At 27.3% G+C, this 72,089-nt stretch overlaps 2 protein-coding genes across 2 annotated transcripts; both read right to left on the reverse strand.

Annotated features, from left to right (window-relative positions):
• Window positions 1-9,391: 9,391 nt before the first annotated feature.
• LOC122513166 lies at window positions 9,392-9,934 on the reverse strand. The gene has a single exon (XM_043629438.1). It carries the CDS (start codon window positions 9,932-9,934, stop codon window positions 9,392-9,394), a length of 543 nt encoding a protein of 180 aa, XP_043485373.1.
• A 21,081-nt stretch (window positions 9,935-31,015) lies between these two features.
• LOC122513167 lies at window positions 31,016-31,603 on the reverse strand. Its single transcript, XM_043629439.1, has one exon. The coding sequence runs from the start codon at window positions 31,601-31,603 to the stop codon at window positions 31,016-31,018; it is 588 nt and encodes a 195-aa protein (XP_043485374.1).
• Window positions 31,604-72,089: the final 40,486 nt, after the last annotated feature.

Raw genomic sequence — 72,089 nt, forward strand, 5'->3', positions numbered from 1 at the left:
ATTCAATATTCAAATGTGTCCTTGATTAAAGTATCAATTTATTTCATCATTATAAACAGTTTACAGTGTACTGCAGATTTAAACAACGACATATGAAAACAATTGTCGATGCTTTCTTATTTATTAGTCATCTAAAAATTCCATACTTTTGTAAATTCAATAATATTTTAAAAATTATAATCGTACAACATATTCTTTGCAATTCGATCCTTCAATATTTTGATACGCATTTGTTTATTACTGGGGTCACATAAACTTTCCATATAAATAAAATCTAAGCAGTCTCGTTTAATTCTTCTATCTTTATATACAAATTTTAATTATATTCGGTAATATTTTTGGAAATCTATTAAATTAAAAATATTAAGAAAACTTTTTAAGGAAAAATTAACAATTTTTCTTATCGCTTTACAAACTTTTACAAATGATAAATAATATTACATCTACAGTATAAACAAATATAAAAAAATAGATTAATATAGAGAAAAAAAGTTTAAATATACAAATATACATATAATATACACATGATATCAAGAAATAAGATTTGTTACCATGCTGTCATAACGAATGTTATTGTTTACCGACAAAATTGCAGTTACATCGCATATGTTTTCACTATACTTCAGCTTGAGTAATAATAAAAATAACGTAATCATGTTTTATCATATTTTGCGAAACAATTCCTATTTTAATTGAAAACTTTTCGTAATGGTAGATAATTTCCTAATATTTTATGACGTTATTCGATTATTAGACAATTTTCTTAACATCTGTAGCTTAAAATTGAAGACAAATGTATAACTGCAGCAGATGATATAATTCTTTGCCTTTTATTACGTTCATTTTTATGACAATACGTTATCCAGTTAACTACTTTTCTTTGAGTTCTGAATTTTCATACTCAAAATATGAGAATATTCGATTGCCGAGGCGATATCTATTGCTGTGTTAAGAGTTAATTTATTCTTACTACGCAATATTTTTCTCAAGTAACCGTCTTTTAATCCCACTATAAATCGTTCCATTAAGTATTGGTTATTTTTAATACAATCACTTATTTTACAAGCAAGTTTTTTTAAAGTATCTATGTAATGTAGAACACTTTCACCGTCAAATTGATCTCGCAGAAAAAAACGATAGTTTGCTGCCCACTCTCCCTGATAAGGTGCGTACAATTCCTCGAAATTAGTTACGAGCACTTCGTATGAAAGTTGAAATGGGTTATGTGGATTTACTTTTTGCACAATATGCGAAAGAGCTATTTGATTTACTGAACCTAATAAAAATAAAGCCATCACATTATTTTCTATAGGCATGAAATCGACTATATATTCAAAATGATTTATCCAATGAAAGAAGTTCATAGTTGCCGGGTCATATCTTAGAATTAAAAAGCCTCCTATATTTGCTACTTGCGGCATACAATTCATTGCACCTTTTTTTCAATTAAGCAATTAACGCTTTTAATTTTAATAGAAAGTTATTCGACAGCTTGGGAAAACTTTTCACTTGTTTCGTTTGTTTATCCTTCACGTATAAACACTATATACTTTTTGTAATGAATTATAAAATCCTTTTTAATTTATGAAATATTTTTTAAACCCTTTTTAGTTAAAATTATTAGTTGAAACCACTTGAGCTAAGAATCACAGTTTCTTATCAAAGATTGAACGAGCTTTCAACAAATTTATAAACTTAGCAAGAATTACAATACGAAAGTTTTAGCTTATAACCTCATCGTGTTATTCATACTGGTGATTTTAATATTTAAACGTAATTTAGAAATAGAAGGAGAAGCAGAATAACGATATTTATTATTTCAAATGTGTCCTTGATTAAAGTTACAATTTTATTTCATCATTATAAACAGTTTACAATGTATTGTTGATTTAAACATCGACATATGCCAACAATTATCAATATTTTCTTATTTATTAGTCATCCTAAAATTCCATACTTTTGTCAAATTAATAATATTTTAAAAATTTTAATGGTAGAACAAATTGTTTGCGCTTCGTACCTTTTATATTTTGATACGCATTTGTTTATTACTAGGGTCCCATAAACTTTCCATATATAAATATTCTAAGGAGTTTCGTTTAATTCTACAATTTTTACATACAAATTTTAATTAGATTCGGTAATATTTTTCGTGAACACTTATACTATAAATAAAAATTATACTTTTTATGGAAAAATTAGCAGTTTGTCCTTATTGCTTACCGAACTTTTACAAATGATAAATAATACTACATCTACAATATAAACTTATATAAAAAATTAATATAGAAAAGTATTATATATAATAATATAAGTATACAAATGTAAATATAATATTGACATGATATCAAGAATAAAAATTTTTAATCATTCGCTAGTAAATTAGGTTATTGTTTACCGACAAATATACAGCTACATTGAATTTTTTTCTTTTTACCTTAACATAGGTCACAATATAAATAAAGTAAATATGTTTTATCATACTCTGCGTAACAATTATTATTTTTTTTGAAAACTTTTCGTACTCGCAGAAAAATTCGTCATCTTATGCCGTGTCATTTGATTAAAAGAGAAACTGTATAATATCTCTAGGTTAAAATTACATACTTTTTTGTATTATGTTAATCTTGTATTATGTTAATTATTCTCGCCATACTTTTTCCAATTAAGTACTTTCTTTTGAGTTCTTAATCTTTTATCTCGAATTTTGAGTAGATTCTATTTGAATGGCGATAGCTATTGCACTTTCAAGTCTTAAATGATTCCAACTACGCAATATTCTTCTCGTGTTATCATCTTTTAATCCATTTACGAATCGTACCCTTAAGCTTAGCCTATTTCTAAGAAAATCACTGACTTTACATGCAATTCTTTCTAAAGTTTTTATGTAATTTAGAATACTTTCACTCTCAAACTGATCTCGATACAGAAAACGATAGGTTGCTGCCCACTCTCCCTGATAAGGTCCGTACAATTCCTCGAAATTGGATACAAGCACTTCATATGGAAGATGATGTGGGTCATATGGGGCTACTTTTCGCAAAATATGTGAATTAGCTAGTTGATTCATTAAACTTAATAACAATCCACCCTTCCCATCATTTTCCGTATGTGTTAAATCGACCAAATATTCAAAATGATTTAACCATTGGAGGAAGTTCATAGTTTCCGGGTCATATATTTTAAGTAACCAGCTTCCTGCAGATTCAAATTCCATCATTTTACCTATTGCACTTTTTTTTTTAATTAAACAATTACCGCTTTTGATTTTTATAGAAAGTTTTTTTACGACTTGAGAAAACCTTTTCTTGTTTCGTTTGTTTAACCTACGCTGATAAATACCTTCTTCTTTTTTTAATGAATTGTAAAAATCTTTTTAGTTTATGAAATATTTTTTCAAAATTATTTTATGTTAGAATTATTAGTTCAATCAACATGAGTTAAGAATCACAGTTTCTTATTAAACATAGAAAGATTTGTGGACTAATTTTTTAAGCTTAACGAGAATTAAAATATGAAATTTGTAGATTATATGCTGACCGTGTTATTGACAGTGATGAATTCAATATTTAAACTTAATTGTTTAATAGAAAGAGAAGCAGATTAACGATATTCAATATTTCAAATGTGTCCTTGATTCATCAATTTGTGATTTGATTATCAATTTATTTCGGCATTATATACAGTTTACAGTTTATTGTAGTTTTAAATATCGACAATTACCAAAAATTATCGACGTTTTCTTATTTATTATTAATTTTAAAATTCCATACTTTTGTCAACTCAATAAAATTTGAAAATTATAGAAAAACATTTTTTGCACTTCGATCCTTTGATATTTTGATAGACATTTGTTTATTACTAGGGTCACATAAACTTTCCATATATAAATAATTTAAGCAGTGTCGTTTAATTTTACTATTTATATTATTTATATATCTTATTTATTTAACTTATTTATTATATTATGATTATTTAATTTATTATTAAATTTATTATATTATTATTTATTTAACTTATATTTTATTTATATAATTATACTATTTATATTATTGTATAAATATTACTATTATATAAATATTTTAAATGTATTCGGTGATATTTTTAAGAAACTTGATGGAGATTTCTTTTGAAGATGTGATTGGTATTAACACACTTAGTTCACACAAAATAATTATAATTATTTAATAATTACTATTTTGGATATATAACTGAATATATGTAAGTATAAAGTATATGATTGTTACTCTCAATTCTACATGAGCGTGTTCGTTAAGAAGAAGAAAAGGTAGAAGAAGCAGAGAAAAACAAAAGACAAAAGAAAAAAAAATATGAGATTTACGAAGTTCAAGACGCTTCCTCATGTACTAAATTGTAAATATCCCTTAATGACATCTATCTATAACCGCGGGAATTACCAATGTCTTGCAGTCAGAGATCTACCTCTAACGGAACTATTATAAACTAAATAATAAGAAAACTTTTAAAGGAAAAATTACAAATTTTTTTTATTGCTTAACAAACTTTTACAAATGATAAATAATATTACATCAACAGTATAAACAAATATAAAAAAAATAGATTAATATAGAGAGAAAAGTATATAAATACAAATATAAATATAATATACAAATAATATTAAGAATTAAAATTTCATACGATGCAATCATAACTAATGTTATTGTTTATCGACAAAAACGCAATTACATTGTGTAAACGTCTCATGCAGGTTCGTGCACGTTGGCGCCTGCACTAGTGTGAGTGCGTGCGGATGTTTGTTTAGGCTATCGATATTCTTAAGATTAAGTGTGAGGAACAGAGGCTGTATGCGTCACCCGTGGAGGGAGGCCGATGCTTCGTTGTTCGATGGAAAAGTATAAAAGGGCAGTCGGACAATACTAGTAGTAGTAGGAAGTACCAGTGAGTTAATCTTATGTTCTTATGTGCTGAGTAGTAGGAAGTAGCAGTTAGTTAGTCTCATGTTCTTATGTGTTTGGGAGTTTACAATTGCATACTTTTTCTTTTTACTTTAACTTGAGTAATAATATAAATAACGTCAACACGTTTTATCATATTTTACGAAACAATTCCTATTTTAATTGAAAACTTTTCGTAATCATAGATAATTTCTTAATATGTTATGACGTAATTCGATTATTAGACAATTTTCTTAACATCTTTAGCTTAAAATTGAAGACAAATGTATAACTGCAGCAGATGATATAATTCTTTGCCTTTTATTACGTTCATTTTTATGACAATACGTTATCCAGTTAACTACTTTTCTTTGAGTTCTGAATTTTCATACTCAAAATATGAGAATATTCGATTGCCGAGGCGATATCTATTGCTGTGTTAAGAGTTAATTTATTCTTACTACGCAATATTTTTCTCAAGTAACCGTCTTTTAATCCCACTATAAATCGTTCCATTAAGTATTGGTTATTTTTAATACAATCACTTATTTTACAAGCAAGTTTTTTTAAAGTATCTATGTAATGTAGAACACTTTCACCGTCAAATTGATCTCGCAGTATAAAACGATAGTTTGCTGCCCACTGTCCCTGATAAGGTGCGTAAAATTTCTCGAAATGAGTTACAAGCACTTCGTATGAAAGTAAATATGGGTTATGTGGAGTTACTTTTTGCACAATATGCGAAAAAGCTGTTGGATTTACTGAATCTAATAAAAATGAAACCTTCATATTATGCTCTATAGGCACGAAATCGACTATATATTCAAATTGATTTATCCAATGAAAGAAGTCCATAGTTGCCGGGTCATATCTTTGAATTAAAAAGCTTTCTATATTTACTACATCCGGCATACAATTCATTGCACCTTTTTTTCAATTAAGCAATTAACGCTTTTAACTTTAATAGAAAGTTATTCGACAGCTTGGGAAAACTTTTTACTTGTTTCGTTTGTTTATCCTTCACGTATAAACACTATATACTTTTTGTAATGAATTATAAAATCCTTTTTAATTTATGAAATATTTTTTCAATCCTATTAAGTTAAAATTATTAGTTTATTCCACTTGAGTTAGCAACCACAGTTTCTTATCGAAGATTGAACGATTTTTCAACAAATTTATAAACTTAGTAAGAATTACAATACGAAAGTTTTAGCTTATAACCTCATCGTGTTATTCATATTGGTGATTTTAATATTTAAACATAATTTAGAAATCGAAGGAGAAGCAGATTAACGATATTTATTATTTCAAATGTGTCCTTGATTTAAGTATCAATTTTATTTCATCATTATAAACAGTTTACAATGTATTGTTGATTTAAACATCGACATATGCCAACAATTATCGATATTTTCTTATTTATTAGTCATCTTAAAATTCCATACTTTTGTCAATTCAATAATATTTTAAAAATTTTAATGTTACAATAAATTGTTTGCGCTTCGTACCTTTTATATTTTGATACACATTTGTTTATTACTAGGGTCTCATAAACTTTCCATATATAAATAATCTAAGGAGTTTCGTTTAATTTTACAATTTTACATAAAAATTTTAATTAGATTCGGTAATATTTTTCATGAACAATTATACTATAAATAAAAATTATACATTTTATGGAAAAATTAGCAGTTTGTCCTTATTGCTTACCGAACTTTTACAAATGATAAATAATACTACATATACAATATTAACTTATATAAAAAATAAATTAATATAGAAAAATATTATATATAATAATATAAGTATACAAATGTAAATATAATATTGACATGATATCAAGAATAAAAATTTTTAATCATTCGCTAGTAAATTAGGTTATTGTTTACCGGCAAAAATACAGCTTCATTGGATTTTTTTCTTTTTACCTTAACATAGGTAACATATAAATAAAGTAAATATGTTTATCATACTCTGCGTAAAAATTATTATTTTAGTTGAAAACTTTTCGTACTCGTAGAAAAATTCGTCATTTTTTGCCGTGTCATTTGATTAAAAGAGAAACTGTATAATATCTCTAGGTTAAAATTATATACTTTTTCTTTTGTATTATGTTAATTGTTCTCGCCATACGTTTTCCTATTAAGTACTTTTCTTTGAGTACTTAATCTCTTTTCTCGACATTTGAGTAGATTCTATTTGAATGGCGATAGCTACGGCACTTTCAAGTGTTAAATGATTCCAACTACGCAATATTCTTCTCGTGTTATCATCTTTTAATCCATTTACAAATCGTACCCTTAAGCTTAGCCTATTTCTAAGAAAATCAATGACTTTACATGCAATTCTTGATAAAGTTTTTATGTAATTTAGAATACTTTCACCCTCAAACTGATCTCGATACAGAAAACGATAGGTTGCTGCCCACTCTCCCTGATAAGGTCCGTACAATTCCTCGAAATTGGATACAAGCACTTCATATGGAAGATGATGTGGGTCATATGGGGCTACTTTTTGCAAAATATGCGAATGAGCTAGTTGATTCATTAACCTTAATAACAATCCACCCTTCCCATCATTTTCCGTATGCGTTAAATCGACCAAATATTCAAAATGATTTAACCATTGGAGGAAGTTCATAGTTTCCGGGTCATATATTTTAAGTAACCAGCTTCCTATAGATTCAAATTCCATCATTTTACTCATTGCACTTTTTTTTAATTAAACAATTAACGCTTTTGATTTTTATAGAAAGTTTTTTACAACTTGAGAAAACCTTTTCTTGTTTCGTTTGTTTAACCTACGCTGATAAATACCTTCTTCTTTTTTAATGAATTGTAAAAATCTTTTTAGTTTATGAAATATTTTTTCAAAATTATTTTATGTTAGATTTATTAGTTCAATCCACATGAGTTAAGAATCACAGTTTCTTATTAAACATAGAAAGATTTGTGAACTAATTTTTTAAACTTAACGAGAATTAAAATATGAAATTTGTAGATTATATGCTGACCGTGTTATTGACAGTGATGAATTCAATATTTAAACTTAATTGTTTAATAGAAAGAGAAGCAGATTAACGATATTCAATATTTCAAATGTGTCCTTGATTCATCAATTTGTGATTTGATTATCAATTTATTTCGGCATTATATACAGTTTACAGTTTATTGTTGTTTTAAATATCGACAATTACCAAAAATTATCGACGTTTTCTTATTTATTATTAATTTTATAAATTCCATCCTTTTGTCAACTCAATAAAATTTAAAAATTATAGAAAAATATTTTTTGCACTTCGATCCTTTGATATTTTGATAGAAATTTGTTTATTACTAGGGTCACATAAACTTTCCATATATAAATAATTTAAGCAGTGTCGTTTAATTTTACTATTTATATTATTTATATAACTTATTTATTTAACTTATATATTATATTATTATTATTTAATTTATTATTTAATTTTTTATATTATTATTTATTTAACTTATACATTATTTATATAATTATACTATTTATATTATTATATAAATTTTACTATTATATAAATATTTTAAATGTATTCGGTGATATTTTTAAGAAACTTGATGGAGATTTCTCTCGAAGATGTGATTTGTATTAACACACTTAGTTCACACAAAATAATTATAAGTATTTAATAATTACTATTTTGGATATATAACTGAATATATGTAAGGTTAAAGTATATGATTGTTACATGCAATTCTACATGAGCGTGTTCGTTAAGATGAAGAAGAAAAGGAAGAAGAAGCAGAGAAAAACAAAAGACAAAAGAAAAAAAATAAGAGAGTTACGAAGTTCAAGACGCTTCCTCATGTACTAAATTGTAAATATCCCTTAATGACATCTATCTATAACCGCGGGAATTACCAATGTCTTGCAGTCAGAGATCTACCTCTAACGGAACTATTATAAACTAAATAATAAGAAAACTTTTAAAGGAAAAATTACAAATTTTTTTTATTGCTTAACAAACTTTTACAAATGATAAATAATATTACATCAACAGTATAAACAAATATAAAAAAAATAGATTAATATAGAGAGAAAAGTATATAAATACAAATATAAATATAATATACAAATAATATTAAGAATTAAAATTTCATACGATGCAATCATAACTAATGTTATTGTTTATCGACAAAAACGCAATTACATTGCATACTTTTTCTTTTTACTTTAACTTGAGTAATAATATAAATAACGTCAACACGTTTTATCATATTTTACGAAACAATTCCTATTTTAAATGAAAAATTTTCGTAATCATAGATAATTTCTTAATATGTTATGACGTAATTCGATTATTAGACAAACTTCTTAATATCTGTAGCTTAAAATTGCCGAAAAACTTATAACTGCATCAGAGGATATAATTCTTATCATTTTATTATGTTCATTTTTATGACAATAAGTTTTGCAGTTAAGAACTTTTCCTTGAGTACTTAATTTTCTTTACTCAAAATATGCGAAAATTCGATTTGCGCGGCGAAAGTTATTGCTTCGTCAAGCGTTAAATAATTCTTACAACGCAATACTCCTTTCGTGTAATCGTCTTTTAATCCCTCTACAAATCGTCTTATTAAGTATTGGTTATTGCTACTAACAGCACTTACTTTACAAGCAAGTTTTTTTAAAGCATCTATGTAATGTAGAACACTTTCACCGTCAAATTGATCTCGCAGTATAAATCGATAGTTTGCTGCCCACTCTCCCTTATTTTGTGCGTAAAATTCCTCGAAATTAGTTACAAGCACTTCGTATGAAAGTAAATATGGGTTATGTGGAGTTACTTTTTGCACAATATGCGAAAAAGCTGTTTGATTTAATGAACCTAATAAAAATGTAACCTTCCTATTATTCTCTATAGGCACGACATCGACTATATATTCAAGTTGATTTATCCAATGAAAGAAGTCCATAGTTGCCGGGTCATATCTTTTAATTAAAAAGCTTCCTATATTTACTACATCCGGCATACAATTCATTGCACCTTTTTTTCAATTAGGCAATTAACGCTTTTAACTTTAATAGAAAGTTATTCGACAGCTTGGGAAAACTTTTTACTTGCTTCGTTTGCTTATCCTTCACGTATAAACACTATATACTTTTTGTAATGAATTATAAAATCCTTTTTAATTTATGAAATATTTTTTCAATCCTTTTAAGTTAAAATTATTAGTTTAATCCACTTGAGTTAACAACCACAGTTTCTTATCGAAGATTGAACGATTTTTCAACAAATTTATAAACTTAGTAAGAATTACAATACGAAAGTTTTAGCTTATAACCTCAGCGTGTTATTCATACTGGTGATTTTAATATTTAAACATAATTTAGAAATAGAAGGAGAAGCAGATTAACGATATTTATTATTTCAAATGTGTCCTTGATTTAAGTATCAATTTTATTTCATCATTATAAACAGTTTACAATGTATTGTGTTGATTTAAACATCGACATATGACAACAATTATCGATATTTTCTTATTTATTAGTCATCTTAAAATTCCATACTTTTGTCAATTCAATAATATTTAAAAAATTTTAATGTTACAACAAATTGTTTGCGCTTCGTACCTTTTATATTTTGATACACATTTGTTTATTACTAGGGTATCATAAACTTTCCATATATAAATAATCTAAGGAGTTTCGTTTAATTCTACAATTTTTACATAAAAATTTTAATTAGATTCGGTAATATTTTTCGTGAACAATTATTCTATAAATAAAAATTATACTTTTTATGGAAAAATTAGCAGTTTGTCCTTATTGCTTACCGAACTTTAACAAATGATAAATAATACTACATCTACAATATTAACTAATATAAAAAAATAAATTAATATAGAAAAATATTGTATATAATAATATAATATATATAATAATATAAGTATACAAATGTAAATATAATATTGACATGATATCAAGAATTAAAATTTTTGATTATTCGCTTGTAAATTAGATTATTGTTTACCGACAAAAATACAGCATTATTGAATTTTTTTCTTTTTACTTTAACATAGGTAACAATATATATAAAGTAAATATGTTTTATCATACTCTGCGTAACAATTATTATTTTAGTTGAAAACTTTTCGTACTCGTAGAAAAATTCGTCATTTTTTGCCGTGTCATTTGATTAAAAGAGAAACTGTATAATATCTCTAGGTTAAAATTATATACTTTTTTCTTTTGTATTATGTTTATTGTTCTCGCCATACGTTTTCCTATTAAGTACTTTTCTTTGAGTACTTAATCACTTTTCTCGAATTTTGAGTAGATTCTATTTGAATGGCGATAGCTACTGCACTTTCAAGTGTTAAATGATTCCAACTACGCAATATTCTTCTCGTGTTATCATCTTTTAATCCATTTACAAATCGTACCCTTAAGCTTAGCCTATTTCTAAGAAAATCAATGACTTTACATGCAATTCTTGATAAAGTTTTTATGTAATTTAGAATACTTTCACCCTCAAACTGATCTCGATACAGAAAACGATAGGTTGCTGCCCACTCTCCCTGATAAGGTCCGTACAATTCCTCGAAATTGGATACAAGCACTTCATATGGAAGATGATGTGGGTCATATGGGGCTACTTTTCGCAAAACATGCGAATGAGCTAGTAGATTCATTAAATTTAATAACAATCCACCCTTCCCATCATTTTCCGTATGCGTTAAATCGACCAAATATTCAAAATGATTTAACCATTGGAGGAAGTTCATAGTTTCCGGGTCATATATTTTAAGTAACCAGCTTCCTACAGATTCAAATTCCATCATTTTACTCATTGCACTTTTTTTTTTAATTAAACAATTAACGCTTTTGATTTTTATAGAAAGTTCTTTTACAATTAGAGAAAACCTTTTCTTGTTTCGTTTGTTTAACCTACGCTGATAAATACCTTCTTCTTTTTTTAATGAATTGTAAAAATCTTTTTAGTTTATGAAATATTTTTTCAAAATTATTTTATGTTAGAATTATTAGTTCAATCCACATGAGTTAAGAATCACAGTTTCTTATTAAACATAGAAAGATTTGTGAACTAATTTTTTAAGCTTAACGAGAATTAAAATATGAAATTTGTAGATTATATGCTGACCGTGTTATTGACAGTGATGAATTCAATATTTAAACTTAATTGTTTAATAGAAAGAGAAGCAGATTAACGATATTCAATATTTCAAATGTGTCCTTGATTCATCAATTTGTGATTTGATTATCAATTTATTTCGGCATTATATACAGTTTACAGTTTATTGTAGTTTTAAATATCGACAATTACCAAAAATTATCGACGTTTTCTTATTTATTATTAATTTTTTAAATTCCATCCTTTTGTCAACTCAATAAAATTTAAAAATTATAGAAAAATATTTTTTGCACTTCGATCCTTTGATATTTTGATAGAAATTTGTTTATTACTAGGGTCACATAAACTTTCCATATATAAATAATTTAAGCAGTGTCGTTTAATTTTACTATTTATATTATTTATATAACTTATTTTTTTAACTTATTTATTATATTATGATTATTTAATTTATTATTTAATTTATTATTATTATTTATTTAACTTATATTTTATTTATATAATTATACTATTTATATTATTATATAAATTTTACTATTATAAATATTTTAAATGTATTCGGTGATATTTTTAAGAAACTTGATGGAGATTTCTTTTGAAGATGTGATTGGTATTAACACACTTAGTTCACACAAAATAATTATAAGTATTTAATAATTACTATTTTGGATATATAACTGAATATATGTAAGGTTAAAGTATATGATTGTTACATGCAATTCTACATGAGCGTGTTCGTTAAGAAGAAGAAGAAAAGGAAGAAGAAGCAGAGAAAAACAAAAGACAAAAGAAAAAAAAATAAGAGAGTTACGAAGTTCAAGACACTTCCTCATGTACTAAATTGTAAATATCCCTTAATGACATCTATCTATAACCGCGGGAATTACCAATGTCTTGCAGTCAGAGATCTACCTCTAACGGAACTATTATAAACTAAATAATAAGAAAACTTTTAAAGGAAAAATTACAAATTTTTTTTATTGCTTAACAAACTTTTACAAATGATAAATAATATTACATCAACAGTATAAACAAATATAAAAAAAATAGATTAATATAGAGAGAAAAGTATATAAATACAAATATAAATATAATATACAAACAATATTAAGAATTAAAATTTCATACGATGCAATCATAACTAATGTTATTGTTTATCGACAAAAACGCAATTACATTGCATACTTTTTCTTTTTACTTTAACTTGAGTAATAATATAAATAACGTCAACACGTTTTATCATATTTTACGAAACAATTCTTATTTTAATTGAAAACTTTTCGTAATCATAGATAATTTCTTAAAGTTATGACGTTATTCGATTATTAGACAAATTTCTTAATATCTGTAGCATAAAATTGCCGACAAATGTATAACTGTAGCAGAGGATATATTTCTTTGCCTTTTATTACGTTCATCTTTCTGACAATACGTTATCCAGTTAATTACTCTTCTTTGAGTACTGAATATATTTTACTCGAATTATCATAAATTTCCATTTGCGCGGCGATAGTTATTGCTTTGTCAAGCGTTAAATTATTCCAAGAACGCAATGCTTTTCTCGTATCACTGTCTTTTAATCCATTTATAAATCTTACCAATAAACTTTGTTCATTATGTAGATAAATACAGGCTTTACTTAAAATTCTGTTTAAAGAATGTATGTAGTGTAGTACACTTTCGTCGCTATATTGATCTCGAAAAAGAAAACGATAGTTTGCTGCCCACTCTCCATGAAAAAGTCCGTAAAATTCCTCAAAATGGGATAAAAGCATCTCGTATGAAAGATTAAATGGGTTCTGTGGAGCTACTTTTAGCCGAATAATTAAAAGAACTGAAGGATCGATTACATTTAAAAAAAATTCAACCTTCTCGGTATTTGGTATATAAACAATATCAGCTATATATTCAAACATATTTAACCAACTGAGGAAGTCCATACAATCCGGGTCAAATTTTTTGATTAATTTTTTTCCTATACTTGCTGAATTTATTGTAATACTCATTGCACTTATTATTTAATTCACAAATTAAGGCTTTTGATTTTGATAGAAAGTAATTTGATAACTTGTGGGAATACTTTTGTCTTGTTCACTTTGTTTAACCTTCACTGATATACACTTTATACTCTTCTTGATGAATTTGAAAAACCTTTTTAATTTATGGAATATTATTTCAACCCTTTTAACTTAGAATTATTAGTTTAATGCACATGAGTGATGAATCACAAAGATTGAAAGATTTTTCACCGAATTTAGAAACTTAGCAAGAATTAAATATGAAAGTTGTAGCTTATATCTTGATCGTGTTATTGATAGTGACGAATTCAATATATAAACCTAATTCAGAAATAGAAGGAGAAGCAGATTAACGATATTTATTATTTCAAATGTGTCCTTGATTAAAGTATCAATTTATTTCATCGTTATAAACAGTTTACAGTATACTGTAGATTTAAACATCGACATATGCCAACAATAATCGATATTTTCTTATTTATTAGTCATCTTAAAATTCCATACTTTTGTCAACTAAATAAAATTTTAAATATTATAATCGTACAACAAATTTTTTGCACTTCGAACCTTTGATATTTTGATACGCATTTGTTTATTGCTGAAGTCACATAAACTTTCTATATAAAAAAAAATCTAAGCAGTCTCGTTTAATTCTTCTATCTTTATATCAAAATTTTAACTAGATTCTGTATTATTTTTAGAGTACAATTATATTATAAATAATAATAATACTTTTTAAGGAAAAATTAGAAGTTTTTCCTTATTGTTTATCGAACTTTTACAAATGATAAATAATATTACATCTATACTATTAACTAATATCAAAAATTGAAGTAATATAGAAAAATAGTATAAGTATACAAATATAAATATAATATATACTTGATATCAAGAATTAAAATTCTTGACCATGGGATTGTAAATAAGGTTATTGTTTGCCGACAAAAACACAGTTTTATTGAATACTTTTTCTTTTTACCTTAACATAGGTAACAATATAAATAAAGTCAACATGTTTTATCATATTCTACATAACAATTCATATTTTAATTAAAATTTTTTTAATTTTGTAATGTTATAACGTTTCATTATATTAAAAGAGAAACTTCATAATATCTCTAGGTTAAAATTACCGGTATATTTATAGCTATAGCAAAATTTATTTTTTTTTGTATTGTTTTATGTTAATTTTTCTTGTAATACGTTATCTAATTGAGTACTTTTCCTGGAGTACTTAATTTGTTTGAATCGTAAGTTTATAATATTCTAATTGCGCGGCGATAGATATTGCTTTGTCAAGCGTTAAATTATTCCAACCACGCAATATTTCTCTTATGTTATCGTCTTTTAATCCCTTTACAAATCGTATCATTAAGCATAATTTATCTATAAGAAAATGACTGGCTTTTCTTAATATTCCGTTTAAAGAATGTACGTAGTGTAGTGCACTTTCGTCGATATATTGAACTCGCAGCATAAAACGATAGTTTGCTGCCCACTCTCCGTGAAAAAATCCGTACAATTCCTCGAAATGGGATATAAGCTCTTCGTATGAAAGATCAAGTGGGTTTTCTGGATCTATGTTTAGCAGAATATTCGAAAGAGCCAATGGTTCAATTACATTTAATAAAAATAAAGTCTTCTCGTCATTTGGTATATGCACAAAATCGGCTATATATTCAAAATTATTTAACCAATGTAGGAAGTCCATAGATTCCGGGTCAAATTTTTTGATTAAACATTTTCCTATACCTATTGAATTTATTGCAATGGCCATTGCACTTATTATTTAATTGACAAATTAACGCTTTTGATTCTTATTGAAAGGTTTTTGATAACTTAGGGAAACTTCTTTCTATCGTCCTTTGTTTCACCTTCACTGATAAACACACACTCTACACTTTTAATAATTAATTTTAAAAAACATCTTTAATTTTCGAAATATTTCAATGCTTTATAATTAGAATTATTAGTTTAAGTGTCTTATTGAAAATGGAAAGTTTTTTCCATATATTTATAAACTTGACAAGAATATAAACAATAAAAGTTTAAGATTATATCATGATCATCTGATAGATAGTAATGAATTTTGTATTTAAGCCTAACTGCTAAATAAAAGCAGTATTTGAAAGTATTATAACGATATTTAGTATATCAAATGTGTCCTTGATTGAAGTATCAATTTTATTTAATCATTATAAACAGTTTAAACTGTATTCTGGATTTAAACATTGACATATTCCATCAGTTATCTACTTATTCTTGTTTAATTTCTTCCTGAATATGACATGCTATTGTAAACTTATTAATATTTTAAAAATTACAATTGTACAGTATATTTTTTCACTTTGAACCTTTGATATTTTAATATGCATTTGTTTATTAATAGGGTCGCATAAACTATCGATAAATAAATAATCTAAGCAGTTTCGTTTAATTCTGCTATCTTTACATACAAATTTTAATTAGATTCGGTAATATTTTTGGAAAACTATTATCTTAAAAATAATAAAATTTTTAGGAAAAATTACTTATTGTTCCTATTGCCTACCGAACTTTTAAAATGATAAATAATACTCAATCTACAGTATTAACTAATATAAAAAAGTATAGTGATATAGAAAACAAGTATAAGTATACAAATGTAAATATAATATTGACATGATATCAAGAATTAAAATTTTTGATCATTCGCTTGTAAATTAGATTATTGTTTACCGACAAAAATACAGTTGCATTGAATTTTGTTCTTTTTACCTTAACATAGGTAATAATATAAATAAAGTCAACATGTTTTATCATTTTCTGCGAAACAATTAATATTTTAATTGAAAACTTTTCGTACTCGTTGAAAACTTCCTCATTTTATAACGTGTCATTTGATTAAAAGAGAAATTTTGTAATATCTATAGGTTAAAATTAAATACTTTTTTCTCTTGTATTATGTTAATTATTCTCGCAATACGTTTTCCAATTAAGTACTTTCTTTGAGTACTTAATCTTTTTTCTCGAATTTGGAGTAGATTTTAATTGAATGGCGATAGCTACTGAATTCAACTAGGATTAAATTAACAATAATTGTATAACAATAGCGGAATACATTCCGTTGTCTTGTATTTTGTTTATTTTCCTGGTCAACACGTTGACCAATTGAGTAGACTTTCAAAAATACTTAATTCATTTTAGTTGTAATTTTATGAAGTTCCATTTGCTGAGCCAAAGCTACTGCTCTAGGAAATGTTAAATTTTCTGTATGAAGCAACGAAAATTTGATGGCTTTGTCTTTTAATCCGTTTATGAATCGTACCATTAAATTTGAAGGTTGTCGAAAGATATAACTGCCTTTACTAGATAACTTTCTTAAAGCAAGGACGTAATGTGGTACACTTTCACCAAAAAATTGATTTCGATTTAAAAAACGATAGTTTCCTGCCGACTCTCCATAACAATTTGAGAAACAAGTCTCTAATTTGGATATAAGCTCATCGTATGAAAGATTACGTAAATTGACGGGAGATACTTTAGATGTAAGATTATTAAGAGCTGTAGGTTCCAAAGAATTTAATAATAATTCAGCCTTCTTTTCATTTGGTATTTGACAAATATCGATTAGAAATTCAAAACAATTTATCCATTTAAGAACGTCCATAGATTCCGGATCGAAACATTTAAGAAAACAGTTTCTGTCAATTACTGAATTCGTTATTACACTCATTGCGCACATTATTTAATTGACAACTAAAAGCTTTCAAATATTTTTAACACGTAATTTAATAAATTGTTAACACTCCTTTTTTCGTTTCCTTGTTTCACCTTCACTTCGTTGTATACTTTTCTTAATGAACTTTAAAAACTTATTTCTTTGTTTAACAAATTTAATGCTTTATAATAAGAATGATTTTTTTAATGCATAAGAGAAAAATCAGAGTGTCGATTTGTAGGGGATAGTTTTGTCTACGATTGCATATTGTTGATAAGAATAAAAATGCGAAAGTTTTAGCTTATATTCTGACCGTCTGATAGGCAGTGATCGATTCTGTATTTAAACTTAACTGCTAAATGAAGTGCGACGTATTACAGCGATATTTGGTATATAAAATGTGTCCTTGATTAAAGGAACAATTTTATTTCATCATCATAAATAGTTTACAATGTATCGTGGATTTAAACGTTGACGTATGCCATCAGATATCTATTTATAATAGTTTCTTGTCTTTCTAATGATGCAATGCTATTGTCAACTTATTAAAATTTAAAAAATTGCAATCGTATAACATATTTCTTTCACTTTGAAACTTTGATATTCTGATACTCATTTGTTTATTAATAGGGTCGCATAAACTATCGATAAATAAATAATCTAAGCAGTTTCGTTTAAGTCTGCTATCCTTATATAATAATTTTAATTAGATTCGGTATTTTTTTTTATAAAACATTATTAATAATAATATTATTATTTTATGGAAAAATTACTAATTTTCCTTCTTATCTACCGAACTTTTTTAAATGATAAATAATATTACATCTTTTGTATAAATAAATATAGAATAAAAGTATAAGAATATACAAATATAAATATAATATAGAAATGAGATCAAGAATTAAATAAATCAAAATTTTTTACCATAGTTTTTACGTTTAAGATTATTGTTTTATAGTCAAAAACACAGTTTCATTACATGCTTTTTCTTTTTACCTTAATTTAGGTAACAATATAAATAAAGTCAACGTGCTTTATTATATACTAAGCAACGATTCACATTATAAATAAAAACTTATTTTTACGAATACTCGTAGAGAATTTCGTAATATTTTGAGGTTATTTTATATAAAGAGGAATTTCATAGAATCGATTAGGTTAAAATTATCGGTCATTGTATAACTTCAGCGGGATACGTTCCCTTGTCTTCTATTTTGTTTATGTTCTGGTAATATGTTTTCCAGTTCAGTACTATATCTCGAGTCCTTCAGTTGGTTTAGTCCAAATTAGAATAAATTCCAAATGCACGGCTATAGCTACTGCTCTATCGAGTGTTAAATTTGTTATACTACGCAATTCCTGTTTTATGATTTCGTCTTTTAATCCACTTATAAATCGTATCATTATGCTTTCATTATTTCTAAGGGCAAGATTGGTTTTACTAGCAATTCTCTTTAAAGCATGTACGTACTGTATTGTACTTTCACCGATATATTGATCTCGAATCTCAAAACGATAGTTTGCTGCCCACTCTCCCTGATAATCTCCGTATAATTGCTCTAAATGGTATATAAGCACTTCGTATGGAAGATAATATGGGTTAGCTGGTTCTACTTTTTGTTGAATTTGCGAAAGACTCCATGGTTCTATTAAATTTAATAAAAATTTTACCATCTTATTATCTTGTATATGCAGAAAATTAGCTAAATATTCCAAATTATTTAACCAATGCAGGAAGTCCATATATCTCGGGTCGTAACTTTTGATTAAAAATTTTCCTACGTCTTCTAATTCCGTTATTCCATCCATTGCACTTATTATTTAATTGACAAATTGACGCTTTAGATTTTTATAGAAAGCAATTTGATAACTTGTTGGAATACTTTTTTCTTGTTCACTTTGTTTAACCTTCACTGATATACACTTTATACTCTTCGTAATGAATTTGAAAAACCTTTTTAATTTATGGAATATTATTTCAACCCTTTTAACTTAGAATTATTAGTTTAATACACATGAGTGAATAATTGCAGTGTCCTATTGAAGATGGAAAATTATTTTCAACAAATTTATAAATTTAACATGAATACAAATACGAATGTTCTAGCTTATATCCTAACCGTTTGATAGACAATGTTCGTTTACGTATTTAAACTTTAGTTCTGAATAACAGGAGGGGTAAGGAGAAGTTATTTAGTGCCTAAAATTTGTCTTTGACTAAGTTAACGATTTAATTGAGCAGTATAAACAGTTAATAATGTATTACGAATCTATACATTCGACAGATACAAACGGATTTTGATTTATCTTGTTTATTGTCTTTTTGAAGATATCACATATATAGTTAACAATGCGAACACATTTTCATTAACAAGTTTTGGTTAATCTAAAAAATAGGCTTCAATTGAATTGAACATGAAATGTTCAATTTTGAACTGAAAGTATAATAAGATAAATTTTTACATAAAAAAATAACAATGTTTTGTATATAATAAAAATATTTATTTTATATTTATATAATGTATATATCAGTAAAAAATTAAAAAATTAAATATAATATAATAAAAATAATAATGAATAATAATAATAAATAATAATAATAATATAATAATAAAAAATAATAATAATAATATAATAATAAAAATTATTTAGTATAAAAGGTGAATATTTGTTAAAAAAAAAAAGTATAATGTAAAGAAGAACAAAAATATAAAAGTTCTGACTGTTATATTAAACATCTGATATTAACATTGATCAATTATGTGTTGAAACTTAAGCGCTTTAGTGACAGAAGAAGCATGTTATAATCACTTTAATTAATTAATTTAATTTTAAATTCAAAACATGATTTAAATTAATCTTAACTAATAAAATAATCTTAAATATTTATCAAAAATTCTTCTACTGGTAGACTAGTATTATTGTGGTGTTAAGTTCAATGTATTTGAATTTAACAATTCAAATACATTGAACTTAATGTAAGAACGTAATGTTATCCGTTTCTATGAATCGACTGACTAGATGAAAACTATAGTTTTATCCATGCTTGCATTGTCAAATGATTATACTTAAAACTAAAATATAGTATCGTACGATTTCATGTTTGGTTAATTCATGAAAACGTAAACGATACTTAATTGCACTCTCTTTCCTGAATTTTCAATATAATTCCTTTAAGAGTCCCTACAACAAAAACATCAAAAATAAATTATTATAAATTATATATGATATTATATATTATTATTATAAATTATAAATGATAACAATATTTATTATATAAATTATTATATAAATATTAATATATTTAATAATATAATTATTATTATATATTAATAATTAAAATATAATATATAATATAAAATATAATAATATAAATAAAAAAATATATATATAAATAATTAATATTAATAAATTATTATATTTATTATATAAATATTATTATTATAAATTATAAATGATAACAATATTATTCTGAAGACAATATTACCGTTTTAAGTTAATGGTATTCAACAATTTCTTAGAAACGTTCAGTTTAAATAATAACATTTGATGTCTTCAGTACATTACAGTCAGCATAGTAGCTTAAACGAATATATATATATACATATATACATATATACATATAAATATAGATTCTTTTCGTCACAAAATATATATTTCATTATTTTCTGCCAATTTGAAGTCCATTTTTGCAATATTTTTATTGTAATAAATTACTTCTGTGATATTTTTTGTCTTAATTCCATTACCGTGGCAATTTTTATTGCCTTTTCAAATGTTAAATTAGGTATTCGTTTCAATAACATAGAAGTTTTTTTGTTTCTTAATCCATTTACGAACCGATTTAAACCGAAAATAAGTTCTTCATCACTGGTAAAATTGCATTTAATAGCTAATTTGGCAAGACATACGGCATAGATTGATGCAGGTTCCATATAGAATTGATCTCGCATACCAAAACGTAAATTATACAACATTGATTTGTCATAGATTGAATATCTTTCCTGTATTTTGGACACAAGCACTTCGTATGGAAGATTGTAATAACTTTTTAAATTATTTCTATTATAAATCATGTTCGAACCTACGGTGAAATCAATTAAACAATCAATCTTTAAATTTTCTGAACAACACATTAAAGTTGTTATAAACTCATATTGATTTAACCATTTCAAAATGTCCATTTTTTTAGCATCGTACCTTTTAATGTAACGATTTATTAGTGGTTGTATATCTGCTGTTGTATTCATTATTTATAAAAACAAATAAAATAGTTTCTTTTTTTTTTTACAGCACGTTAATTTAAGACCTATTGAAAGTTCTTTGTCGTTCAAGCCTTTGTTTAGCTTTAACCAATGATGAATACGTAGTTTTCGTATTATACTTTACAAATAATTTTTTAATTTTCGATAAAAGAAAAAAGTCAGTGTTTTATATTTGTCTTAAATTAGAAAATTAAAATAAAGTTAACGAGAGTAATGATACAAAAGTACAACTGTTATAACGGACACTTATTTAAACTTAATTATTTTGCGACAAATAAAACAAATAACAGGTATTTAACGTCCTATATAAGTCCTTATAGGATATAATAATATAACGGATAAAATTATAAACAATTTTTAAAGGTATTTTTATATTTGAACTTCATTTAAATTCAACAGTTAACGATTTTCATTTGTTTATTTTCCAATCATCAATGTCACGATTTTATAAGCAATCTGTAAGTATGTGAAAAGAAAAAGATCTGTATTTTCTACATTATTTATTGTAATACGATATATATGTTTGCATGTTATGCATTAACATTGATAATAAATAATATTTATTAACAAAAGTTAATTCGTAGTTCAAAAGTAAACTTCGTTACTCAGCTAAAATATAAACATCAAATTTTCTGATAACTTACATTGATTTTTAATCAGTTCTCTGTTAGATTTTGACATGTAAACATATTACTGGCAAATAAGTGAAATTCTTAAGGTTAAGAGTTAGGTTTTTTAAAAAACGTTCTCAGTTAGATCATTTTATTTCGTTTAAATTTTATTCGCGTGTAGTCACTTTTAAGATGCACATCCCTCGTGGGTCTCCAGAAGCGGTTACCTCCTCGTGGTTAGACCTGGGCAATGGTATTTTACTTTCAGTATAATGTTTAACATATTTTATATGTTATACATTCCATTGCAAGTAAAATCCAGCTAAAGACCGCTTACCATAAACATTATTATTGTAATTAGTTTCTTTTAACTTCCTAATTAATATCATATTCTTCCATTTGTTTTCTTGGTTCCTTTTATCCATTTAATATACAGAAACTAATTACTTTATAATGTTTTTTAATCAATTTTATACATTTGCATTTTTATACACATTGCACACACTGCACAAACGAGTTTTAATGAACACAACAAAACAATTTTTGTACACAACAATACAAAAACAATTTTTTAATGTAATTTTTATTTCATTGGACATGCCTCACGTAGGACCAGAACGAAATGTTTTTCTGAATAGTTCGTTATCATTAAATCTAACATAAAATATTATAAATGTGGGCCCAACAAACAAGACTATCTTAACTTAACAAGCGTTACGATAGACAACTGGCACAGTTCGCTCAACATCTCAGCAGTTTACTGCTAGACACAATATACAAACAGAAGACTTTGATCTTTTCTTTGGAAGTCTAGGTTCCAAGATTATTAACAAATCTGTTTCTATTTTAGACAATTAAAATATCTAATCAAGGTTATATGTTATCTTAATCTTTACATAAATATACTAACGAAATTTTCTTTTTATTCAGGAATGTAAATTAATGACAATATTTGTTACGAAGAATAATTAACAGTTAAAGTTTTTATTCGTAAAATATGTACAGTCAGTAACAAAATTTTTGTTTATTTTCCTTTCGATAAAATACCTCAGAGAAAACAAATAAAGAATTAAAACTTAGAACTTTCGTAATAGATTTTCTTTTACAGAAAATAACGGGGTATTCACTTGAATAATCTTTCTTTAATCAAGACTAATTTATTTGACCAAACGAACGCAAATGATTAAAGATAGCATGTATCACAATTTTGAAAAACTATGATAACATTTTGCGATCGTATTGGGTTCTGTATTATCATAGCGTTTTTTTGATAATTAGTATTCTTGTCAAAATAGATTATTTCAAAACTACCAGTACATAAGATCGACTAGAAAAAGTTAACTTCTTCGACTTATATATGTTTATTGTTTACAATTAGTTGTATGTTGTCTGTATATATTTTTCAATTTGAATTTATTTTTAATTTATATTTCTTCCATTCTTTATTTTCAAATTCCTGAGCGATTGCCAATGCTTCATCGAGTGTTATATCTCGTTTTCGTTTTAATAATTCACTTTTAGAATCCATATTTATTAATCCATTTATAAAACGCTTAACTAAATTATCTTTTGTATTAATGTCCGAACCACATCGATTCAGCAACTTCTCTAAAGAGTTTGCATAGTGTTTTACAGATTCACAAAATAATTGATCTCGATAATTGAAACGATATTTGGCTGAGAATTTTTGGGGAATACGGGAAAACATTTGTTCAAACACGCAAATAAGAAGCTCGTATGGAATGTTAAAAGGATCAGAATGAGCAACCTGGGTTTTAATATCGGCAAAAACCCAAGGTTCGACCATATTTAATAAGAATTCGACTTTTTTATCATCTGTTACGTAAAGAAAATCAGCAATAAATTCTAATTTATTAAGCCATTGAAGAAATTCCATCCAAATCGAATCAAATCTCAATAAGAATAGAAGAGCTGCGGATACTAATTCCGGTGTTTCATTCATTTTGCTCATTATTTTCAAAAAAACAAATAAAAGATTTCTATTTCTTTTATTACGTAATTAAATGATTAGTCAAAAGTTCGTTTTAATGTTCTTTGTTTCACCATCCTAAATGAACAATTTGTCCTTTTCGTAATGAATGTAGGAGTCCTTTTTATTTCTTGAACAATTTCAATAGTCTTCATGCATAAATATTTGTTTTATGGTTACATATTAATGAAGGATTAAAAATAAGAAATTGTATTCACACTCTTATAATATTAACAGTAATAGAAATAAAAAAGTGTTAACTTATATCTTAACAATCCAACAGACGCTGATTAACTAGTTACTTAAATTTAAATGTTTAATGATAGATAAGGAAAGAGGCAAATAATTATCGTTTAATATATGTCCTTGATTAAGATGTATTTATTTAACTGAGAAAATAAACATTTACTTTGAAATTTCAAATCAAAATATAGACCAACGTTAACTATTTCTGCTTTGTTCTTGCTTATTCTTCCATTGCTGTAGTCATGCTTTTATAGATTTAAAGAAATCTATTATATCGTCATTTTTAAAAACATTTTTTCTGCATTCGTTAATATCTTAATAAACATTTTTTATGACGAATATTTTCTTTTACACACACGCTAATACTTAAATAAATATTAACTATAAATCTTGTTTTTACTTTGAAAAGAATTAATTAATAATTCCAATATTATTCTTTGAAAAGCAATCCCTGTTTGAAGTTATTGTTTTAGAAATGTTTAATTTCAAGATTAAATTTTTATGTTATGTTATTAACATAATAAAACCTTAAAGGATTATCATTTAGAAGAAGAACATTAAACTTGTCCATGAAATATGTTTGATTGGTTTTTTAACAAAAGCAAACTCTTTTTTGTAGGATGCTTTTTCAATAATTTCCACTTGTTTTTAAAACATTTTGTATATACTAGAAGATGCTTTAATGTAGTAGCATTCTTTTGTCAATTAAGTATCTTCTGAAAATTAATAATTGAAAACTACGCTGTTAAAAATATTTCTTTTCCAGCTTTTATACGTTTAATTGTAAATTCGTTCAAATTTAAAAAATGACGATTATCTTGTCAAGTTCTATTTGATCTGCAATTTTAACTGCACTAGTAAGTGTCAGATCTGGTTTATTCTTCTATTATTGACGAGCTTCCTGGCTCTTAAATCCATGCATTAATCAGCAGAGTAATGTTGAATTTAAATGAGGGTCACGTTGGCAGTCATATATAAATTTTCTTAAAACGAGATAAAAGTGTTGTACAAATGCTTCATAAAATTGATCGCAGACAGCTAGACGATAAAAAGTTTTTGACTAATATAGATATTTGTTTTCTAATATAGATATGAGCATATCATATGATAAGTCAAAAGGATCAACAGGAAATATAAATTTACGAATATAAATAAAAACTGAACGATGTAACATTTTTAATAAGATATAACTCTTTCTATCTTCTGGTACATCAAGTATTTGCATCATAATCTTAAAACTATTTCTCCAATTATTAAAACTTCTTTCTTCAGGATTGAATTTCATATAACGTTTAATAACTTCAACTAATTGTTTACTCAATGTAATCTTTTCACTCATCGTTCAAAAAACAAAAGAACTTTTTATTATTTATCTTACGTAATTAAAGAACTTGTCTGATGTTCCTTTTTCAGTCCTTTATTACACAATCTCTAGTGAACAATTTGTCCTTTTTATAATGAATGTAGAAATCCTTTTTTTCCTTTGCACAATGTCAATAGTTTTCATGTAGAAATATTTCTTGTATAGTTATGTATTAATAAATGATTTTAATTTTGTATTAAAAAATGGAATTGTGTATTACTACTTTTAAAATATTAATATTAATAGAAGTACAAAAGTGTTAACTTATATCTTATCTATTCCAACGGACGCTGATTAACTAGTTACTTAAATTTAAATGTTTAATGATAGAAAAGGAAAGAGGCAAATAATTATCGTCTGATATTTGTCCTTGATAAAGGTGTATTTATTTAACTGAGAAAATAAACATTTACTTTGAAATTTCAAATCAAAATATAGACCAACGTTAACTACTACTGCTTTGTTCTTGCTTATTCTTCCATTGCTGTAGTCATGCTTTTATAGATTTAAAGGAATCTATTATATCGTCATTTTTAAAAACATTTTTTCTGCATTCGTTAATATCCTAATAAACATTTTTTATGACGAATATTTTCTTTTACACACACGCTAATACTTAAATAAATATTAACTATAAATCTTGTTTTTACTTTGAAAAGAATTAATTAATAATTCCAATATTATTCTTTGAAAAGCAATCCCTGTTTGAAGTTATTGTTTTAGAAATGTTTAATGTCAAGATTAAATTTTTATGTTATGTTATTAACATAATGAAACCTTAAAGGATTATCATTTAGAAGAAGAACATTAAACTTTTCCATGAAATATGTTTGATTGGTTTTTTAACTAAAGCAAACACTTTTTTGTAGGATGCTTCTTCAATAATTTCCACTTGTTTTTAAAATATTTTGTATATACTAGAAGATGCTTTAATGTAGTAGCATTCTTTTGTCAATTAAGTATCTTCTTAAAATTAATAATTGAAAACTACGCTGTTAAAAATATTTCTTTTCCAGCTTTTATACATTTATTGTAAATTCGTTCAAATTTAAAAAATGACGATTATCTTGTCAAGTTCTATTTGATCTGTAATTTTTGCACTTCTAGAAGATATTGTAATGTGGTAGCATTCTTTCGTTAATTAAATATCTTCCGGAAATAAAAGATTTAAGACTACGCTAATGAAAATTTTAATTTTCCAGCTTTTATATGTTTATCTGTTGATTCGTTCAAATTTAAAAAATGACAATTATCTTGTAAAGTTCTTTTTGCTCTGCAATTGTAACTGCACTAGTAAGTGTCAGATCTGGTTTATTTTTCTATTATTGACGAGCTTCCTGGCTCTTGAATCCATTTATTAATCAGCAGAGTAACGTTGTATTTACATGAAGGGTCACGTTGGCAGTCATATATAAATTTTCTTAAAACGAGATAAAAGTGTTGTTCAAATGCTTCTTAAAATTGATCGCAGACAGCTAGACGATAAAAAATTTTTGACTACTTTAGATATTTTTTTTCTAATATAGATATAAGCATGTCATATGATAGGTCGAAAGGGTCGACAGGAAATATAAGTTTACGAATATAAATAAAAACTGAACGATGTAACATTTTTAATAAGAGATAATTCTTTCTATTGTTTGGTATATTAAGTATTCGCATCGTAATCTCAAAACTATTTTTCCATACATTAAATCTTCTTTTTTCAGGATTGAATTCCATATTACGTTTAATAGTTTCAACTAATTGTTTACTCAATGTAATCTTTTCACTCATCGTTCCAAAAACAAAAGAACTTTTTATTATTTATCTTACGTAATTAAAGACTTGTTTGATGTTCCTTGTTCAGTCCTTTATTACACAATCTCTAGTGAACAATTTGTCCTTTTTGTAATGAATGTAGAAATTCTTTTTTTCCTTTGCACAATGTCAATAGTTTTCACGTAGAAATATTTCTTGTATAGTTATATATTAATAAATGATTTTTATTTTGTATTAAAAAAAGGAATTGTATTATTACTTTTAAAATATTAATATTAATAGAAGTACAAAAATGTTTACTTATACCTTTACAATCCAACTGACTCTGATTAACTAGTTACTTAAATTTAAATGTTTAATGATAGATAAGGAAAGAGGTAAATAATTATCGTTTAATATATGTCCTTGATTAAGGTGTATTTATTTAACTGAGAATAATAAACATGTACTTTGAAATTTCAAATCAAAATATAGACCAACGTTAACTACTACTGCTTTGTTTTCTTTTATTCTTCCTTTCTACATTCGTCAATATCTTAATTGGCATTTTTTAAGACCAATATTGCCTGTTACACAAATACCTAAATAATTATCAACTATAAATCTTTTTTTTTTATTTTTTAAAGAATTAATTAATAATTCCAATATTATTCTCTGAAAAAATTCCCTGTTTGAAGTTATCGTTTTAGAAAAGTTTAATGTCAAGATTAAATTTTTAGGTTATGTTATTAACATAATATAAACCTAATAAATTATCATCTAGAATAAGGACATTAAACTTGTCCATAAAATGTGTTTGATTGGTTTTTTAACTAAAACAAACACTTTGTAGTAGAATGCTTCTTAGAACAATTTCCTCAAGTTTTGAAAACTTTCATTATATACTAGAACATACTTTAATGTGGTAGCATTCTTTAGTTGATTAAATATTTTATTATTACTATCTTGTATTATTGCTGTTAGTCTTAGGTTTTTTCGTATATCTTTATTCCGTATGAACATAACCTAAATACGTTAAATCTTATCAATACCTTAAAATTAAGTAAGGTGAAAAACTTTTAACATTTAAAAAAGTAAAGATATCAATATATATATGAGAAAAATTTACCGAAGTGATTATTTTTTTGTCGTATCAATTTCTTATTCATATTTAATTATGTCAGGTATACAGAAGAAATAAGATATATAGAAATAAAAAGAAGTTACTGTATAATATTTTTTATTTTTGTATTGCCTTATTAAAAATTTTCCTAAAATATAAATTACATTTCCCTATGAATAAAATTTTTAGCTTACATTAATAATTTTATGAGTTATTTTCATATATAAAAAAAAAACATTCTTTAAAAAAAGTAAAATTTAATTTAAATAGAAAATTTAACCTAAAATTGAATATGTAAATTTATCTTTACCATTTCTTTTTGGACAATTTGATATTTGCAATAGCATTAAAAGTCTAAAAGCAAAAGAAGATCTATTACTTTTTTGAAGCGTTTACTAATTTTTCCAGAAAAAATTAAGGTTACATAATAATATTTTCGAACACACAAAAAGAGCTTACAAAACTTGACAATACATTTAAAACGATTTTAAACTAAACTCTGAAATATCTAAATTTAAGAATACACTTTTTCATATAATCTTTAAAAAAAAGCGCTTCTTCACAGAAACGTATTTAAATTAAATTTTATTAAGAATAGGTTAAATTTGATAGATTGATATATGATTATGTTATGCTATGCTTATTAAAAGAATCCTCTAATGTAAAAAACAAAGATTCAGTTTTTAAGAGACAATCGTTATTTCTCTTATTATATATCTCTTATGTATTTTACTACAAAACTTGTATATACCTTAATGAATTTAAAAGATTCATATGTAAAATGGAGCTCCTATTTTTAAAAGTATTTCAGTAAATACTTAACGAAATAAATTCATCAATTCTTTCAAACATTTACTAGAAATATTTTTAAGAAATAAGGAGATTGTTGATTCTTTCTGAAGAAGTTTGGAAGTAAAGTTTTGCATAATGATTTCTTTAATAAAAGCAGTTAACATACTAAATCATGTCAAATTTTTGTTTCAAGCAAAACAAATTTTTTCTTATTCATGATTGTTACGCATTTCAGGAGTAAATCTGTTGACAAAATTAACATATATAAAAACAAAATTGATATTCAAAGTATTTCAAAAAACTAATATTTTGTTTACGAATATTAGTTTTCATGGACAAGTGTTGAAGGGCTGGTCGTGAACTCCTATAATAAATTCATGTTTGATTTTATAATTTGACCGATGATTATAAATGATATGTTGATTAGAAGAAATTTGAAAGTAGACTAATGTAAAGGATTATCGATTTACGTTTTCTTATCGTCCCTTCAACGCTACTTCTCATTTATAAATTTATGTCATTGTCATATTTAAAAACGTTCCTTTAATAATTCGTCAGTATTTTCATAAGAAGTTCTCCATTACCTGGACCCTAATTTCTGTCAATTGAAAGACGTGACCAGGACGACTGCCTTATCCATCAGTCTCTAGATAAATAGTAAAAATAAATTGTGTTATCATTAAAGACAAATTATAATAATAACTCTATTATTTTAAATTAGAATCGCAATTATTGATTTTTCTTTTCGAGAGAAATGGTATATATAACAAATACCATAAGTATGGTATTTAAAACAAATATTTATATTTTTAGTACAAATATAATTACCTGAAATTATTAGATTCGGATCTTATTCTTTAAGCTTCAATAACGTGCAGAGTAATTTTTTTAGATAAAAATACAACTTTTTCACTTGCTGCTTCATTCATGAACCATTACTAACGTGTATTTTTTTAAGCGTATTGAATTGACTCTAACATAGCGCATTCAATATATTCATCGGTTTCGATTACTCTTGGTACTTGCTGGAAATTTAATCAATTTGTTGCATATTTTAAATTATTATTTATTTTCACACGTGAAGTCTCAATGATTAAAAGTTCCTCTTATTTAAAATTTTTATTGTACTACTTCATTTGTTTCTTGGCTCTTGGTCTCTAATTCTTTGCCCTCTTTTTCTAAAACTTTCAATGTTTCTCCCAATTCGACAGCTTTTTTTAATGCTTCATCGAACTCTATGTTTTTATGTTTATTTAAAAAAATACGTATTTGTTCCTCATATAATCCTCTTACAAATTGTATTTTTAAATAGTATTTGTTCTTGTATGAACAGTGAGAATATAATTTTTCTAAACTTTCAGCATATTTCTTTATCGTTTCGTGTTTATATTGTACTCGATCTTGAAAACGCATTCTATAGAAATCGGTTGTAGGTAATCCAGTATGAAAAGCACTAAACTTAGATACTACCTCTTCGTATGTATGATTTATAGATTTTTTTTTAAATGTAATTTGAAGGACATTCCGTATATCTTCTTTCATTTCTGGATATTCTAACATTTCCAAAAAAAATTCAACCCGTTTATTATCAGGTAACTCGATATGATCTATTACAGACTCAAAATTATTAAGCCAAGAGAAAAATTGAATTCTTCTTGGATTAAACTTTTCTAGAAAAGAAGCAGCTTTAGATTTATAATTCTTCATTGAATTAACAATCGTATAAATTTTGAAAATGAATAAAAAGTTTTTAATAATGTAACGTAATTAGATGGTCTGTCAAAAATTATTTGTTTAAACTATTGTTTCACTATTTCCAATAAATTCTACACTTTACATATGTATGTAGTAGTATTTAATTATTATATTTTTCAATAATTTTGTTTAATAACGTCAAAGAAAAACGTATTTTTAACGACTTTATTATTCTTATTTAAAATCTTAGGATTTAAATGTCGTTATGAGGATTTAAAATTTATCGAATAAGAGGATAATGTTAGCAAGAATAAAAATACCAAAATTCTATCGATATTAAAAGTGTCAACCGGATACTGATCGAATTTGTAATTAAACTCAACTGTTAATCGGATGAAGCTTCTAATGGCAAATATTTGGCTTCTATTATGAAACCTTTCTCGAAACTATGATAGAACTGATAAATATAAACAAGTATGCCGATTACAAGTAATTTGAAATCCTTCCTAAATAAATGTTAAATAATATTTTTCCGATCATCATTCTACTGAAAAAATAATAGTTTTATATATATTCAAATTGATATAAATCATTGATATATAATCATAAATCATTTTAATTTATTTTCTTTAAAACATTTTTATATACACGATCAATTTGATAAAAACCAAATCTGTTTCTACATTATATACTGAAAATATCTAGCCAAAGCATTCTGCTACCTTAATGTTTACATAAATACACTATACTTTCTGTTTACTTAGGAAGAAGTCAATTTATATATGAAAAAAAATTACCTGTGTGACTATTGCATTGTTATATTCTTTCACTTCCCATTTATCATTAATATTAAACTATGTTGGATATATTGGAGAAATAAGTATGGAATACAAAAATAGTTACTGTTGTAGGTTCGTTTATAAAACATTTTTCATTTTTAAATTGCCTTATTACAAATTTTCTTAAAATATAAATTACATTTCTATACGAACAAAATTTTTAGCTTACATTAATAATTTTATGAGTTATTTTCATATATAAAAACATTCTTTAAAAAAAGTAAAATTTAACCTAAAATTGAATATGTAAATTTATCTTTAACATTTCTTCTTGGACAATTTGATATTTGCAATAGCATTAAAAGTCTAAAAGCAAAAGAAGATCTATTACTTTTTTGAAGCGTTTACTAATTTTTCCAGAAAAAAATTAAGGTTACATAATAACATTTTCGAACGCACAAAAAGAGCTTACAAAACTTGACAATACATTTAAAACGATTTTAAACTAAACTCTGAAATATCTAAATTTAAGAATAAACTTTTTCATATAATCTTTAAAAAAAAGCGCTTCTTCACAGAAACGTATTTAAATTAAATTTTATTAAGAATAGGTTAAATTTGATAGATTGATATATGATTATGTTACGCTATGCTTATTAAAAGAATCCTCTAATATAAAAAACAAAGATTCAGTTTTTAAGAGACAATCGTTATTTCTCTTATTATATATCTCTTATGTATTTTACTACAAAACTTGTATATACCTTAATGAATTTAAAAGATTCATATGTAAAATGGAGCTCCTATTTTTAAAAGTATTTCAGTAAATACTTAACGAAATAAATTCATCAATTCTTTCAAACATTTACTAGAAATATTTTTAAGAAATAAGGAGATTGTTGATTCTTTCTGAAGAAGTTTGGAAGTAAAGTTTTGCATAATGATTTCTTTAATGAAAGCAGTTAACACACTAAATCATGTCAAATTTTTGTTTCAAGCAAAACAAATTTTTTCTTATTCATGATTGTTACGCATTTCAGGAGTAAATCTTTTGACAAAATGAACATATATAAAAACAAGATTGATATTCAAAGTATTTCAAAAAACTAATATTTTGTTTACGAATATTAGTTTTCAAGGACAAGTGTTGAAGGGCTGGTCGTGAATTTCTATAATAAACTCATGTTTGATTCTATAATTTGACCGATGATTATAAATGATATGTTGATTAGAAGAAATTTGAAAGTAGACTAATGTAAAGGATTATCGATTTATGTTTGCTTTTCGTCCCTTCAACGCTAACTCTCGTTTATAAATTTATGTCATTGTCATATTTAAAAACGTTCCTTTAACAATTCGTCAATATCTTGATAAGTAGCTCTTCATTACCGGGACCCAAATTACTGTTAATTAATAAACCCGAATAGGGTTCCCTGGCCGATAACGTGTCGATAACGTGCAGAACTAATGTTCGCAGATAAAAACATAACTTTTTCACTCGCTGCTTCTTCCATTAATTATTATTAACGCGTATTTTTGTAAGTACATTGCATACAACATATTTACTGGTCTCGATTTCTTTTTGTGCTTGATGGATATGTCATTATTTTCTAGTATATTTTAATGAATTATTTATCATCACGAAATTTCGATGATTAAAAATGACACTTATTTAATTTTCTTCTTCTTGTGTTTCATGTGTTTTTTTTAAGGTAGATATACGTCTATTCATTCTACGTTCCAAACTATTTATTATTTTCTGACGTAGCACGGCTAACCTTACTGCATCATTGAATGGTATGTTTCGAAATGTTTTTAAATAATTACGTAATTTTTCATCGTATAATCCATGTATAAATTTATTTCTTAAACAATTAGTGTTTTCAAAGTCGTAATAACACTTATTATATAAATTTAATAAGCTATCAGAATAATTCTTTATCGTTTCGTGTCTATATTGTACTCGAACTATAAAACGAGATCTGGCTATATTTTTCTGAGGTAATCTGGTAAAAGATTGACAAATAGCAGTTGATACTAGTTCGTAGGAAAGATTGTTAGTATTTGTTTCACTATTGGCATGTACTGGTACAGGAAAATTGAACATTAAAGAAAAGAATTCAAGCATTCTATTAGGAGGTACCCCGAGAAAATCTGCTACAGACTCAAATTTATTTAACCAAGAAAAAATACAAGTACTTGTTCGATTATACTTCTCTAGCATTGACTCAGCTTGACTTCCAAAAGTTAAGATTATTGGGTCATAAGAGGTAGTCATTTTTAAAATGATTATTTACAATTTTTAATAATAACACGTAAATAAATAGTCCGTCAAAAATTATTCTGTTTAAAATTATTTTTTCACTTTCACCAATAAACACTGTAGACTCATCGGAATATATTCTTAAACAATATTTTTATTAATAATCATTAAGTATTACGTAGTTTTAATGATATTTTTTATTTTTATTTAATAGTTTTTCATCTCAATGTCGTTATGAGGATTACAAATTTGTCGAATAATCGGATAAATTTAACAAGAATAAAAATACCAAAATTCTACCGATATTAAAAGTGTCAAACTGATACTGATCGAATTTACAATTAAACTCAACTGTTAAGCGGTAAGAAGCTTCTGATGGCAAATATTTAGCTCTTATTATGAAACCTCTCTCGAAACAATAATAGAACTGATAAATATAAACAGTATGTCGATTACAAGGGATTTGAAATCCTACCTAAATCAATGGTAAATAATTTTTTTTAGGTTATAAGCCCAATGAGAAAATAATTATTCTGTAAATGTTAAAAATGATTTTAATTTACATTCTTTAGAAGATTTTTATGTACATTTGATTAAGATCAAATTTTTGCAATTGAAAATCAATAATTATAAACATATTTATATATGCAGACGAAGAAAAATACATTCCGTATTAAACAATTTTATTACAATAAATTCACTGTGTTACTTTCAGGTAACAACGGTCTATAATGTTTCCACTTCTGCGTAGAAAAACTTAAACGTTAAATTCTATGAAGTATTTTGCACTTATCGTTATATATAAATGTACATTGAATTTTGATGATTTTATTTTCGGAATTCCTTTACATTCGGGATTTGAAGCAGCGTCCTCCGTTGTCCGAAAAAATTGACCAATGCGCTACTTCATTTTTTAGCACTTTTTGTATTGAAAGTACTGTGTTTGGTCTTATTTTTATATTTTTATGTAATTGTTCATTTACATTGGTAGAAATAGGACGCCCTCTTTTCTTATGGATTTCTTTGTGCTCCTGAGAAAAACAAAATGCAATGTCTGTTTTAAATATAAAGAAATTAAATTGATTCCCGCGTGTGTGTGTGTGTGTGTGTATGTGTGTGTGTGTGTTGTGGGGGGAGGGCTTACAGAACGCGATGTATTTCGAATCAAACTTCTATAATAAATCTGAAACTCTAATTATTAAATCATGTGATTTATTCATTTTGCTTATTATTTCCAAAACAAATAAAAGCTTTGTATATCTTAAAGTACATAATTGAATGATTTATCAAAAGTTTGTTTTGATGTTCTTTGTTTCACTATTTCTAATAAACAATTTGTTTTTTTCGTAATGAATGTAAAAATATTTTTTTTTCTCGAACAGTTTTACTAGTCTTCATGCAAAAATATTTGTTTTATTGTTATATATTAATGAAGAATTGTAGTATCGTATTAAAAGTAGGGAATTGTATTCATACTTTGATACTATTAAAAATAATAGAATTAAAAAAATATTAACTTATATCTTAACTATCTAACGTACGCTGATTAAATATCTACTTAAATTTAACTGTTTAATGATAGAAAAGGAAAGAGGCAAATAATTATCGCTTAAAATATGTCCTTGGTTAAGGTGTATTTATTTAACTGAGAAAATAAACATGTACTTTAAAATTTCAAATCAAAATGTAGATCAACGTTAACTATTACTGCTTTGTTCTTGCTTATTCTTCCATTGCTGTAGTCATGCTTTTATAGATTTAAAGAAATCTATTATATCGTCATTTTTAAAAACATTTTTTCTGCATTCGTTAATATCCTAATAAACATTTTTTATGACGAATATTTTCTTTTACACGCTAATACTTAAATAAATATCAACTATATATCTTGTTTGTAATTAAGCAAGAATTACTAATAATGTAATAAATAACAATTACTGTTTAAAGTTATCGTTTTAAAATTGTTTAGTGTCAAGAATTCATTTTTATGTTATGTTATTAACATAATAAAATCTTAAAGGATTATCATTTCGAAGAAGAACATTAAACTTGTCCATGAAATATGTTTGATTGGTTTTTTAACTAAAGCAAACACTTTTTTGTAGGATGCTTCTTCAATAATTTTTACTTGTTTTTAAAACATTTTGTATATACTAGAAGATGCTTTAATGTAGTAGCATTCCTTTGTCAATTAAGTATCTTCTGAAAATTAATAATTGAAAACTACGCTGTTAAAACTATTTCTTTTCCAGCTTTTATACGTTTAATTGTAAATTCGTTCAAATTTAACAAATGACGCTTATCTTGTCAAGTTTTATTTGATCTGTAATTTCAACTGCACTATTAAGTGTCAGATTTGGTTTATTTTTCTATTATTCACGAGCTTCCTGGCTCTTGAATCCATTTATTAATCAGCAGAGTACTGTTGTATTTACATGAAGGGTCACGTTGGCAGTCATATATAAATCTTCTTAAAACGAGATAAAAGTGTTGTTCAAATGCTTCATAAAATTGATCGCAGACAGCTAGACGATAAAAACTTTTTGACTACTTTAGATATTTGTTTTCTAATATAGATATAAGCATATCATATGATAAGTCAAAAGGATCAACAGGAGATATAAATTTACGAATATAAATAAAAACTGAACGATGTAACATTTTCAATAAGAGATAAATCTTGCTATTTTCTGGTATATCAAGTATTTGTATCATAACCTCAAAACCTTCTTTCCATTGCTTAAAACTTCTATTTTCAGGGTTGAACTCCATAGTACGTTTAACAACTTGAAGTGCTATTTCAGTCAATGTATTCTTTTCACTCATCGTTCCAAAAACAAAACAACTTTTTATCTTTTATTTTACGTAAATAAAGAACTTGTCTGATGTTCCTTGTTCAGTCCTTTGTTACACAATCTCTAGTGAACAATTTGTCCTTTTTGTAATGAATGTAGAAATCCTTTTTTTCCTTTGCACAATGTCAATAGTTTTCACGTAGAAATATTTCTTGTATAGTTATGTATTAATAAATGATTTTAATTTTGTATTAAAAAATGGAATTGTGTATTACTACTTTTAAAATATTAATATTAATAGAAGTACAAAAGTGTTAACTTATATCTTATCTATTCCAACGGACGCTGATTAACTATTTACTTAAATTTAAATGTTTAATGATAGAAAAGGAAAGAGGCAAATAATTATCGTCTGATATTTGTCCTTGATAAAGGTGTATTTATTTAACTGAGAATAATAAACACGTAGTTTAAAATTTCAAATAAGAATATAGATCAACGTTAACTGTTACTGCTTTGTTCTTGTTTATTTATCTTTTTTCGTCGTCATGCTTTTACAGATTTATAGAATATTATGATATCGTCATTTTGAGAAACACTTTTTCTGCTTTTGTCAACATCTTAATAGACATTTTTTTATGACCAATATTGCCTCTTAGGCCAATACCTAAATTAATATCAACAACACATTTTGTTTGTAATTAAGCAAGAATTACTAATAATGTAATGAATAACAATTAGTGTTTAAAGTTATCGTTTTATAAATATGTAGTATCTAGATTGCATTTTTTGTCATTATTATTAACAAAATACCTTAAAAAATTATCATCTGAAATTAGAACATTAAACTTGTGCATAAAAGGTGTTTGAATGGTTTTTTACTTAGCAAACTGTGTTTGGTTGAATGCTCCTTCAATAATTTCCTCTTGTTTTTAAAATTTTTGTATATAGTAGAAGATGTTGTAATGTAGTAGCATTCTTATGTATATTATTATCTTTGACAAGGATTAATGTGGGGAGTTGCCAATCTAACTTTTCCCACTCGTAGCCAAAGTAAATAAAGTTTAAATAGTTAGTCGATCAGAAACTGATGAACTGTTGAGATATCAGTTAAGATTTTCTACTCCTCTTCTATTAAACATAATACACTTGAAACATAGTTTTTAATATATATCACGACATAAAGTTTCTTTACTCATAATTAAACATAAAAATTAATATAAAAAATATAGAATATTGACGTTTCACAAAAAAGAAATTCTTTTAAAATATACTACGAACAGTGTGCAGTGTTTACTGGTGAAAAATAAACCGAAGATTAAACTGATAATTTCTAATAAGTTATCTAGTTGCGGACTATAAGAATTAGAAAAGCTTGTATTTGTTTTTAAAATGGCATCAGAGGATAAAGAAATGCAAGAATACGTATCTCAAGCTCTTGAAACTATAGGGATTTTCGATCCAAACAAGAATAAATTTCCGCCTTGGGAAAAAAAATTTTTGCGATTAGCAAGAAAACTCAAAGTACCTAAAAGTAGAAAAACAGAATTTTTTTGTGCGATGTTAAAATTAAATCTATATAAATCCTTAAAGAGAATATTAAAAACTGAAGATCCTACAAATCTTAAGTACGAAGAGGTAAAAAAAGCGTTAGAAAAATCTACTCTAATGAGTAAAGAACTGATGTTCAGAAAAAAATTCCATGCGCGAAAACAACGAGACGACGAAACAATAAAAAAGTATGCTAAGGCCCTACAAAATATGATTAAAAAATGTAAGTACATAAGAGATTGTAAAACTATCTTACCAAAACAGTTTGTAGACGGATTAAGAAATCGTGACACAGCTCAGCATCTTATAGAAAATGATACTCTAGAATTCGAGACTATGGTAGAAAAAGCCATTGAATTTCAGGCAACTAGAGGTGCTTCGACAAGTACCGGTGCTTCGACAAGTACCGGTGCTTCGACAAGAACCGGTGCTTCGACAAGTAGAGATTAAATTAAATGAACACCAGAAAAAAACATACATTAAACAAAACGAGTACAATAAACAAAATTTTAAATCAATGTAATTTTTAATAGTTTACATTTCAAGAAGATAAATAATTAATCAAAGTGTGATGTAACAGTAGAGAAAAAACACTACTTTGACAAATACTCAAATGAAATTAAATGAACTTTAGGCCAAACACCAATAAGCATATAAAAATGAGTAAGAAAATCTTAAATAAATATAATTTTGTATTGAAAGATAATTAATTACTAAAAGTATCCTACATGACGAAATTTCCTACGAGTACAAAACGTATTCAAAACCAACAAATTTGTAGCATAAAATATATAAGTGCAAACTATCTCTGCTTAATAAAATACGTAAGGCAGGATAAAAATAAACAGCAAGGAAGAATAATATGCCTTTCTTTGAAAACAGCAATCCTGTACGTTATTGGAAAGTTTAATGTTTACGTTTTGAATATTATACGTTTAGGAAATTATGTTTATAACGGATACATATAAAGTCGTTATTCAAATTTAACGTCTTGAAGAGGAGTACGAAAAATGGTAATCTTTATTCACAAAAAAAATAAAACAAAAAACAATTTCCTCTTCTATAAAAACATAATTTTTTTTTTATTTTTATATAGTGACTGGACTATCAGAAAATTCCTTTTTGGTCTTTTAATTGACAGAAATTGCGTTGATGGTAATGAAGAAATACTTATAATGATATAGACAGATTACAAAAGAACGTTTCTGAATATAACAATATCAAAAATTTGTAAACAAGTGTCACCGTTGAAGGATCGTCAAACATTCGAAAATAAGTAACTACTAATTTGAAACAAAACTGATTATAAACATCAGGAATATTATTATATTCAGAAAATTTTACCATAGCAGCTTAGCCGTCACTTCCCGCTCCCCACTAAATGTTTATCTCTTATTAGTAGCAAAAATATTTGCTTTTAGAATTTTTGAAAGCAGAGAATGTGTTATTTTCTAAGTCAATTATGTCATCATATTTATTGTTGAAAATCCTAAAAATGTTGAATTAGAAATCAAAAATATTTGCTTGGCTTGAAACGACATTTTGACAGGATTTAATGTGTAAATTGCTTTTATTAATGCGATTGTTATGATAAACTATACTACTCTATTTCTTCAAATAAAGAAAAATCCATCCTCTTATTACTTAAAAATATATTCAGTGAAATTCGAAATCATTGAAGAATTCTTTTCGACAATTATATACTGAAATATTTTTAAAAATAGGAGATCTATTCACACAGTAACCTTTTGCATTTGATTAAGGTGTTTAGAAATTTAGTAGTAAAATTTAAAAGGAAAAAAGTCATCGTTTCTTAAACATTTAATTTTTTATAACTATATTCTATAATAGGAATGGCATAACAGAATCGCATATCAAGCTTTAAATGTTTCCTTAAACTTAAAACTTTTATATAAATGTGCTTTCAATGATGAGCGTTGTTTTTGAAGGTTTTATTAATAGACTATTTTAATTTCGAGATATTTTTAGGGTTCGATTTGAAGTTTTAAATTAGTAACAGTTGAAAAAAAAAATAAGAGATTCTTATTGGGGTCAGTTATATAATATTTTTTATAATAACAAATTACCGAGAACGTATTTTTATTAGCAATATTAGTTTAAGCTTTATATTTTTTAAATTTCACTCTTGTAAAAGAAATTTTTTAAATATTGGCATATAACCTAAAATAAATAGTGTGAATTAACTAAAATTGACTTTATTGAAAAATGTAACTTTTATTAAAAAAGAATTTGTAAAAAGACTTTCATTGTAGAAAATCTTAAGTACTTGTAAATTCTTGAATCTGTTACATACTCATTAATAATGAAAAAAATAAACAGTTTTTTCTTTTCACATTCAAACTGTACCAATAATTTTGTCCCCAACTGTACGTAATTAAGCATGGTTGCTCTCATCCCATAAGAACATCATAAATTACTTTAAATTTATGAAAAAGTGACATCAACAGAAGAATAATGCAACTGTTGACTGTGTTCCTCATTCAAATGAGAATAATATTATATAAAATCTCAATTCTAGTTATTCGTATATTATTATCTTTGACAAAGACTAATGTAGGGTGTTGAAAAACTTACCATTCCTACTCCTACTGTTGCGTAATATGGCAACGTTAGAAATAAGTCAAATAACATAGTTTTCCGTATTATTTTATATCGTAAGAATAGTACTCGAAGATGCAGAAGAAACATCATAGCTTATTTGTGAAGGATATTTGACTGGCAAACAGACCCATAAATTACTCGAGAGGTATCGGTACAACGAACCCTTCGGTAGTTAGATCTTTCAAGTGGTGTCGACGTGCTGAGTAAGACATGTGTTCCTACCAAGGGAAAACGAAATCCTTTAATTTAAACTAAGTCCTTTCCTGTTGAACAGTTTTTCCACTACAACATTCACTAAAAAACGTTAACTTTCTACATCGATTGACTACGCGAGAGAATTTGCCGCTTTTACCCAATCAAACTAGAAATCTTCTTCCCACAATAACTCTTGAAAAAACATCACGAGAGCATTCAACAAGCATTTATCGATTCAGTCAACATCAGAAAGAAAGACTTTTGAAATTCGCATTAGCTTCGGACTACGCTACAGAACAACAAGAAATATTACGCAAGCATCGTAGCCGAAAATCTCGGATCTACAAGCGACGAAGTCGTCAAATGGTGCATTGCCGGTGCATCGTTCAACACATCACGACGCAACAACGAACGACAACGAAACATCATTCGATATCACATAAATATCAGCTTTTTTGCTACAAATAAAAACGTACTACTGAACAAGGCACCCGAAAGTTTTTTTCTTAAGAAAATAAAGTTTATATAGTTAGTCGATCAGTAACTGAGGAATTTTTAAGATATCAGTTAATATTTCCTACTCATTTTCTTGTAAATATAATACAGTTAAAACAAAATTTGGTTTTTATATATCCCGACAAAAAGTTTCTTTACTTAATAATAAATACAAAAAAGAAAATTGAAAATATTTATTATTAACGTTCTTAGGAAAAACATTTTTTAAAAATATATTACAACAGTTAAGTGTTTATTAATGAGAGTTAAACGAAAGATTAAAATTAAATTTACTTACAAGTTATCTATTTACAAGACAAAAGCATTTGAATAGTTTATATTTGTTTTAAATATATCATTAGAGACAGATTTTCAAATAAAAAATTATATATCTAAAGCTGATACAATTCTGAAAAAATTAGATTCAAAGAAGATACCTTTGTGGTTTTGGAGGATTCAATATTTTACTGTAGTAAAATATCTCAAAGTACCTGATAGTAAAAAAAGTAAATTTTTGTTTTCAATGTTGGCACCTACGACCTTTAGACACCTTCAGACATACTTACATCCCCGTAATCTTATAGATCTTTCGTACGAAGAGGTATTAGAAGCGTTGACTACTTGTTCTTTAAAAAGAGATCCAATAATATTTGAAAAAAGTCCAAAATTCATAAACAAAATCAGCATGAAACGATAGAAGCATATGCTAGAAGATAAAAAGGATTATATAAAGAATCTATGCTTTGATATAAATATCATACTGTAGTAAACTAAATCTTCATAAGCGGATTACGCAATCGTGTAATAGCTATGTATCTTAAGAGAAAAAATTTTTTCTCATTTAAGGGGGCGGTAGCAAAGGCCATTGAACTTGTTAAAAAAGACGGTGCTTTACAAGTAAATATTCAAATTAAATGAAATGCACAGTTCAATAGACAGTAAACGAATCAAACAAGAAAAAGTAAATCTTAAATTAATGTAATTTTGAATCGTTGACATATCACAAAGGTAAATAATTAGACAGTGTTCTGCAACCTTAGGACAAATCTCTTCTTGTATTATATATAATTTATTGTTTATTCTATTCATTAGCGGGCATATTATTATCCTTGACAAAGATTAATGTAGAAAGTTGCTAATCTAACTTTTACCACTCCTACCCTATATCAATAAAATTTAAATAGTTAGTCGATCAGAAACTGATGAACTGTTGAAATATCACTTAAGATTTTCTACTCCTCTTCTATTAAACATAATACAGTTGAAAGATAGTTTTTAATATATATCACGACATAAAGTTTCTTTACTCATAATTAAACATAAAAATTAATATAAAAAATATAGAATATTGACGTTTTACAAAAAAAAAAATTCTTTTGAAATATACTACGAATAGTTTGCAGTGTTTATTGGTGAAAGTTAAACCGAAGATTAAATTGATAATTTCTAATAAGTTATTTATTTGCGGACTATAAGAATTATAAAAGCTTGTATTTGTTTTTAAAATGTCATCAGAGGATGAAGAAATGAAAAATTACCTATCTCAAGCTTTTAGATATATATGGTTTTTCGATCCGAAAAAGAATGATTTTCCGTCTTGGGAAAGAGAATTTTTGCAAATAGCAAGAAGACTCAATGTACCTGATAGTAGAAAAGCAGAATTTCTTTGTTCATTGTTAGATTTAAAACTATATAAATCTCTAAAGAGAAGATTAAAGCATCGTGATCCTAGAAGGCTTTCGTACGAAGAGCTAAAAAATGTGTTACTAAAAGTTTCTACAATGAGACCTGAATTGAGTTTCAGGAAAGAATTCTATAAGCGAAAACAACGAGACAACGAAACAATATTAATGTATGCTTATGCTTTATTAGATATGTTTGACGATTGTAAGTACGTAAAAGATTATAGTACTATTTTAGCAAAAACGTTCGTAGACGGATTAAGAAATCGTGACACAGCTCAGCATCTTATAGAAAATGATCCCATAGATTTCGATTCTATGGTAAAAGAAGCCATTGAATTTCAAAGAAGAACCGGCGGTGCTTCGACAAGTACCAGTGCTTTGACAAGTAACGGTGCTTCGACCAGTACCGGTGCTTCGACCAGTACCGGTGCTCCAACAAGTACCGTTGTTACGACAAGTACCGATGCTTGGACAGTTACCAGTGTTTGGACAATTACCAGTTCTTCGACAAGTACCGGTGCTTCGACAAGTACTGGTTCTTACACCTGTCCCGGTCCTTCGACCAGTGCCGGTCCTTCGACCAGTGCCGGTCCTTCGACCAGTGCCGGTCCTTCGACAAGAAGAGATTAAATTAAATGAACTCCAGAAAATAACATACATTAAACATACCAAGTACAATAAAAAAATTTTTAATCGATGTAATTTTTAATAGTTTACATTTCAAGAAGATAAATAATTAATCAAAATGTGATGTAACATTAGAGAAAAGACACTTCTTTGACAAGTAATTTCGTATGAAATTAAATGAACTATAAGCCAACCACCAATAAGCATATAAAAATGAGTGAGAAAATCATAAGTAAATGTAATTTTTTATCGTCCGAATTGCAGGAAGATAATTAATTACTAAAAGTATCCTACATGACGAAATTTCCAACGAGTACAATGGGTATTCAAAACCAACAAATTTGTGGCATAAGATATATAAGTGCAAACTATCTTCGCTTAATAAAATACGTAAGGCAGGATAAGAATAAAGAGCATGCAAGAAAAATATGCCTTTCTTTGAAAACAGCAATCCTGTACGTTATTGAGAAAGATTAATGTTTACGTTTTGAATATTATACGTTTAGGAAATAATGTTTATAGCTTGTACATATAAAGTATTTATTCAAATTAAACGTCTTTAAGAGGAGTACGAAAAATGGTAATTTTTATTCACAAAAGAATAATGAAACATAAAACAATTTCCTCTTCAATGAAAACATAATTTTTGTTTTTATTTTTTTTTAGTGACTGGACTATCAGAAAATTCCTTTTAAGTCTTTTAATTGACAGAAATTGCGTTCACGGTAATGAAGAAATACTTGTAATGATACGGACGGATTACAAAAGAACGTTTCTGAATATAACAATATCAAAAATTTGTAAACAAGTGTCACCGTTGAAGGATCGTCAAACATTCGAAAATAAGTAACTACTAATTTGAAACAAAACTGATTATAAACATCAGGCATATTATTGTATTGAGAAAAGTTTATCATAGCGTCTTAGTAAACGTCTCCTCCAGCTGCATTCTTAATATTTATCTCTTATTAGTAGCAAAAATACTTGCATTTAGAATTTTTCAATGCTGAGATTGTGCTATTATCTAAGTCAATTATGTCATCAGATTTATTCTTGAAAACCCTAAAAATGTTGATTTAGAAATTAAAAAAATTTGCTTGGCTTAAAACGATATTTTAACAGGATTTAATGTGTAAATTGCTTTTATTAATGCGATTGTTATGATAAAATATACTACTCTATTTCTTCAAATAAATAAAAATCCATCCTCTTATTACTTAAAAATATATTCAGTGATATTCGAAATCATTGAAGAATTCTTTTCGACAATTATATACTGAAATATTTTTAAAAATAGGAGATCTATTCACACAGTAATCTTTTGCATTTGATTATGGTGTTTAGAAATTCAGTAGTAAAATTTAAAAGGAAAATAGTCATCGTTTCTTAAACATTTAATTTTCGTATTTTTTAAACCTATATTCTATAATAGGAATCGCATAACTGAATCGTATATCAAGCTTTAAATGTTTTCTTAAACTTAAAACTTTTATATAAATGTGCTTTCAATGATGAGCGTTGTTTTTAAAGGTTTTATTAATAGACTATTTTTAATTCGAGATATTTTTAGGGTTCGATTTGAAGTTGTAAGTTAGTAACACTTGAAAAAAAAATAAGAGATTCTTATTGGGGTCAGTTATATAAAATTTTTTATAATACCAAATTACCAAGAACGTATTTTTATAAGCAATATTGGTTTAAGCTTTATATTTTTAAAATTTCACTCTTGTAAAAGAAATTTTTTAAATATTGGCATATAACCTAAAATAAATAGTGAATTAACTAAAATTGACTTTATTGAAAAATGTAACTTTTATTAAAAAAGAATTTGTAAAAAGACTTTCATTGTAGAAAATCTTAAGTACTTGTAAATTCTTTCATCTGTTACATACTCATTAATAATGTAGAAAATAAATAGTTTTTTCTTTTCACATTCAAACTGTACCAATAATTTTGTCCCCAACTGTACGTAATTGAGCATTGCGGCATCCATCCCATAAGAACGTCATAAATTACTTTAAATTTATGAAAAAGTGACATCAACAGAAGAATAATGCAACCGTTGACTGTGTTCCTTATTCAAATGAGTATAATATTATATGAAATCTCTATTCTAGTTACTCGTATATTATTATCTTTGACAAAGACTAATGTAGGGTGTTGAAAAACTTACCATTTAAACTCCTACTGTTGCGTAATATGGCAACGTTAGAAATGAGTCGAATAACATAGTTTTCCATATTATTTTATATCGTAAGTATAGTACTCTAAGATGCAGAAGAAACATCATAGCTTATTTGTGAAGGATATTTGACTGGCAATCAAACCCATAAATTTCTCGAGAGGTATCGGTATGACGAACCGAATGTAGAATGATCAAAACTCCTTGGTTCCGACCAGAGATTAAGGAAATATGCAAAAAAAAGAAAATAGCATACCTTAACTATAGAACATTACGAACACCTGAATCATACGAAATGTATAGACTAATCCGGAATCAAACAGCAACATTAGTAAGGCAAACAAAACAGCACCATTGGGAGATTTTTTCGAAGAGAATTGAGAGTGACTTATATGGACTCCAAAACCAAATCTGGCGATTTATTAGAAATCAAAGAAAGGAGGTCAACGAAATGATCGAAACAAATCAGATCACAAGAGAAACCTGGATTAACTACTTAACAGATCTCTATAAATCAGAAGAACCTCAAGCGGAACTAAATACGCCAGAAATAGTAACTAAAAACGACATACAAATTGAGGCCAGTGATGTAGAATCAGCTATTCGGAAACTAAAGAATAGGAAGAGCTCAGGGCAAGATGGCATTCCAAACGAATTATTAAAATACGGTGGCGAACGTCTCACACAACAGTTAACACTGCTAATCCAAAAAATACTATGCCAACACAAAATACCTGATGAAAGGTGAACCAGCACAACTATAGTTATGTTTAAAAAAGGAGACAAAAAACTACCTACAAATTACAGGGGAATAAATCTTTTAAACACTTCATTGAAACTAACAACAAAGGTTATAACGAATAAAATTAGCAGCTTAACGAATCTAGAAGACGAACAACAGGGATTCAGATCAGGCAGATCGTGCACAGACGCGGTTTTCATCATAAGACAGATAACAGAAAAATCAATTGAATACAACAGACCAGCATATGTGTGTTTCATTGATCTGGAAAAGGCATTCGACCGTGTGCAGTTAAAGGATTTTATACACCTCCTCTATAACCGGCAAATTCCGAACTATCTTATCAAGACCATAGAGGACATCTATAGAAACAATAAGATCCAAGCAAAGATAAATGGTGCCTTGACTGAACCGATTGATGCAGGTCGTGGTATCTGACAAGCGGATTATCTAAGTCCCCTGCTTTTTAACATTATTATGGACGAAATAATAAGAAATGTAAGACTGCTAAAAGGATATAAAATGGGCAACGAAGAAATAACCATCCTATGCTCTGCTGATGACGCTGTATTAGTGGCCGAAAATGAGGATGATCTACAACGTCTACTACACCGATTTAACTGCATAGCCAAATCATTCAATATGAAAATATCGGCCCAGAAAACTAAATGCATGACAACATCAAAGACAACGTTAAGGTGTAAACTGGAAATTGAAGGGAAGGTAATTCAGCAGGATACGAGATTTAAGTACCTAGGAATAGAAATCTCAGGGTATGGTGATGTTGAAGCAGAAGTAAGAGAACAGACAATGAAGGCATCCAGAATAGCGGGTTGTTTGAATGACACAATATGGCGAAACAAAAACATGGACATAGAGACCAAAGCAAGAATCTACAAGGCAACGGTAAGACCTATTATGTCATATACCGCAGAAACTCGACCAGATACAGCGAAAACGAAACAGTTACTAGAGACAACCGAAATGAGAGTTCTTCGCAGAATAGTTGGAAAAACACTATTGAACCGAAAGAGAAGTGAAGATATAAGAAGAACATGCAAAGTGGAGAACATTAACGAATGCATATTAAAAAAAAAAAAAAGAATGGAACGAACACATTAACAGAATGGACAACGGAAGAATTGTCAGAATTGCACGGGATAAGTCACCGGTTGGCCGCAGAAGCACGGGTCGCCCACAAAACGATGGTGCGACAATTTAACAGTGCAATAGGCAAAAAAACGTCGTAACGAAACAGGCAAACTGCCTAAACTAAAGAATGAAGAACAAGAAAAAGAAAAAACGTACTACTACGTAGACACCCGAAACTCCAAACCTATCTTAAGAAAATAAAGTTTATATAGTAAGTCGATCAGTAACTGAGGAATTTTTAAGATATCAGTTAATATTTCCTACTCATTTTCTTGTAAATATAATACAGTTAAAACAAAATTTGGTTTTTATATATCCCGACAAAAAGTTTCTTTACTTAATAATAAATACAAAAAAGAAAATTGAAAATATTTATTATTAACGTTCTTAGGAAAAACATTTTTTAAAAATATATTACAACAGTTAAGTGTTTATTAATGAGAGTTAAACGAAAGATTAAAATTAAATTTACTTACAAGTTATCTATTTACAAGACAAAAGCATTTGAATAGTTTATATTTGTTTTAAATATATCATTAGAGACAGATTTTCAAATAAAAAATTATATATCTAAAGCTGATACAATTCTGAAAAAATTAGATTCAAAGAAGATACCTTTCTGGTTTTGGAGGATTCAATATTTTACTGTAGTAAAATATCTCAAAGTACCTGATAGTAAAAAAAGTAAATTTTTGTGTTCAATGTTGGCACCTACGACCTTTAGACACTTTCAGACATACTTACATCCCCGTAATCTTATAGATCTTTCGTCCGAAGAGGTAGTAGAAGCGTTGACTACTTGTTTTTAAAAAGAGATCCAATACTATTTGAAAAAAGTCCAAAATTCATAAACAAAATCAGCAAGAAACGATAGAAGCATATGCTAGAAGATAAAAAGGATTATATAAAGAATCTATGCTTAGATATAAATATCATACTGTAGTAAACTAAATCTTCATAAGCGGATTACGCAATCGTGTAATAGCTATGTATCTTAAGAAAAAAAATTTTTTCTCATTTAAGGGGGCGGTAGCAAAGGCTATTGAACTTGTTAAAAAAGACGGTGCTTTACAAGTAAATATTCAAATTAAATGAAATGCACAGTTCAATAGACAGTAAACGAATCAAACAAGAAAAAGAAAATCTTAAATTGATGTAATTTTGAATCGTTGACATATCACAAAGGTAAATAATTAGACAGTGTTCTGCAACCTTAGGACAAAACTCTTCTTGTATTATATATAATTTATTGTTTATTCTATTCATTAGCGGGCATATTATTATCCTTGACAAGGATTAATGTAGGAAGTTGCCAATCTAACTTTTCCCACTCGTTCCCAAAGTAAATAAAGTTTAAATAGTTAGTCGATCAGAAACTGATGAACTGTTGAAATATCACTTAAGATTTTCTACTCCTCTTCTATTAAACATAATACAGTTGAAAGATAGTTTTTAATATATATCACGACATAAAGTTTCTTTACTCATAATTAAACATAAAAATTAATATAAAAAATATAGAATATTGACGTTTCACAAAAAAGAAATTCCTTTCAAATATACTACGAACAGTGTGCAGTGTTTATTGGTGAAAGTTAAACCGAAGATTAAATTGATAATTTCTAATAAGTTATTTATTTGCGGACTATAAGAAATATAAAAGCTTGTATTTGTTTTTAAAATGTCATCAGAGGATGAAGAAATGAAAAATTACCTATCTCAAGCTTTGAGATATATATGGTTTTACGATCCAAAAAGAATGATTTTCCGTCTTGGGAAAGAAAATTTTTGCAAGTAGCAAGAAGACTCAATGTACCTGATAGTAGAAAAGGAGAATTTTTTTGTTCATTGTTAGATTTTAATGTATATCAATCTCTAAAGAGAAGATTAAAGCATCGTGATCCTAGAAGGCTTTCGTACGAAGAGTTAAAAAATGTGTTACTAAAAGTTTCTACAATGAGACCTGAATTGAGTTTCAGGAAAGAATTCTATAAGCGAAAACAACAAGACAACGAAACAATATTAATGTATGCTTATGCTTTATTAGATATGATTGGAGATTGTAAGTTCAGAGGAGATTATAGTTTTAAATTAGCAAAAACGTTCGTAGACGGATTAAGAAATCGTGACACAGCTCAGCATCTTATAGAAAATGATCCCATAGAATTCGTTAGTATGGTACAACAAGCCATTGAATTTGAGGCAACTAGAGGTGCTTCGACAAGTACTGGTTCATACACCTGTCCCGGTCCTTCGACCAGTGCCGCTCCTTCGACCAGTACCGGTGCTTCGACAAGTACTGGTTCTTACACCTGTCCCGGTCCTTCGACCAGTGCCGGTCCTTCGACCAGTGCCGGTCCTTTTACCAGTGCCGGTCCTTCGACAAGAAGAGATTAAATTAAATGAACTCCAGAAAACAACATACATTAAACATACCAAGTACAATAAAAAAATTTTTAATCAATGTAATTTTAATAGTTTACATATCAAGAAGATAAATAATTAATCAAAATGTGATGTAACATTAGAGAAAAGACACTTTTTTGACAAGTAATTTCGTATGAAATTAAATGAACTATAAGCCAACCACCAATAAGCATATAAAAATGAGTAAGAAAATCTTAAGTAAATGTAATTTTTTATCGTCCGAGTTGCAGAAAGATAATTAATTACTAAAAGTATCCTACATGACGAAATTTCCAACGAGTACAATGGGTATTCAAAACCAGCAAATTTGTGGCATAAAATATATAAGTGCAAACTATCTTCGCTTAATAAAATACGTAAGTCAGGATAAATATAAAGAGCATGCAAGAAAATTATGCCTTTCTTTGAAAACAGAAATCCTGTACGTTATTGAGAAAGTGTAATGTTTACGTTTTGAATATTATACGTTTAGGAAATTATGTTTATAGCTTATACATATAAAGTATTTATTCAAATTAAACGTCTTTAAGAGGAGTACGAAAAATGGTAATTTTATTCACAAAAGAATAATGAAACAAAAAACAATTTCCTCTTCAATGAAAACATAATTTTTGTTTTTATTTTTTTTTAGTGACTGGACTATCAGAAAATTCCTTTTAAGTCTTTTAATTGACAGAAATTGCGTTCACGGTAATGAAGAAATACTTGTAATGATACGGACGGATTACAAAAGAACGTTTCTGAATATAACAATATCAAAAATTTGTAAACAAGTGTCACCGTTGAAGAATCGTCAAACATTCGAAAATAAGTAACTACTAATTTGAAACAAAACTGATTATAAACATCAGGCATATTATTGTATTGAGAAAAGCTTATCATAGCGGCTTAGTAAACGTCCCCTCCAGCTGCATTCTTAATATTTATCTCTTATTAGTAGCAAAAATACTTGCATTTAGAATTTTTCAATGCTGAGATTGTGCTATTATCTAAGTCATTTATGTCATCAGATTTATTCTTGAAAACCCTAAAAATGTTGATTTAGAAATTAAAAAAATTTGCTTGGCTTAAAACGATATTTTGACAGGATTTAATGTGTAAATTGCTTTTATTAATGCGATTGTTATAATAAACTATACTACTCTATTTCTTCAAATAAAGAAAAATCCATCCTCTTATTACTTAAAAATATATTCAGTGAAATTCGAAATCATTGAAGAATTCTTTTCGACAATTATATACTGAAATATTTTTAAAAATAGGAGATCTATTCACACAGTAATCTTTTGCATTTGATTATGGTGTTTAGAAATACAGTAGTAAAATTTAAAAGGAAAATAGTCATCGTTTCTTAAACATTTAATTTTCGTATTTTTTAAACCTATATTCTATAATAGGAATTGCATAACTGAATCGTATATCAAGCTTTAAATGTTTTCTTAAACTTAAAACTTTTATAGAAATGTGCTTTCAATGATGAGCGTTGTTTTTAAAGGTTTTATTAATAGACTATTTTTAATTCGAGATATTTTTAGGGTTCGATTTGAAGTTGTAAATTAGTAACAGTTGAAAAAAAAATAAGAGATTCTTATTGGGGTCAGTTATATAATATTTTTTATAATAACAAATTACCAAGAACGTATTTTTATAAGCAATATTGGTTTAAGCTTTATATTTTTTAAATTTCACTCTTGTAAAAGAAATTTTTTAAATATTGGCATATAACCTAAAATAAATAGTGTGAATTAACTAAAATTGACTTTATTGAAAAATGTAACTTTTATTAAAAAAGAATTTGTAAAAAGACTTTCATTGTAGAAAATCTTAAGTACTTGTAAATTCTTTCATCTGTTACATACTCATTAATAATGTAGAAAATAAATAGTTTTTTCTTTTCACATTCAAACTGTACCAATAATTTTGTCCCCAACTGTACGTAATTGAGCATGGCGGCATCCATCCCATAAGAACGTCATAAATTACTTTAAATTTATGAAAAAGTGACATCAACAGAAGAATAATGCAACCGTTGAGTGTGTTCCTCATTCAAATGAGTATAATATTATATAAATTCTTTATTCTAGTTATTCGTATATTATCTTTGACAGAGACTAATGTAGGGAGTTGAAAAACTTACCATTTAAACTCCTACTGTTGCGTAATATGGCAACGTTAGAAATGAGTCGAATAACATAGTTTTCCATATTATTTTATATCGTAAGAATAGTACTCGAAGATGCAGAAGAAACATCTTAGCTTATTTGTGAAGGATATTTGATTTGCAAACAGACCCATAAATTACTCGAGAGGTATCGGTACAACGAACCCTTCGGCAGATAGATCTTTCAAGTGGTGTCCACGTGCTGAGTAAGAAATGCGTTCCTATCAAGGGAAAACGAAATCCTTTAATTTAAACTAAGTCCTTTCCTGTTGAACAGTTTTTCCACTACAACATTCACTAAAAAACGTTAACTTTCTACATCGATGGACTACGCTAGAGAATTTGCCGCTTTTATTCAATCAAACTAGAAATCTTCTTCCCACAATAACTCTTGAAAAAACATCACGAGAGCATTCGACAAGCATTCATCGATTCAGTCAACATCAGAAAGAAAGACTTTTGAAATTCGCATTAGCTTCGGACTACGCTACAGAACAACAAGAAATATCACGCAAGCATCGTAGCCGAAAATCTCGGATCTACAAGCAACGAAGTCGTCAAATGGTGCATTGCCGGTGCATCGTTCAACACATCACGACGCCACAACGAACGACAACGCAATATCATTCGATATCACATAAATATCAACTTTATTTGCTACAAATAAAAAACGCACTCACAGAAACGCTCACAGAAACGAAATATTGCCTCGGAATAAGACGGATTCACAGATGACGACCCAAGCAGGAAAATGGACAAAGAATTGGAAGAAAAAAGAACACATAATGCGTCTGGCTACCTGGAACATCAAGTCATTTAATAATAAAGATCAAGAAACCCTGAAAGAACTGAAAGGTAATAACATTGATATATGCGCCTTACAAGAAACCAAAAAGAAAGGCAAAGGACAAATACAATACGAAGACTACTTAATGATCTATAGTGGAGTCGAGAAACAAATCAGGGCAAAGGAAGGGGTAGCCATCGCAGTATCCAAGAAATATAAAAACAACATACAAGAATGTGATTACATATCTTCACGAATATTAGTGGTAAAAATGAAAACAGAAAACCAAAAATTAAATATAGTGTCAATTTATGCACCAGAAGATAACAAACCAAAAGAAGAAAGAGAAGCCTTCTACGATCAGCTACAAAATATAGTTGGATTATTACCAAATAACCAACAAATAATAATCCTCGGAGATTTTAACACTCGCATCGGAAATGAAATAATACCGGGAATTAAAAAAAAGTTCAACGAAAATGTGTTAAATCATAATGAAGAACTTATGACACAATTGTTCACATTTAACGAGCTTAGGATTAACAACACATTCTATAACCACAAAGTGCAATACAAACTCACATACAGCAACACCAGAGGCTTCAGGTCCACAATTGATTATATTGTTACCAACAGGTACGTCCAATTACACCAAATACTAGATATCATGACGTTAAATTCCGCGAATGTAGAAAGCGATCATAGCCTGCTACTAGCAAAAATAAGAATGAAGTTTAAACTCCAAAGCAATCTTGCCCGAGCAACTCAAGAATCGAAAATAAACATCGAGAACTTTCCAACTAAACAACTATATGAGAACAGGTTGAAGGATAAAATCGAAATAAACCCAATAAAAGAAGAGGATAATATAAATACAGCCTGGAAGAAATAAAAACTAACATTTTAGAAGCTGCAATTGAAGCCCTGGGAACACGAACTGTAAAAAACCGGGCTAGAATGATCAAAACTCCTTGGTTCCGACCAGAGATTAAGGAAATATGCAAAAAAGAGAAAATAGCATACCTTAACTATAGAACATTACGAACACCTGAATCATACGAAATGTATAGACGAATCCGGAATCAAACAGCAACATTAGTAAGGCAAACAGAACAGCACCATTGGGAGATTTTTTCGAAGAGAATTGAGAGTTACTTCTATGGACTCCAAAAACAAATCTGGCGATTTATTAGAAATCAAAGAAAGGAGGTCAACAAAAGGATCGAAACAAATCAGATCACAAGAGAAACCTGGATTAACTACTTAACAGATCTCTATAAATCAGAAGAACCTAAGGCGGAACTAAATACGCCAGAAATAGTAACTAAAAACGACATACAAATTGAGGCCAGTGATGTAGAATCATCTTTTCGGAAACTAAAGAATAGGAAGAGCTCAGGGCAAGATGGCATTCCAAACGAATTATTAAAATACGGTGGCGAACGTCTCACACAACAGTTAACACTGCTAATCCAAAAAATACTATGCCAACACAAAATACCTGATGAAAGGTGAACCAGCACAACTATAGTTATGTTTAAAAAAGGAGACAAAAAACTACCTACAAATTACAGGGGAATAAATCTTTTAAACACTTCATTGAAACTAACAACAAAGGTTATAACGAATAAAATTAGCAGCTTAACGAATCTAGAAGACGAACAACAGGGATTCAGATCAGGCAGATCGTGCACAGACGCGGTTTTCATCATAAGACAGATAACAGAAAAATCAATTGAATACAACAGACCAGCATATGTGTGTTTCATTGATCTGGAAAAGGCATTCGACCGTGTGCAGTTAAAGGATTTTATACACCTCCTCTATAACCGGCAAATTCCGAACTATCTTATCAAGACCATAGAGGACATCTATAGAAACAATAAGATCCAAGCAAAGATAAATGGTGCCATGACTGAACCGATTGATGCAGGTCGTGGTATCCGACAAGTTGATTCTCTAAGTCCCCTGCTTTTTAACATCATTATGGACGAAATAATAAGAAATGTAAGACTGCTAAAAGGATATAAAATGGGCATCGAAGAAATAACTATTCTATGCTATGCTGATAACGCTGTATTAGTGGCCGAAAATGAGGATGATCTACAACGTCTACTACACTGATTTAACTGCATAGCCAAATCATTCAATATGAAAATATCGGCCCAGAAAACAAAATGCATGACAACATCAAAGACACCGTTAAGGTGTAAACTGGAAATTGAAGGGAAGGTTATTCAGCAGGATACGAGATTTAAGTACCTAGGAATAGAAATCTCAGGGTATGGTGATGTTGAAGCAGAGGTAAGAGAACAGACAATGAAGGCATCCAGAATAGCGGGTTGTTTGAATGACACAATATGGCGAAACAAAAACATGGACATAGAGACCAAAGCAAAATCTACAAGGCCATGGTAAGACCTATTATGTCACATACCGCAGAAACTCGACCAGACACGGCGAAAACGAAACAGTTACTAGAGACAACCGAAATGAGATTTCTTCGCAGAATAGTTGGAAAAACACTATTGGACCGAGAGAGAAGTGAAGATATAAGAAGAACATGCAAAGTGGAGAACATTAACGAATGCATATTAAAAAAAAAAAAAGAATGGAACGAACACATTAACAGAATGGACAACGGAAGAATTGTCAGAATTGCACGGGATAAGTCACCGGTTGGCTGCAGAAGCACGGGTCGCCCACGAAAACGATGGTGCGACAATTTAACAGTGCAATAGGCAAAAAAACGTCGTTACGAAACAGGCAAATTGCCTAAACTAAAGAATGAAGAAGAAGAAAAAGAAAAAACGTACTACTACGTAAGACACCCGAAACTCCAAACCTATCTTAAGAAAATAAAGTTTATATAGTTAGTCGATCAGTAACTGAGGAATTTTTAAGATATCAGTTAATATTTCCTACTCATTTTCTTGTAAATATAATACAGTTAAAACAAAATTTGGTTTTTATATATCCCGACAAAAAGTTTCTTTACTTAATAATAAATACAAAAAAGAAAATTGAAAATATTTATTATTAACGTTCTTAGGAAAAACATTTTTTTAAAATATATTACAACAGTTAAGTGTTTATTAATGAGAGTTAAACGAAAGATTCAAATTAAATTTACTTACAAGTTATCTATTTACTAGACCAAAGCATTTGAATAGTTTATATTTGTTTTAAATATGTCATTAGAGACTGATTTTCAAATAAAAAATTATATATCTAAAGCTGATACAATTCTAGAAAAATTAGATTCAAAGAAGATACCTTCGTGGTTTTGGAGAATTCAATTTTTTACTGTAGTAAAATATCTCAAAGTACCTGATAGTAAAAAAAGTAAATTTTTATGTTCAATGTTGGCACCTACGACCTTTAGACACTTTCAGACATACTTACATACCCGTAATCTTATGGATCTTTCGTACGAAAAAGTAGTAGAAGCGTTGACTACTTGTTTTTAAAAAGAGATCCAATACTATTTGAAAAGAGTCCAAAATTCATAAACAAAATCAGCAAGAAACGATAGAAGCATATGCTAGAAGATAAAAAGGATTATATAAAGAATCTATGCTTAGATATAAATATCATACTGTAGTAAACTAAATCTTCATAAACGGATTACGCAATCGTGTAATAGCTATGTATCTTAAGAGAAAAATTTTTTCTCATTTAAGGGGGCGGTAGCAAAGGCCATTGAACTTGTTAAAAAAGACGGTGCTTCACAAGTAAATATTCAAATTAAATGAAATGCACAGTTTAATAGACAGTAAACGAATCAAACAAGAAAAAGAAAATCTTAAATTGATGTAATTTTGAATCGTTGACATATCACAAAGGTAAATAATTAGACAGTGTTCTGCAACCTTAGGACAAAACACTTCTTGTATTATATATAATTTATTGTTTATTCTATTCATTATCGGGCATATTATTATCTTTGACAAGAATTAATGTAGGAAGTTGCCAATCTAACTTTTCCCACTCGTACCCAAAGTAAATAAAGTTTAAATAGTTAGTCGATCAGAAACTGATGAACTGTTGAGATATCAGTTAAGATTTTCTACTCCTCTTCTATTAAACATAATACAGTTGAAACATAGTTTTTAATATATATCGCGACATAAGGTTTCTTTACTCATAATTAAATATAAAAATTAATATAAAAAATATAGAATATTGACGTTTCACAAAAAAGAAATTCCTTTCAAATATACTACGAACAGTGTGCAGTGTTTATTGGTGAAAGAAACCGAAGATTAAATTGATAATTTCTAATAAGTTATTTATTTGCTGACTATAAGAATTAGAAAAGCTTGTACTTATTTTTAAAATGTCATCAGAGGATGAAGAAATGAAGAAATACCTATCTGAAGCTTTAAAAACTTTAGGGTTTTACGATCCAAACGAGAGTAAATTTCCGCCTTGGGAAAAAAAATTTTTGGATGTAGTAAGAACACTCAAAGTACCTGAAAGAAGAAAAACAGAATTTTTTTGTTCGATGTTAAGATATGATCTATATAAATCCATAAAGAAAATATTAAAAACTAAGGATCCTACAAGTCTTCCGTACAAAGAGGTGAGAAAAGCTTTATATAAATCTACTCTAATGAGAAAAGAACTAGCATTAAGAAGAAAATTCGTTGTGCGAGAACAACGAGATGACGAAACAATAGAAATGTATGCCAAAGCATTACTAGATATGTATAAAGAGTGTAAGTACATATATTCTAATGATACTACTTTAATAAAAACGTTCATAGCCGGATTAAGAAATCGTGACACAGCTGAGCATCTTGAAGAAAATAATACCCTAGAATTCGAACATATGGTAGAAAAAGCCATTGAATTTCAGGCAAAAAGACGTTCTTCGACAAGTACCGATGCTTCGACAAATACCGATGCTTGGACAATGACCAGTGCTTCGACAAGTACCGGTGCTTCGACAAGTACTGGTTCTTACACCAGTCCCGGTCCTTCGACCAGTGCCGGTCCTTCGACCAGTGCCGGTCCTTCGACAAGAAGAGATTAAATTAAATGAACTCCAGAAAACAACATACATTAAACATACCAAGTACAATAAAAAAATTTTTAATCAATGTGATTTTTAATAGTTTACATTTCAAGAAGATAAATAATTAATCAAATGTGATGTAACATTAGAGAAAAGACACTTCTTTGACAAGTAATTTCGAATGAAATTAAATGAACTCTAAGCAAACCACCAATAAGCATATAAAAATGAGTAGGAAAATCTTAAATAAATGTAATTTTTTATCGTCCGAATTGCAGGAAGATAATTAATTACTAAAAGTATCCTACATGACGAAATTTCCTACTAGTACAAAGGGTATTCAAAACCAACAAATTTGTGTCATAAAATAAATAAGTGCAAACTATCTCTGCTTAATAAAATACGTCAGTCAGGATAAAAATAAAGAGCATGCAAGAAAAATATGCCTTTCTTTGAAAACAGCAATCCTGTACGTTATTGAGAAAGTTTAATGTTTATGTTTTGAATATTATACGTTTAGGGAATTATGTTTATAACGGATACATATCAAGTCGTTATTCAAATTAAACGTCTTTAAGAGGAGTACGAAAAATGGTAATCGTTATTCACAAAAAAAAATGAAACAAAAAACAATTTTCTCTTCAATAAAAACATAATTTTTGTTTTTATTTTTTTTTAGTGACTGGACTATCAGAAAATTACTTTTCGTTCTTTTAATTGACAGAAATTGCGTTCACGGTAATGAAGAAATTCTTGTAATGATACGGACGGATTACAAAAGAACGTTTCTAAATATAACAATATCAAAAATTAGTAAACAAGTATCACCGCTGAAGGATCGTATAAATCATTCGAAAATAAGTAACTACTAATTTGAAACAAAACTGTTTATAAACATCAGGCATATTATTGTATTGAGAAAAGTTTATCATAGCGGCTTAGTAAACGTCCCTTCCCGCTCCATTTTTAATATTTATCTCTTATTAGTAGCAAAAATACTTGCATTTAGAATTTTTCAATGCTGAGATTGTGCAATTATTTAAGTCAATTATGTCATCAGATTTAATCCTGAAAACCCTAAAAATGTTGATTTAGAAATTAAAAAGATTTGCTTGGCATAAAACAATATTTTGACAGGATTTAATGTGCAAATTGCTTTTATTAATGCGATAGTATAGTGAATTATACTACCCAATTTCTTTAAATAAAGTATAAAACATCCACTTATTTCTTAAAAATATATTCAGTAAAATTCGAAATTATTGATGCATTCTTTTCGTTAATTATTTACTGAAACATTTTTAAAAATAAGAGCTCTATTAACACAGTAATCTTTTGCATTTGATTAAGGTGTTTAAAAATTGGGTAGAAAAATTTATAAGGGAAATAATGATTTCTCCTAAACACTGAATCTTCGTATTTGTTTTTGCTATATTCTTTTTATAAGAATGGCATAACAGAATCGTATATCAAGCTTTAAATGTTTTCTTAAACTTAAAACTTTTATATAAATGTGCTTTCAATGATGAGCGTTGTTTTTAAACGTTTTATTAATAAACTGTTTTTAATTCGAGATATTTTTAGGGTTCGATTTGAAGTTGTAAATTAGTAACAGTTGAAAAAAAAAATAAGAGATTCTTATTGGGGTCAGATATATAATATTTTTTATAATAACAAATTGCCAAGAACGTATTTTTATTAGCAATATTAGTTTAAGCTTTATATTTAAAAAATTTTACTCTTGTAAAAGAAATTTTTTAAATATTAGCATATAACATAAAATAAATAGTGTGAATTAACAAAAATTGACTTTATTGGAAAATGTAACTTTTTATAAAAAAGAATTTGTAAGAAGACTTTCATTGTAGAAAATCTTAAGTACTTGTAAATTCTTGCATCTGTTACATACTCATTAATGATGAAAAAAATAAATAGTTTTTTCTTTTCACATTTAAACTATACGAATAATTTTGTCCCTCTTCCTATAAGAACGTCATAAATTACTTTAAATTTATGAAAAATTGACATCATCAGAAGAATAATGCAACCGAACTGTTTATTAGACAGTAATCGAATCAAAAAGAAAAAGAAAATCTAAAATTCATGTAATTTTGAATCGTTGACATATCACAAAGATAAATAATTAATCAAAGTGTGCTGCAACATCAGAGAAAAAACACTTTTTCGACAAAAAAATGAATGACCTTAAAGGAACTCTGTGGCAACAACCAATAAGCAAATAAAAAAAATAAAAAAATCTTAAATAAATATAATTTTATATAGTGAAAATTGCAGGGAGATAATTAATTGCTAAAAGTATCCTTCATGAAGAAATTACCAGCGAGTACAAAAAGTTTTCAAAGCAAATAAAATTGTTGCATAAAATATATAAAAGCTAACTATTTCTGCTTAATACAAAACGTAAGCCTCGGTAAAAATAAGCAGTATGCAAAAAAAACGTGCAAATATTTGAAATTAGCTTTCTTTCACGTTGTTAAGAAAGATTTATGTTTAAGTTTTGGATATTATACGTTTTGGGAATTATGTTTATACCGGATACATATGAAATAGTTATTCAATTTAAATTTCTTTAAGAGGAATACGATAAATGCTAATCGTTATTCATAAAAAGATAATGAGAAAAAAAACAATTTTCTATTCAATGAAAACATAAAATTTTTTGTTATTTTTACTTAGAGACTGACAAATCAGAAAACTCCTTTTAGGTCTTTTTATTAATAGAGGTTGTTTTCATGGTAATGAAAAAATGCTTATAACGTAACGGACGGATTGCAAAACGACGGTTCTAAATATGATATACCTAAATATTTATAGAAAGTAGCACTGTTGAAGAAACGTATACGTACGATAATAAATAACTTCTACCTGTGATCAAATCTGTTTGTAAACATCTCAGACCTATTATTATATCAAGAAAAGTTTATCACGTCCCCTTCACGTTTCTCTCTTAATCCTTATTTCAATTTAGTAGCAAAAATGCTAGATTTAGAATATTTCAAAGGAAAGATTTTGCAATAATCTAAGTAAATTATGTCATCAGATTGAGTCTTCAAAAGACTAAAAATGTTGAATTAGAAATGAAAGAAATTTGCTTAGCTTAAAACCATTTTTTGATAGGATTTAATCTGTAAATTGCTTTTATTAATGCAATTGTTATGGTAAACAATACTAACTAATTTTTTTTAATAAAGAAAGTCCATCCTTTTATTTCATAAAAATATATTCAGTGAAATTCGATATTATTGAAGAGTACTTTTCGAAAATTGTATACTAAAATATTTTTAGAAATAGGAATTTTATTTACATTGTAATCTTTCAATTTTATCTAAGAATTTAAAAATAACTAGTAAAATACATAAGAGAAATAATGATTGTCTTTTAAACACTGAATCTCCGTATTTTATATTACCGGATACTTTCTTTAAGAATAACATAACAGAATCTTATATCAAGCTATCAAGTTTATTTTATTTTCTACTTAGTTTTGTTTCTTTTGTTAACGATTAGTACTTTCAAATTTGTATAATATATAACTTATTGTTTATTCTATTCATTAGCGGGCATATTATTATCCTTGACAAGGATTAATATAGGAAGTTGCCAATCTAACTTTTATCACTCCTACCCTATATCAATAAAATTTAAATAGTTAGTCGATCAGAAACAGATGAACTGTTGAAGAATCAATTAAGATTTTCTACTCCTTTTCTATTAAACATAATACAGTTTAAACATAAATTTTAATATATATCACGACACAAAGTTTCTTTACTCATAATTAAACATAAAAATTAATATAAAAAATATAGAATATTGACGTTTCACAAAAAAGAAATTCTTTTAAAATATACTACGAACAGTGTGCAGTGTTTACTGGTGAAAAATAAACCGAAGATTAAACTGATAATTTCTAATAAGTTATCTAGTTGCGGACTATAAGAATTAGAAAAGCTTGTATTTGTTTTTAAAATGTCATCAGAGGATGAAGAAATGCAAAAATACGTATCTCAAGCTATTGAAACTATAGGGATTTTCGATCCAAACAAGGGTAAATTTCCGCCTTGGGAAAAAAAATTTTTGCGATTAGCAAGAAAACTCAAAGTACCTAAAGAAAGAAAAACAGAATTCTTTTGTGCGATGTTAAAATTAAATCTATATAAATCCGTAAAGAGAATATTAAAAACTGAAGATCCTACAAATCTTAAGTACGAAGAGGTAAAAAAAGCGTTAGAAAAATCTACTCTAATGAAAAAAGAATTGATATTCAGAAAAAAATTCCATGCGCGAAAACAACGAGACAACGAAACAATAAAAATGTATGCTAAGGTCCTACAAAATATGCTTAAAAAATGTAAGTACACAAAAGATTATAGAACTATCTTAGCAAAACAGTTCGTAGACGGATTAAGAAATCGTGACACAGCTCAGCATCTTATAGAAAATGATACTCTAGAATTCGAGACTATGGTAGAAAAAGCCATTGAATTTCAGGCAACTAGAGGTGCTTCGACAAGTACCGGTGCTTCGACAAGAACCCGTGCTTCAACAAGAACCGGTGCTTCGACCAGTACCGGTGCTTCGACAAGAACCGGTGCTTCGACAAGTAGAGATTAAATTAAATGAACACCAGAAAACAACATACATTAAACAAAACGAGTACAATAAAAAAAATTTTAAATCAATGTAATTTTTAATAGTTTACATTTCAAGAAGATAAATAATTAATCAAAGTGTGATGTAACAGTAGAGAAAAAACACTACTTTGACAAATACTCAAATGAAATTAAATGAACTCTAGGCCAACCACCAATAAGCATATAAAAATGAGTAAGAAAATCTTAAATAAATATAATTTTTTATCGAAAGATAATTAATTACTAAAAGTATCCTACATGACGAAATTTCCTACGAGTACAAAAAGTATTCCAATCCAACAAATTTGTAGCATAAAATATATAAGTGCAAACTATCTCTGCTTAATAAAATACGTAAGTCAGGATAAAAATAAAGAGCATGCAAGAAAAATATGCCTTTCTTTGAAAACAGCAATCCTGTACTTTATTGAGAAAGTTTAATGTTTATGTTTTGAATATTATACGTTTAGGGAATTATGTTTATAACGGATACATATAAAGTCGTTATTCAAATTAAACGTCTTGAAGAGGAGTACGAAAAATGGTAATCGTTATTCACAAAAAAATAATGAAACAAAAAACAATTTCTTCTTCAATGAAAACATAATTTTTGTTTTTATTTTTTTTTAGTGACTGGACTATCAGAAAATTCTTTTTTGGTCTTTTAATTGACAGAAATTGCGTTCATGGTAATGAAGAAATACTTATAATGATATGGACGGATTACAAAAGAACGTTTCTGAATATGATAATATCAAAAATTTATAAATAAGTGTCACCGTTGGAGGAATGTCATACATTCGAAAATAAGTAAATACTTACTTGAATCGAAACTGTTTATAAACATCAAGTATATTATTGTATTGAGAAAAGTTTATCATAGCGGCTGAGTACCAGTCCCTTCCCGCTCCAATCTTAATATTTATCTCTTATTAGTAGCAAAAATACTTGCTTTTAGAATTTTTCAAAGCAGAGCTTGTGCAATTATCTAAGTCAATTATTACATCAGACTTATTCTTCAAAATCCTAAGAATGTTTAATTAGAAATGAAAGAAATTTGCTTAGCTTAAAACATCATTTTGACAGGATTTAATGTGCAAATTGCTTTTATTAATGCGATTGTTATGGTAAACTATTCTACCTAATTTCTTCAAATAAAGAAAAATCTATCCTCTTATTTCTTAAAAATATATTCGGTGAAATTTGAAATGATTGTAGAATTCTTTTCGAAAATTATATACTGAAATATTTTTAAAAATAAGAGATATATGAACACAGTATCTTTTGGATTTGATGAAGGTGTTTAGAATTTCAGTAGTAAAATTTATAAGAAAAATAATCATCGTTTCTTAAACACTTAATTTTCGTATTTTTTATTACTATATTCTATAATAGGAATAGCATAACAGAATCGTATATCAAGCTTTTAATGTTATCTTAAACTTAAAACTTTTATATAAACGCGCTTTCAATGATGAGCGTTGTTTTTAAAAGCTTTATTATTAGACTATTTTTAATTCGAAATATTTTTAGGGTTCGATTTGAAGTTGTAAATTAGTAACAGTTGAAAAAAAAATAAGAGATTCTTATTAGGGTCAGTTATATAATATTTTTTGTAATAACAAATTACCGAGAACGTATTTTTATTAGCAATATTGGTTTAAGCTTTATTTTTAAAAAATTTAACTCTTGTTAAAGAAATTTTTTAAATATTAGCCTATAACCTAAAATAAATAGTGTGAATTAACTAAAATTGACTATATTGGAAAATGTAACTTTTTATAAAAAAGAATTTGTAAAAAGACTTTCATTGTAGAAATTCTTAAGTACTTGTAAATTCTTTCATCTTTTACTTACTAATTAATAATGTAGAAAATAAATACTTTTTACTTTTCACATTCAAACTGTACCAATAATTTCCTCCCCAACTGTATGTAATTGAGCATTGTGGCTCTCATCCCATAAAAAGGTCATAAATATCTTTAAATTTATGAAAAAGTGACATCATCAGAAGAATAATCCAACCGCTGACTCTGTTATTCATTCAAATTAGTATAATATTATATAAATTCTGTATTCTATTTATTCGTATATTATTATCTTTGACAAATACTAATGTAGGGAGTTACTAGACACAAGTGTCCATACCCCCACCACTCGGACTTCGAGTGCGTGGACTCTGCTGGGCCCATTACCAATGACATTCGGGCTACTTTTTCGCTGGACGCCTACGAGGATACTTGGAGACAACGATCGAGAGCACTATTGGAATAACAGAGTATTCTCATATAAAGACGTTCATACCTTAGAGAACAAGAGATAACGTACCGTGAAAGCGAGAACCAATGGTAACGAAACATTGATTCGAGAACGAATCGGTGAGAGACATTATTTCTTATTTAACTGTAAAAAAAGATAGAGGCGACCATTAACGGTGAGAGATCTTATTTCTATTTCCTTTCAACCGGATTGCCCATCCGGGTTAATCGTGACGAGAAGAGGATCACGTGCATAGTCCGTGGTTCACCGTATTTACTTGTATTTTAATATCAACCAGGGTTTTTATGCCGCAAGGCTTCTATTGGCTCAACCACGTGTTTTCTTTATATTAATTCACCTTTTCACCCTCCTCATAGTTAGCTTAACCTAATCGCCGGAGGACTCCTATTGGAGGAATTTTAGCAAATACAGTTCACTCTCTACATCGATGGACTACGTGAGAAAACTTGCCGCTTTTGGACAATGAAATTAGAAATCATCTTCCCACAAAAACCCTTAAAACAACAGCACGAGAGCATTTAGCAAGCATCAATCGATTCAGTCAACATCAGGAAGAGACACTTTTGAATTCTTTGAAATTAGCTACCTTGTACGTTGTTGAGAAGGATTACGTTTCAGATATTATACGTTTAGGGAATTATGTTTATACCGGAACATATGAAATAGTTATTCAATTTAAATTTCTGTAAGAGGAATACGAAAAATGGTAATTGTTATTCATAAAAAGATAATGAGATATAAAACCATTTTCTCTTTAACGAAAACATAAAATTTTTTTTGAAGTTATACTTCTTTTGGCGCGTTGGGGAAAATGTAATGAGGAGTGATTTTTTCCGAGCGTCTGGAAAAACGACACAATGAAGTTTGTCGGTATTTATGACGCGCGGCAAAGCGATTTCAAATATACGGCATGAAAAGTTGTCTTCTTTTCTTCTTCCTCATTTTTTCTCAAGCGGGTCACCCATCCAAATACTAATCGTACTCAGCGCTGCTTTACTTAAATGATCGAAGCGAGAACTAATGCTGTAACCGCGCCATGGCTGTTGACGCGTGAAGTTATTCGATATATCTCTCTTATGTTTAGTGTGGACTGATATCTATATTTTGATATTTTCTTTTTCTTTTTTTTATTCTTTCTTATATATATATATATAATAATTATTTTTTTTTTTAAGTAATTTTTTTTCTTTGAAGTTTTTTTTGAAGTTATTTTTGAGGTTATTGAGGTTATATTCGTTTTGGTACGGCAAAGAAGTATAACTTCTTACGTGCGTACATAAGTACACACACCAGTTTTTTTTATTTTTATTTAGAGACTAACCAATCAGAAAACTCTTTTTAGGTCTTTTTATTGATAGAAGTTGTTTTCATGGTAATGAAAAAATGCTTATAACATAACGGACGGATTGCAAAACGACGATTCTAAATATGATATCCCTAAATATTTATAGAAAGTGACACCGTTGAAGAAACGTATACGTACGATAATAAATAACTTCTACCTGTGATCAAATCTGTTTATGAACATCTCAGACCTATTAATATATCGAGAAAAGTTTATCATTGTGGCCAAGTTCCCGTCAATTAACGCTTCTCTCTTAATCCTTATTTCAATTTTGTAGCAAAAATGCTTGCTTTTAGAATAATTCAAAGCAAAGATTTTGCAATAATCTAAGTCAATTATGTCATCAGATTTATTCCTAAAAAAATGTTGAATTAGAAATGAAAGAAATTCGCTTAAAACCATATTTTGACAGGATTTAATGTGTAAATTGATTTTATTAATGCGATTATTATGGTAAATTATACTACCGAATTTCTTAAAATTAAAAATAAACCATCCTCTTATTTCTGGAAAATATATTCAGTGAAACTCGAAATATTTGATGAATTCTATTCGTTAATTATATACTGAAACGTTCTTAGATATAGGAGTTTTATTTACACAAAAATCTTTTTATTTTATGTAGGTTATTAGAAATTTCTAGTAAAGTACATAAGAGAAATAATGATTTTCTCCACAACACTGAGTCTTCATGCTTTATATTAAAGAATACTTTTATCAGGAATAACATTTTAGAATCTTATATCAAGCAATCAAACTTATCTTATTTTCTATTAAAATTTTTTTTTTCGTTAACTATTATTAAATTTAAATTTGTATAATATATATAGTTTAATGTTTATTCTATTCATTAGCGGGCATATTATTACCTTTGACAAGGATTAAAGTGGGGAGTTGCTAATCTATCTTTTCCCACTCGTATCTAAAAGTCAATAAAGTTTAAATAGTTAGTCGATCAGAAACTGATGAACTGTTGAGATATCAGTTAAGATTTTCTACTCCTTTTCTATTAAACATAATACAGTTTAAACATAATTTTTAATATATATCACGACAAAAAGTTTCTTTACTCATAATTAAACATAAAAATAAATATAAAAAATATAGAATATTGACGTTTTACAAAAAAAAAAATTCTTTTGAAATATACTACGAACAGTTTGCAGTGTTTATTGGTGAAAGTTAAACCGAAGATTAAACTGAAAATTTCTAATAAGTTATTACTTTGCGGACTATAAGAATTAGACAAGCTTGTATTTGTTTTTAAAATGTCATCAGGCGATGAAGAAATGAAAAAATATGTATCTCAAGCTCTGGAAACGTTATGGTTTTACGATCCAAAAAAGACTAGTTATACTTCTTGGAAAAAACAATTTTCGCAAGTAGTAAGAAGACTCAATGTACCTAAAAGTAAGAAAAGTGAATTTTTTTGTTCGATGTTAGAACTTAAAATATTAAATACTCTAAGAAAAAAATTAAAGCCTCGTGATCCTAAAGTTCTTCCGTACAAAGAGGTAGAAGAAGCGTTAAATAAATATATTGTAAAAAAAGCTGAAATATTAAAGATCAGAAAAAAATACAATGCGCGAAAACAACGTGACGGCGAAACAATAGAAATGTATGCTAAGAAATTAGAACATTTATATAGAGGGTGTAAGTACAAATATGTTCATGATTCTGCGTTAATAGGAAAGTTCCTAGACGGATTAAAAAATTGTAACACAGCAATATATCTTGAAAAAAATAATACCCTAGAATTCGAAAATATGGTAAAACAAGCCATTGAATATGAGGCAAGTATCGGTGCTTCGACAAGTACCAGTGCTTGGACAATTACCAGTTCTTCGTCAAGTACCGGTGCTTCGTCCAGTACCGCTACTTCGACAAGTACTGATGCTTACACCAGTCCCAGGCCTTCGACCAGTGCCGGTCCTTCGACCAGTACTGGTGCTTACACCAGTCCCGGTCCTTCGACCAGTGCCGGTCCTTCGACAAGAAGAGATTAAATTAAATGAACTCCAGAAAACAACATACATTAAACATACCAAGTACAATAAGAAAATTTTAAATCAATGTAATATTTAATTATTGACATTTCACGAAGATAAATAATTAATCAAATTGTGATGTAATAATAGAGAAAAAACACTTCTTTGACAAAAAAATGAATTAAATTAAATGAACTCTAAGCCAACCACCAATAAGCATATAAAAATGAGTAAGAAAATCTTAAATAAATGTAATTTTTTATCGAAAGATAATTAAATACTAAAAATATCCTACATGATGAAATTTCCAACGAGTACAAAGGGTATTCAAAACCAACAAAATTGTGGCATAAAATATATAAGTGCAAACTATCTCTGCTTAATAAAATACGTAAGGCAGGATAAAAATAAAGAGCATGCAAGAAAAATATGCCTTTCTTTGATAACAGCAATCCTGCACGTTATTGACAAATTTTAATGTTTACGTTTTGAATATTATACGTTCAGGGAATTATGTTTATAACGGATACATATAAAGTCGTTATTCAAATTAAACGACTTTAAGAGGAGTACGAAAAATGGTAATCGTTATTTACTAAAAAATAATGAAACAAAAAACAATTTCCTCTTCAATGAAAACATAATTGTTGTTTTTATTTTTATATAGTGACTGGACTATAAAAAAATTCCTTTTTGGTATTTTAAATGACAGAAATTGCGTTGAGGGTAAGGAAGAAATACTTATAATGATATGGACGGATTACAAAAGAACTTTTCTGAATATGATAATATTAAAAACTTATAAACGAGTGTCACCGTTAAAGGAACATCAAACATTCGAAAATAAGTAACTACTAATTTGAATCAAAACTGTTAATGAACATCAGGTATGTTATTGTATTGAGAAAAGTTTATCATAGCGGCTGAGTACAAGTCCCTTCCGGCTCCATTCTTAATATTTATCTCTTATTAGTAGCAAAAATACTTGCTGTTAGAATTTTTTAAAGCAGAGCTTGTGCAATTATCTAAGTCAATTATTACATCAAACTTATTCTTCAAAACCCTAAAAATGTTCAATTAGAAATGAAAGAAATTTGCTTAGCTTAAAACATCATTTTGATAGGATTTAATGTGCAAATTGCTTTTATTAATACGATTGTTATGGTAAACTATATTAACCAATTTCTTTCAATAAAGAAAAATCCATCCTCTTATTTCTTAAAAATATATTCAGTGATATTCGAAATTATTGAACAATTCTTTTCAAAAATTATATACTGAATTATTTATAAAAGTAGGAGATTTATGCATACAGTAATCTTTTGCATTTGATGAAGGTGTTTAAAAATTGGGTAGTAAAATTTATAAGAAAAATAATCATCGTTTCTTAAAAACTTAATTTTCGTATTTTTTATTACTATATTCTACAATACGAATAGCATAACAGAATCCTATATCAAGCTTTTAATGTTATCTTAAACTTAAAACTTTAATATAAATGCTCTTTCAATGATTAGCGTTGTTTTTAAATGTTTTATTAATAGACAATTTTTAATTCGAGATATTTTTAGGGTTCGATTTTAAGTTTTAAATTTGTAATAGTTGAAATGAAAAATAAGAGATTCTTATTGGGGTCAGTTATATTATATTTTTTATAATAACAAACTACCGAGAACGTATTTATATTAGCAATATAGGTTTAAGCTTTATATTTTAAAAATTTAGCTCTTTTTAAAGAAATTTTTTAAATATTAGCCTATAACCTAAAATAAATAGTGTGAATTAACTAAAATTGACTATATTGGAAAATGTAACTTTTTATAAAAAAGAATTTGTAAAAAGACTTTCATTGTAGAAATTCTTAAGTACTTGTAAATTCTTTCATCTTTTACTTACTAATTAATAATGTAGAAAATAAATACTTTTTACTTTTCACATTCAAACTGTACCAATAATTTCCTCTCCAACTGTATGTAATTGAGCATTGTGGCTCTCATCCCATAAAAAGGTCATAAATATCTTTAAATTTATGAAAAATTGAAATAATCAGAAGAATAATGCAACCATTGACTGTGTTCCTTATTCAAATAAGTATAATATTATAAATTCTTTATTCTAGTTATTCGTATATTATTATCTTTGATAAAGACTAATGTAGGTAGTTAAAAATCTTATCATTCCAACTCATACTCTTGCGTAATATTGCAACGTTAGGGATGAATCGAATAACACAGTTTTTGATATTATTTTTTATCGTGGGAATAGTACTCGAAGATGCAGAAGAAATATCATAGCATATTTGTGAAGGACATATAACCAGCTAACAAACCCATGAATTATTTGAGAGGTATCGGTAAAACGAACCCTTCGGCAGATAGATCTTTCAAGTGGTGTCGACGTGCTGAGTAAGACACGCGTTACTGCAAAGAGAAAACGAAATCCATCACTTTATACTAATTTTTTTTCTACTACAAAAAGAAAGTTTTTCTACTACAAAAGAAAAGTTTTTCTACTACAACATTCACTAAAAAACGTTAACTTTCTACATCATGGACTACTCGAGAGAATTTGCCGTTTTTATCCAATCAAACTAGAAATCTTCTCCCACAATAACCCTTGAAACAACAGCACGGGAGCTTTCGACAAGCATTCATCGACTCAGTCAACATCAAAAAGAAAGACTTTTGAAATTCGCATTAGCTTCGGACTATGCTACAGAACAACGAGAAAGATCACGCAAACATCGT

The sequence above is a fragment of the Polistes fuscatus genome, unplaced genomic scaffold, assembly GCF_010416935.1.
Source record: "Polistes fuscatus isolate 324 unplaced genomic scaffold, CU_Pfus_HIC Scaffold12, whole genome shotgun sequence".
In the NCBI taxonomy this organism is placed as follows: Eukaryota; Metazoa; Arthropoda; class Insecta; order Hymenoptera; family Vespidae; genus Polistes; species Polistes fuscatus.

Bases quoted from the DNA above. Each gene is read 5' to 3' on its own strand.
- LOC122513166 (XM_043629438.1), bottom strand. From the start codon at position 9,934: ATGAATTGTATGCCGGATGTAGTAAATATAGGAAGCTTTTTAATTAAA.
- LOC122513167 (XM_043629439.1), bottom strand. From the start codon at position 31,603: ATGAAGAATTATAAATCTAAAGCTGCTTCTTTTCTAGAAAAGTTTAAT.